Source organism: Acipenser ruthenus, chromosome 19 (assembly GCF_902713425.1).
Source record: "Acipenser ruthenus chromosome 19, fAciRut3.2 maternal haplotype, whole genome shotgun sequence".
Taxonomy (NCBI): Eukaryota; Metazoa; Chordata; class Actinopteri; order Acipenseriformes; family Acipenseridae; genus Acipenser; species Acipenser ruthenus.
This window is the reverse complement of record NC_081207.1, coordinates 31,593,261-31,665,349: the sequence shown is the minus strand read 5'-3', so window position 1 is coordinate 31,665,349 and position 72,089 is coordinate 31,593,261. Positions and strand designations below refer to the sequence as shown.

Here is a 72,089-nt window from a genome sequence, read left to right as displayed (position 1 = left end):
GTGCCATAATGATAAGGCATGACTTATTTAGTTTAGCAATGTCAAAAAAAAAAAAAAAAAATGCTATAATCACACTAATAGGAACCACAGGCTCATATTTTCCTTTTACCCATGCCCCTTAACTTCCCTTATTGGAAAATCTTATATTAATGAGGAATAGTGCTATGCAAAAATAACAATGAAAAATATATATATAAAGAGAGAGAGAGAGAGAGAGAGAGAGAGAGAGAGAGAGACACAAAAAAAACTGACTCCAGCTAGTCTTTATATAGAATGCGTGGCACTGTGGTTACCTCTGCCCAGTGGCCTGTTGCTCTCGAAGCTGCAGCAAGGAGTCCTCATACTCCACCTCCTGTCTCCTCAGCTGCTCCCTCAGGATCTCTGCAGCACGCTCCAGGTCCTGCATCTGTCCCCTCTGAGACTCGATCATATTCTCTCTATGCAGAGCAGCATGGAGAAACATGTGTGTCAGCCAGGTGCAAGGCGATCCGTACGAGACAGGCACTGACACGAGCAGTGCCACATAAACAAACACAACTGTAAGGGCCTAATTTAGGGGCAAAAGAAAACTGTTGATTTCTCTATGTAGTTTAGAGAGAAACCGGAAGGGCATTGTTCTGCAATGAACTTACCCACTGGAATTGCAGTATTAGCATGGGCATGGCATAAATAAGGTATGAGAATCTGCATCATTGGTTCAACTGCTCCTGAACCCAAACTTCTCATGATTCCGAAATACACTGTTGTTACAATGTTGGAAAGAGAAATCTAACTATTTTTGTTTGTAACACAGATAGATCGTAGAGGGATTTGATGTACATACAGGTTGCGGATTTCAGCTCTAGCATCATCAAGCAAACTGTGCCCGTATCTTGGAAGCATTGTTTGGGTCGATCTCATTGTCAGATCCGGATCTTGAACTGTAACTACAGGTTAAAAATAAAAATAGGAAAATTATATATATATATATATATATATATGAGCATAAAAGGCTTAAGGATTTCTTCCCAATATAATTATTTAGAAAAGGCACAGATGTTCCTAGTAAGAGTATTTACATCTGTCATGTATTCTGCTGCCTCACAGGTTGATGTTATTGATTATTATTTCAATAAAATACATTATACATAAAGTCAAGCACACAAAACAAAAAATGCACAGATTTCTTCTTTTTAAGTGAACTGGTTTACTTGACTTTTGATCACCAAACTGCTCGATTGGTTTATAGAAACGGTTCATCATTCAATCTAATGCACAGCAAACACGATGTGGTGCCTCCAAACAGGATGTGGAAGTGAGCCCAGTTGTGAGGCATGCCACATAACACAAGATCGCTGCAAGCAGATTCTGTTTACACAACATGTGCTTTTCTTGTGGTGATGTGTGATCATTTTTAGGAGCTTTATTAACAGGTATTAAATGCTGTATTTTTTATTTTCTCAAAAGACTTTTGGATCAGTGTTTGTTTAAAGTGGGCAAAGAGATGATGTGTGGCAGGGCTGGATAAAAACTACAACGTGGCTGAACTTCTTTCACAAAGAAATGGTACATTGAGGCCCAAACCAAATGGTGCCGTGAGAAGCAACTCACAGAACTCACATCATTTTATATTGCAGACACTGTGCGTACTGCATTATTGATCTAATTTAGAAACATAATGGATCACACCATCTTAAATTATATTAAAAAAAATGTCCTGATCAAACATTTCAATCTGATAGTACTGTTCACTGTATGCACGTGCTGTATGTAGTTTGATACTGTATGTCTGCAATAAAAAATAAGTCCTGCTGTGACAATTACAGGGGGAAGGTGGGCACACTTCCATATACCCCTTTTCAGATTCTCCTGCATAGTGACATCCTCCTGGACCTTCCCGAGACCTGTGTTGATAAGGGACTGCACGTAGTTGTATGGCGTGTATCTGCGGCCCTGGACCTGTAGCTGCTGCTTGGCGGAGATGAGCCGATTGCGCAAGCCCTCGTTCTGCTTCTCCAGCTCGCGCACCTTCTCCTGCAGCTCCTCCATCACCTCCTCCAGCTCCACATCCCGGCCAGCCCCCCTGGACTCCGGCTCCCCCTTTTTCCTATCGTTGACTTGCCGGATCAGCTTGGTAGCCATCCTGGCACAGCACAGCATAATTGGAAAAAAGAAGGAGGTGGGAGGTGGGGGTGGCACAAAAGAATTAAAAGAAAAGAAAGAACAGGAATGCAGGAAGTCAGCAAAAAAAAAAACTCTTTTGAAAGGGACATAATCACTATGAGCACTCCAGTGCGGAACCTGAATAATACATTTCAGGTTTTGATATAACTATTACTGTCTGTGAGGAGGCCTTTGATGTTAATTGAAACCACTGGACAGCAATCTGCTTTATAGCACTAACAAATAATAGTTTCCGAAGGCTTATCGTTGAAGGTTAGTGCACGGGGAAACACATACTTACTCCATATGTTCACTCAATATAAAAATCCAATGCTTAGTTCTGTATGAATGCACCACAGATTACTAAAAATAGTTGTGGGCAGGGGATGTGGTGGGTAAAATGTATTATTTGCAATTCCTACTGTACCTTAGTGTAGTAAAAGCTTGCGAACAGTAAAGGGCATTCCATTACCATATTGTTCCCAGTTTTCCTGTAGATTTTTCAAAAGCCACATTCCAATTTAATAAAGCTACACAGAGCGTAGGTGGCCCAATATAAAAGCCCCCATGGGAAGCACATGTTTAATTATAATGAAAGCTATCTTTAACTTCGTGATCTTTAAATAATGTAAAACATAAATGTATTAATATGGACCTTCATTCTTCCTTTTATTACATTCAAACTGTATTTTAGTTCATTTTACTTATGCACTCGTTATGTTAAAGGGTAGTCCAGAGCTGATGCAATATACAGTAATGCAAAACATATCCAATTCATGAATGAAAAAAAAAAAGTTGGGCAGACAGAAGAAAAGTGGATTTGATGAGCAACACAAGTTCAAAGACAAAAACTGGTGCCACATCTGAAAGTACCGCACTGTATCTGTTTTTAAACCAATTTGGTCTAATAATAAATCAGGGAATTGGAAAGAAAGGTGCATCTAATTTGTTTAAAGGTGACTGATGTGCTGCAGGGTAAATGACAGGTATGTTCGGCAAGCCAGAACAGATGCATACGAAAATCTGAATTACCCAAATTACCAGCTTACCAAGTACCAGCAGCGGCTGAGAAAAGACCTAATGTAATGGCGCTATCTCTGTGACCCATATGAAATACAATTAAACTGTTTTAAAAAGGTGCTTGCTGTCTGTATTTGTTGAAGTTGTTGTAACAGAGGCGAGGTTCATAATGAAGACAAGGTAGTAGTTGCTTTACTGTTTTTCAGACAGCAGTGACGGATGGGTCTCACTCCAGAGCAGTAGTCTGCGGCACTTGATTATGAATCTGCACCTTTTGATTTTGTCCTCCTGTTTATATTTATATATATATATATAAATGAGATACCTTCCAGCAGCGAAACCACAGAGAGGAAGAAGACAGCATCACCTGTTAATAAAATCCAGATCCACAAGCGTATTGATTTTATTCCTACATTATCATGTTAAAACAATCACAGTTGTGTGTGTGTGTGTGTGTGTATATATATATATATATATATATATATATATATATATATATATTTTTTTTTTTTTTTTAAAGAACTAACATGAACTGTCTTGGACTTGGAATTAAATGCACTGTATCAACATACATTTAATTTTCATTAGCTAATTCATTAAAAAAAAAACTAATTATATTTAAGAAACCTGTGTTTTGTAAAAAGGGGGCAGAGTAGCAAGAAGAATGAGGCCAAAGGCTTGAGGAGACAAGGAGACGTGTCTGCACTGACTTCTGTCAGAACAGTTCTCTGCAAAAATTCATAATAATCATACTCTTGCCCTATTTTTCTTAACCTTCCATAGCCACCATGTGCATACAGTATATTCTTATTTAAGGGATTCATATGGATCTAGTTTAAACAAAATGCATGCAAAAATCTCCTCTTAACAGAAAAGGGAAGAAAGGAAATGTATGTTATAAATAGAAATCAAAAGGGTTTTCTGTTTATTGCAACAGGATGTTGAAGACATAAGAATCTTTTAAAATAAGACAAAATCCTGACTTTTTACAAGACAGGTGAAATACACAAGTGTCTTTAATCATAGAACACTGACTGTTTGGGTCAGTTACACCATAAAAGAAAGAGATTACAAAAGTACATATAATGAAGACACTGATCAAAGTCTGTAATGGTAATAAATAGCAGGTGTTTCAAACCTTGCAATCCGCCGATTCCAGCAAGGTTCAAGCTTATATCTTTCACAGGCAGGTCTCCCGCTGTTTCATCAGCACTAGCCGACATGGCTTAATCTGCAAAAAATGAAGCGCACAAAAACTTGCCATTTATGTTTAGACAAAGGAGTCAAAATATCGCAGCTCTCAAGTGGCTGTTTTCAGGGCAAACTGAGTACGATATTCCTGGAAGTCCCCTTTTGTTTTGCTTTTAAATGAAAAACATGTTAGTGGAGAAATGTGAAAACAAATAAGTAGCCTTTCAGCTCTGGTGCGAGGGAGATGGGGGGTTGACTTGAAGTTTACAGTACACGGAACGAGTTTGGTGGTATCAGTAACAGTCTACCTCAACATGCAATCTGACACAATGTGTCCATCAGGTCAGAACTGAGGGGATATGGCTACATCTTTAGGGTGAAATGGTTATGCTGGCCAAGCCTGGCAACTGTCAATGGCATTTCAGACGCTCGCTTTTTATCAGCGTTACAGTACGTGCTGCACATTGGCAATTGTTGCTCATTAAGGTATAATTACCAGACTCGGGTATAATGCATGTAGTAATAATAACACAGTTGAACAACATCAGTCTACCTAGCTATTTCTACCATGCTATCTGATGAATGCGGAAGCCAAAACATTGTAGCCAATTATTAAAATCAGTGAGTTATCAGTTGATCAATTTCTTCTTCATTAAGTATTTCTAGTGCTTGATGTGTATCCTGTTGGATCCTGATTCTCCTCGGATATAGAGCTGTTTGTGGTTTTTGTTATTCTCTTTTTGCTGACCACTGCAGTAAGTTTATGCCAGTGATATCTTCAGCAGTTTATTTTATGTTGTCATAAAATATCTTCAGGCTCGATGATTTACAGCATAACCAGACAAGCACTTTGTTCTACACTTCAGCTTTTAAGCCCCTAACACCTGTTCAGCATCTGGGTTGCTATACATCATGTAAACATGTGTTTTATAGTTGCATTACCAGGTGTTTTTGACACTACCTGCTGTACTTCAATAGCCATGGTCTGAATTTGAAACTGCTTATCATGCACAAATGGCTGTTGGATAATGAAATGCAGTTCTGTATGGCACCCGGATGGGTAGTGGTTAATAGTGTGGAAAATATTATACAAAATATTTTCTACACTGTTTGTGACACTAAAAGTTTAACAGGCTGCAGAGCATCTAACTGTATCAGCCACTGACTGAAATCAAAGGCAATTATAAAAGTGCTTGGTTGGGAGGAATAATTGACCAAAAATGTACTTGAAATGAACACTCAATGTTTTTGCAAAAAATAGAACAGTGGGTGGTGACGAAACGAAGATTGATTATTGATTATGACCAGTACTTACAGCATCCTAAAAAGGGTTTCAACATGTTGCTATATATGACACTGTTATTTCATGCTGGTGAGAAAAATGATGCTCCTCGTTTATATATTATCTTGCATTGGCTGCCCGGGGGAGGAATTGTCTTTTACCTGCTAATCACGCTGTATAAAAACAGTATCGTGATTTTAGTTCAACTTAATCACAATTACTAAAAGCTACATTATTTCTAACTTCCGTTCCACAGTTAAAATAAAAAAAAAATGATAGCAAAACAACTCAACATGCTATGCTATGGTTAGGCTAGGTTTGGGGGATTCTCTCACAATTAGCGTATCCATGTTAATATATACCAATGCAACAGTCAAAATGTGTACTATATTTCCATTTTCATACTCCGAGCTTACCTTTTCTATCAAAACACAGCCAGCACCTCATTTACCCCAACAACGGTTGCTAATACACAACTCCTCTTCTGGCTTCGTCAACAACGGCGCCCTCATGGAACTGAGCATGCTCAATTAACAATTTGCATTCTGGGAGTTGTAGTTCTTAACTATTTATTTCTCTCTTTCTCACGCGTAGAGGCACTGTGCGGAACTTCAGACGAACGCCCAGATTTATCGTCACAATGCAAAAAAAAAAAAAACAGCGAAGAGCACGCTGGTAATTTGAGTTCTCCACGGCTTTGCATACTGTTGAGATCTGCACCAGGTGTTATAAAGATAAACTACAAATTCCAGGATTCTGTTCAAGCGAAAGAGGCGGTGATTCAACCGGGGTATAGAGAATTCGATAATGATAAGGAAATAAGGTAGGAATTTATGTTATGCAGTCAAATTGAACTGCATGAGAGTGAATTATTACGCATCCGTTCATCATCTGTTTGTTTTGCAAACTGTACTATAGTAGAACTTCACAAGTCGTGTGGTCTATAACATTACCTTTTTGAACCCGTGTCCAGGTTTGCAGCTTCGTGCATTTTTCATTTGAGTTTTTTAGCCACTTGTGCATTCCACTATTGTTGTGGTATGCAGACCTTACATAAGAAAGTTTCCAAACAAGAAGAGGCCATTCGGCCCATCTTGCTCGTTTGGTTGTTAGTAGCTTATTGATCCCAGAATCTCGTCAAACAGCTTCTTGAAGGATCCCAGGGTGTCAGCTTCAACAACATTACTGGGGAGTTGGTTCGAGGCTCCCACAATTCTCTCTGTAAAAAAAGTGCCTCCTATTTTCTGTTTTGAATGCCCCTTTATCTAATCTTCGTTTGTGAGTCCTGGCACCTGTTTCTTTTTTCAGGTCAAAAAAGTCCCCTGGGTCGACATTGTCTATACCTTTTAGAATTTTGAATGCTTGAATCAGATCGCCGCGCAGTCTTCTTTGTTCAAAGCTGAATAGCTTCAAATCTTTTAGCCTGTCTGCGTACGACATGCCTTTTTAAACCTAGAATAATTCTGGTCGCTCTTTGCACTCTTTCTAGAGCAGCAATATTCCTTTTTGTAGCGAGGTGACCGGAACTCAACCTTGCTGACAGTCAAGTTTGTTAGCATGGGCAACTTCATTCAGTAGTACTACTTGAAACATGCTTGCTGTTCGCCTTGCTGTCACCCCACGAAGCAAACAAACAGACTTACAACAGTGGGAGGTTTACATTACTTACTGAAGTTGTTATAAAACACATTACATTCATTTTAATTAAAAAAAAAAAAAATTATACTAGCTTTGCAGTTTCTGCACTGAAAAGAGGCAACATTAAATGCATATATAGCCTGATCTGTTGTGCACTGTGACCATCCTAATATATATATACACTCAACTTTTGACCTAGGGAAATGTGAGACACACGAAGTTGAGAAGTAATATTTAAGATGTAAAGAATACAAAGGCCAGCGATTATACCATCTCTGCAGTCTGCACTAGTAGGGTAAACAGCTTTACAGACTATGCTTTGCTTTACAGTACAGATCTGCCCAGCACTGCTAACACTGTAATGCACGAACAGCAAAGTAAGATATTGCAATATGCAGATCGCGATACGATATGCATCACAGTACATGTGATGATCCTGATGGGCTGCTTCAATGGTGCATAATAAGAACAAAGGATCATTAAATGAAGGACTGTTTTGTTCAAATACAGTAGATTGGGAGAGTATGTATTCATATTATAAAACACACCATTTAGTGAACAATGAGCAATGTGGTGCTTTTGGTCTTGTGTCACAATACTGACAATACATACTGTACCTCTATTACAATATGATATATCATGTAAAGAAAGTATCACCATTCATTGTGTATTGATTACAACCCTCTGCTTATTTGGCTTTATTCCTGTGTAAAGGAATTTTTTTTTTTTTTTTTTTTTTTTTCATTGGTAGCATGTATCTTTCTTGATTTTTAGAAGTCTGAGATTTCATATGGTCACAGTAAGCCTGTACTGACGAGTGTGGGAGGATGAAAGAAAGCTCAATTAAATGAAATCCGGACCTCCACTTGAGATTGTTTTTGGGGGTGGTCTTTGATATATAACAAAGGGATATTTTTCAATATAAATTAAACAGACTTTATAGACTGTATCAACTGTGTATTATGGTTTTTAAATGAAAATAAAATAATAGTTGTAGACTACAGACAGCACCACTTTTTAATGTACTTCTCTGTCTCAGATTTTCCTGTGATCTTGCAAAATCGAGTTCTGCCCTTGGTGTGTACATTAGCTCACTGAATAACCTACAATGTCATACAATCAACAGGGAAAGACGCACTTTATAGCATTTTGAGCCATTTCAGGTTTTACTGTGAACTTAATTAGGTCCACGTATCTGTTTTTTATTGTTGAATTAAGCTCATTAGTAAAACGTGGAATGGCTTTAAACATCTTGATATACTGTAGAATAACCGTTCCCTCTCAAAAGCATTCGGTTCCTAACCCAGCGCTTGGAATGGCACATGTTTGGGTCCTGCATGACAGCAGTGCAGCTCTACAGTGGTGAGCATGTGGGGTGGCTGTTACAGCTCGGGTCGGAACTCCTTCCAAGCGTTGGTCACCAGAGTGAGCCAAGCAGAAACAGCAGAAGCCTTGGTTGTTTAAAGAAGGTCACGTCACAATTAGGAACTGTGTTGTTTATGGCAAACCAAGAGGAAATGTTCTGCGTTTCCAGGGCTACTGGAAAGCCACAGCTGCAAAACTTATTGTACTGTTTGCCATGTACAGTACGTACTGTACTGTACATGGCAAACAAAACTAAATGCAGGATGCAGAACCAAAATAAAACAGCATCTGCATTTAACATGCTTCTGATTTACAGCTGAGTAAAACAGGGATTACTTCCACAGTACCGGGTTTTGTTGTGTAGTAAACCCTTAAAATACTCTGAAACACTTTCAGATGGCTCTGCATTCCAAAAGGCATTCTATTAATCCGAGTGGTCTGTGTTCATGCAGATTTTGTTATCAGATATCAAATACTGAATTACTGGACTGGATTAGACACCATTTACTATTCAAAGTATTCAGTACATATTGTATAGCTAACTGTACTGTATTTAAAGCATTCAGCACAACACATGACTGCACAGCGTTTTGGGAGCGTGTCTGAAATGTTCAGAGGGCTCATTAAAAGCTGAATCTGTGTCGTTACTCACTGGGGGGACAGCTACTTTTCCTGGGCTTTGAAATATTTCATTGATCTGATTGATTGATGTCAGAGCTAATGAATAGCATAATGCACTTAGATAAAATCACTTGTCAAATCATTATTCCCCTTGAACCCTTGTTTACACACGACTTTCTGCAAGTGTACAAAAAACAAAACAAAACAAAAAAACACCGGCCAACCTAGTGTGAACAAACAGACCTAACGATTACATTAAAGTTACGGTAATGTGTGTGTGTGTATAAATAATGTATTTCAGGACGTTTCAGACAAAAGCCCTTCTTTATCTGTGTAGAAAGAAAAGTAAACACAGTGCAGTAAACTTGTGTGTTTGTGTATATATGTGTGTGTGTGTGTGTGTGTATATATATGTGTGTGTGAATAGGTGCTGCATTCGTCATGTTGATGGGTAGGGGACTTGGCACAGTGGGCTAATTCACTGACCTTTGATGGCTTTCACCTCTGGAGTTGTGAGTTTGAGTCTGCCTCAACTCATATCACATGTGGGTGAGTAGTGTGGTCTCTCAACCCCAGTGGACATCAGTCCTCATTACAAAACAAACACCTCACCATTTGGCACAGTTATCAGTCTCCCCTTGAGAGAGGCCCAGGACTGAATGGCAGACAGGAGAATTGTAGGGGTCAGGATTGAGGTGAGCTCTCTGTCAGTCCAGCTCCTCACGTTCCATCCACAGTACATTTATACTAAATGTCTTTCTCGTTGATAAATCCTCATGAGCGGAACAGTCATGTGTTATGAGTTTCGCTGTGTAAATGTGGTAACTGTACTTGGCATGTTTCCCTTTCCAGAACAGCAATTCAGAACAGACTGTTATCTACTGTATTTACAGTGTCATAGAATATCTAGCACCAAACAACACAGAAGCCAGTACACAGTGCCAAAAAATATTACATAACATACCCAAACAAGGTTATTCACAATAGGAAAATATTTCTTGCATTGCATTTTTGCATGACAGTTGCACATACAAAAAAGCTTTATTATAGCTGTGAGAATACTGATACGTTTGTCAGAGAGGTCATGACTTGCTCTGTAGGTCTGAGTGGTATCAGTAAATTGTAATCTAATTTGGAACCTGTTCCCAGCACCCAGACACAAATAGCATGTGATCTGATTAAAATATTATTTCCAAATACAATGTTTTACTTTTTACAGTGTTCTTGCAAGACCCACGTTTACTGATAACGAAACCCAGTATGAGCCTGCCTTATCACCCTGTGCAGAATGGAAGTGGACCAAAAGGCTCCTGAGAGAAAAAAGAAAGCCAAGTTACTTAGGACATCTGAAGCGGCACAAAAGCTCAGAATGATCGATCCTGGAAGGAGATATCGAAGGAAAAATAAAAAAAGGACGCCTGAGGCTCCTGAATGGCGCATCCAGTAAAGGTGTTCCGTGTGGAGTGCAGGATGTGCCCTATAGCCTGGAGATCACAGGTTCAAACCCAGGCTACGTCACTGCTGACTGTGACCGGGGATTCATAGGGGGCGGCGCACAATTGGGAGGGCTTAGGTCGGCAGGGGAATCCACGGTTCACCACGCACCAGCGAACCCTGTGGTCGATAGGGCGTCTGCAGTTCTGCAGTGGAGCCATTCAGATCTGTGTTGTCCTCCGGCACTATAGGTCTGGTGGCTTCGCTGTGGATCTGCAGTGTGAAAAATGACGGATTGGCAGGAGCACGCTTCGGAGGACGCGTGTTCCAGCCTCCGTTTCCTGAGTCGCCAGGGGGTTGCAGCGGTGAACCGGGATACAAATAACAATTGGGCCCAATTCCAAATTGGGGAGAAAACTGGGGTAAAAAAAAAAGGGGGGACGCCTGAGAACGAGATGGGAAGATGGAATCAGGAAGCTTCTGGAGATGGATCTCAGTGAGGCAAGCCTGAGGGCAAGAAATAGAAAAGAGTGGATACAGCTCGTGAGGGCGGCAGCATCCGGCATGGGATATGCCATTTATTGACTGATTGATTGATTGATTGAACAAGCAGCACGCTGTATTTATAGAATTTAGGGACTGCATTAAATGAACAAAGCAGACATTAAAGCGAATTTGCTTATAGACCTTATTGGCTGTAAACATAGTTAATCAATTCCCCGACAAAATGTTTACCATGCAAATGAGTGTAAACACAAAAATGTATAGTTACTAATGTGTGCAGGCTGTCATGTCGGGCCTGTTATTTAGCCTAAGAAAGTGTCCGTTTCAGCAGAATCAGCAGCTTATTTGCCACCAGCACATTTTATGTTTTAGTCACAGTATCGGCTGCAAACACTATTAATGGACCAATAATTGAGAAATAGTGTTGACCGCTCACATAAAACATGCTTGGGATTACAGGAGCAGCCACAAGGCCGCCTGGGACTTGCAGATTTACATTCAGACCCTGCAGAGAATGGCAGCGCCCCCCCCCCCCCCCCCCCCCCCACCAGCTTTTAACTTCATCAGCCCCCCACCGAGCAAAAGAAACTGCTCAGGCTGATAATGTTCGAACCATTACACTAATGGACCCAGCAAATGAAGCAAAGCCAAGTCACCGTGCTTTATTACCAGAGGGGGCCATTTCCTCTGCAGTTGTAATAGCCAGAGTAGCAAGTATTGATCAGGCCATCATGATTCTAATCCTCTATAAAATGACTTGTTATCACTGAGGAAGTGTTAATCCTACCCAAGTCTGTGTCCCTGCTTTTTACTGCTTATCGGCTGGCGTTGTGCTGACCCCCCCCCCCCCACCTGGGTGATTTAAAGCCTTGTGGTGATCATGCTCGGGAGCCCCTCTTTGACGAGTGCTCAGTCTTCACTGTGTAACCCAGGCTGTCTCTTTGTCTTAAAACAAAACATCTCCCACTTAATTAAGGAGCAACCAATTGTCTGTCTCTTTTAACCTATGGTCGTATAGTGGGTGCTTTTTTATGATTTGTTGGGTGTTATCTTTTTCATTCGAGCTGTTAGCTGAACTTTAATACAATACATGTGCAGTATATATATTTACACATAGCTGAACTTCTGGTCCTTTCATGTATTGAAACGATACCACACTGGTAGATAGTGGTGGCTTTGAATTTCCCATTAAGATCTTTGCCATTGTAACAGGCAGTGTTGCAGTATGGTTTCTGACCTCTGATTCTAGTAAACAGTGATTCTATTATGCAGTGTTTTTCTGTACAGTATTTAGCCACCAATGCCACTGTCATGTTGTAAACTTTCTTATGTTCTTATATAATATATATAAAATCCTAATACAGTAGCATTACCTCACCTTGAGCAAACCATTGGCAGATAATAGATACCACCAAATGGCATGGATCTGGAGCAAATCTGTCACAGTGGCACTGATACAGTAGCACACCGGCACTGATATGGTACCATCATGGTCCTGCAATGGATTACCAGCGTGTAACATGGATTCATACCATTGTTTCCATTTAGCTTATACAATCTGCCCTTGTGTTGCACTGCTGCCCTTGAACCTCAGTTGTCAAGGGTGAACTTTAAGGCTGGAATGAGACATACAGGACCGTAAATAATATTGGTATATGAACGTTACTATTATGTATTTGTGGATCTGTTATAACAAATAGTTATTTAAAAAGCTCTGTCTTGACTCAGTCTGTAAACAGAGGTGGCTCAATTCGGCTGCAGATTTGACCTCTCTCGTATTCTATACCAGCCATTTATTAAGGTGTAAAGTTTCTTTATTGGAACAGCTTTCATCACCTCTGCCCTCAGCTAATCAAATAGTTTACCTTAAGGGAAACATTCATCTCTCACTTTCATTATTACCATTTTTGTAGCTGTGAAGATTATATATATATATATATATATATATATATATATAATGTGTGTGTGTGTGTATGTCTACAGCTGGCTGTAACAGTGAAACTAGGTATTGATCTGGATATTTAGTAATTTCTTTCTGCATTGCCATCAATATCATGTCAACATCTGTCTGTACCATGGTTGACCTCACAAATATCTCTCTTTTTTTTTGTTTGTTCCCTTTGGATTCAAATGATATACTATGCTGAGAAGTAAATCAATGAATGAATATGAAGTTTTTAGTATTATTCCATGACCCCAAGGGCAGCGCTGCTTCATTGATCGGATGTTGGGACGCATGCTGTTTGTTGATGTTGAAGTTTTCTGCTTTTCTTTTCTTCTCTTTGCTTGTGTGATGAATGGTAAAATTCTCTCCTATTACAGTGTTGTCAGTATACCTGCTTTTCCCCTCACTGCCTGGAAAAGTTCACCGAACAGCACAAACTTAAAGCTTATTCATCATTATTGTTTCAGTTCAGTTTATTGCAAACCAGTTTAAAGCTATGTGAATTGACTGTAAAAATAGAATACACTATCCTAATAAAAATAACAGTAATAATATATATGAACAGTACAAATATATAAATTATATTTTTGTTGTTTGATGGAAGGAAAGTGGATTAAAAGCCTTGTTTAAAACTGTATAAAGACTGTGTGTGTGTCTGAGCTCTTGTTCATAAGCCTAAACTTTGCATGCATTTGTGATTTGAAATGGAAAAGGAATCAGATTTGCGGCAGACAGCTTGACTGGCATGCTGTCAGTTTGTGCTTTTCATGAATTGGCAATGGTCTCATTTAGGACCTTCAGATATGTGTCTGCCCGGACAGAAAGAGAGCGCTTTGCATGTTCTCCAGAAGACATCCACTCCTCGCTGCCTCGCAGCAAGCAGCCGAGCATGACAGCCGCCCTTCATTGCTGTCTTCTTAGCGTTTAACCTCTGACCCTCCACTTAGTCACTTGTGCAATGGTTAGAGCAGGCCGGAATGCTCCTGAATGACGGGCAACGGCCAGCGGCGTGCTTGTCACAATTTGACTGTCAAAAGTAGCCCACCGTTGGGTTTCAATGGATTTTAAAACCTTTGTTCAACAGTCCATACTTTCAGCTTCCAGTGCTGTCAACCACACGATCAAAAGTGCATAAAGAATCGCCTCAACTGAATATTTCCCCCCCCATCATAATATAGGCAGATTTTTTTCTTGTTCAGTTTATTCAGATGAGTTGCACCGGGGCCAGGAGGTTGGATCTTGTTGCCAGCGTAAAAAAAAAAAAAACTGACTGCTGTCAGTAGAGAGAACGGGCAGGTTAGATTCGGGCAGCCCTGCCAGTTATAAAGAAGTCTCAGACTTGTTTTGCACGTCCAACCCTTTTTTCTGTGCCAGTCTGTGCCAGACCCCGGGTGCCTGGAGTTAGCTGTCAAACTGGAATGTTGTTTAGGGCCCAGTATTGTAATGTAAAACTGGGGGAAGGTCAGCCATTGTCATTTGCAGCTGAGTGGTGAAAGCTGTGACTGGGGGGGGCGGGGGGTTATTTGTCCAGTGTATGTACAGTACCGGTAGCTCATTATCTAATTAAAGGTATTCAGTGTAAAGGAGGATCAGCCAGTAGGTGCCTGTTTAATGACTGCTTCAGTGGGTCCCAGGTTCAGTCCTTGCTGTCAATGCGCATTCTACCGCCCCCTGTAGGTTTGAATGGGTATGTCAGGGTTGTCAAATTTCTGCTTTTTTACTGTAAATGTGCATTATTACAGATACCTTTGTCTGTTCTTTTTAAGAACTACAGTACAGCAGAAATCTCCTGACTGCATTGGGTAAAACCATCTGGGAATTGTGTACTCCATTACTACTTCTTAATAAGAATGGATTTCGAGCTATGTACTGTAACACTGTTGCAGCATGGTGAATGAAAGGCCATGTTACATACAAAGCGTTGACAGGAAATCGCTTGGAACCTGCATTCCGCCACAACAGACAGCTGTCACTGTAAGCGACGTCCGACCGGCACGACCACCAAGTCTGTCACGATTTCAGCCGGAGTGACAAGATTGCTTGCAGGGAACCCAAGCTTTTCCAGGGACACAGAATCTCAACCACTTTGTGAAAATGGGGGGCTAAGGGGGCTAAGGCAGAGATGAAAGAAGGCTGCTGTATCAAGGTGAAAAGTTAGTGAATTTGGGGCTTGTACCATGCAGTGCAGTAGGTAGACAATAGCATCAGTAATTGTAATGTAACTCTGTATGAACAAACACATGCTTTCATACTTAATTACTGAATTCATATGGCATAAGCATCTACTCTCGTTCAACATGAATTCATCATGAACAGGCAAGTGGAAACACTTCAGATGACAATAGGGATTAGCATGGTGGGCTTTCTTATCTGCTCCCACAGTATGCTGTACAGTAGCTGCATTTTTTTCCATGACTGTCAATTACAATGGGGACCTTATAAATGCAATGCATGTTCTAGTACCGCTAGATATCGTGTGTTAAGCTACACCAGTGTGACAGTGACTTTTTTTAAATGTAATTCCACATGTCATTTATTTATTTTCGGCACAATAATTGTACTGCTTTTCATATTTTCTTTCTTATTTTTACCGTTATGAGTTTTCAAAGGAATGTAGATTACTGTCATCAGTGTGTGCATTTGCCAACAGGATTTAAGAGTAAGCAATATTTAAATTGAGCATTTTCTGTCTTTGGTTGTTTGTTTGTTTGTTATTAGAGAAGGACCTGCAGTTCACGGACAGGTGATTGCCTCTTGAAAGACAGACTGCAGCAGCCTGTAATTTTTTGTTTTTTTGAAAGACTTGAATTGTTTTCAGTGTCTTTTGTTCAGGGGCTTTTGATTGCCCCGCTGATCAGGTGCTCCAGGGATTCCTGCTTACTCTGGTAAAATTACTGCACATCAAATGCTAGATGACTGAGTGCTCTGTCAGACTAGCAGCACTTTATACAGACAGCGAGAGATAGGAGCAGAGAGATACTGAGCTCTAATAGGCACGCTCACAGGATCTCCCCCAATCCTCTGACAGCTATTTCCTTTTGTTCTCCCTCTCGACCCACTTCCTGCCAGCGATTTGTGACATGTTTTGCAGGCGATCAAACCTGATTACGATGTACTGCTTGTTTACAGTCGCCTTTTGAAGGACCCCCCAGACAAGAAGGAAGGCTTCACCTGAACTAATTAAATTTGCACCTGGGATGCCATTTGTGACAAGAATGCCTTATTTATATAAAGATGAGCAGCTGTTGCTATAGGCTTGATAGTTTTGTTAGATGGCTGCAGGCAAAAAAAAAAAAAAGGCTACCGTTCAACTAAGGCAGAGTTATCACGACCTGCCACTCAGGCCTGTCTATAGTGTGTGCACCTAGTGCTAAGGTATTACGCAGAAGAATCATGTAAAGGGATGTCTTGTCGGACCTAGAGGCAGAAGACCGAAAAGAAACACACACACAGGCATCACACCAAAGGAACGTGTTGCGCTACTGTGGCAAGCTTGTACTGTAACTGTCTGTACAGTAATGGGAGCACAAAGACGGGTCTTACTGTATACCCAGAATGTTCAAGGCTGTTGTGGGAGTGAAGGCGAGTGCTAAATAACATTTATAAACTGCTGTTTTCAATTTGCGGGCCCCTATCCCAAGTGCTGCTGGGCTTTTAATAGCACCCCTGATCTGTAGCCTTTTAATACCAGCAAACAAGAAAGGCTGGATTTATCAGCACCTTTACTGCAGGGTGTTATGACACAACGGTAAGGTGGCGATGAGATTTGCATTGCGGTATGCAAGGTCACCACATGATGTGTATTTTGATATGTGATAGGCTGAATTCAGCTCAAATGGTTCAAGTTAAAACACAAAACAAGCCACTGTACTGCACATGTGCTCCTACGATCAGCGGCCCCCAGAGCCCCAGGATCTGTGCTGCCTGTCACTTGTGATCTGAAACTCCACTATTATCCGAATGGATGTCATTTGTGCAGCTGACGGAGGTCCAGGAATGATTTGTGTCTTTTCCCCTGTGCCAAAGACTGACCTGTCCCAACTGCGAGTCATGCTGTATTACATAGGTTAGATGAAGTCATTATTTCTAGGCCACTGACTACAAGCAAGATTAATAGTTTTCAAAAGGGCTGTAATGGAAGGCCAACCCAGCCTGGCTTGAGCATTATTTCTTATTTAGCCGCTCTCATCTCTCTCACCTTTGGGCAGCGGCGCAGTGTAATTTATGTTTTGTTGTGTTCCGCAGGAGGTGAGAGGGCCGTTTTAATGAGGGTGCATGTGATTGGCCTTCAGGTTTGACAGCCTTCTGCTGTTAAGGGCATCCAGCAAAGACGCTGACACTGAAACAAAAACAAAAATAGCAAACGAAAGCTACACCTGAATGACCTGCCTCTCCACTCCACTGTGCAGCCGAGGGTTTTACTTTACATGGGGGTCAGAGGACACTGTGCACCACTGTATAAAAATCCAATCCAATTCAAACTCATACTTTAGGATCAAGAGCCCTGTAAATCATAATGTTTCTCATAATGCATTACATTTTTTTAAATATATTCCTAAATTAGGTAAGGTATAAGGTACCCATGCTACATCTTATTAATATGTAAATAACAGTTATAGGTTATGATTAGATGTTATATCACTCTACTCCATACATATTTGTGCATATTTATTTGCTATAACATATTATGTGAATATACATTACACACAACATAACTTACAGAGGCATCTATATTATTACAGGATTCATGTATATAAACACTGATAACAGAACTCTAAACTAAAGTGTTACCAAAAATATAGATTTTGTTTATTAAGTGCAGGCACAACATTTGTGCTCATAGTATTGGAGTATATAAAATGCCCACACTTTTTCAAAGAGTTTTAAACTGTCACTGTCTGACTGTAGTGTAGATGAAGGGTCACTTTAAATCAGGAGTCATATATATGTATGGTAATGCGTTCCAAACAGTTCTTTTGCCTATGCTTTGTGTGCATTTCACAGTAACAGGAAGCTGCCCTGCCGCTTGCTGGTGCCTCTCTTACTCCTGCACTAATTGAGGTGCCATGTGGGCTGCTTGGTTTGTTTCCGCAAAGACAGAGTCCATTGAGTTGGAAAAACCGACCTGCTTTTTCCCCACCTCCCTTACTGTGCATCAGTTGGTCTCAGTCACACACCGCTTGCTGTTTAGACTGCTTCATGCATTACCAGACAGAGTGCAAGGCAAGCCGTGGAATACAAATGGTTTGCATTTCTGTTTGTTATTGGTATGGTTTGTGCTTTCCTTCGAAACATATTGTCTGCTTCCCAGGTATGCAGTGGGAGTGAGCCGCGGCAGTATGTTTAGTTGATCGATGACTTTCTCAGTATCTATTTTATTATTAACACTGCGTTATTTACAGGCCTCTATTTTCTGTTTCCCTTTCGGTTGAATTATAAATCGAAATAGAGATAGAGTGCCACAGGCTGATTTTGTGTTTATTTTATTGATTTACATGTGCCATGTGTGTGATTTTCTTTTTGAAAACTTTGTTTTACATGCTAAAATATAATTCAGTTTTTTGTTAAAACAGTACAGTGTATTTTGTAGAACATTAAGCCATTTTCTTTTCAATAAAATACAAATCTCTGTTCTAAAGTGTTTACACATTTCAAAATAGTTTTACCATAAAAGTGAATGTAGCGTATGTGACACTACAGAAGGGTACAGGAATCCAGGCAGCTTCCACAGGATACACAGTGCTGCTTATCCATACAATAGGAAGTCTAACTGACTGATGTGATTATCATTAACCAAAGAAGGGAAAGGTATCTGGGGACAATAAAAACGGATGTAAACTGTCTTTACACAAGCAGGGATGTTTAAGAGAGAGAGAGAGAGGAAAGAAAAACTGCTGTATTGGATAATGCGTAAACTGCAGTATATCTTTAGAGATTTAGGAGTTTTTATGCAATACTGTATATAAAAAAAAAATCTCCTGTAGCTTTGTTGTGAGATCATGGTTCAGTAGTAATGTTGCAGCAGGATTTATATATTTTTGTAAATGATTAAGACACCACCAGTACCTTTTACTAGACGTCCTGAACCGCACGGCTGTGTGTACAGAGCTTTGTGGTGTTGCAGAACAACATGGGCTGATTTTAATAATTCATGCATGCTGTCAATCGGCACTAAAATCAACTGGGGAAATGAAATAGAGCCAAGCAACACAGTAACTCACATGCACACCTACAAATTGAGGGTTTGAACAATTGCTAAAAAAAAACTGTTAGAAAATGTATTGTTATTGTTTTTAGAATGTACAGTATAATAGCATGGTAATAGCATAATTAATGACATATCTATAGATGGTGTATAACCGCTCAAGATATTTTTGAAGCTTTAGTGAGCAGGAGTTTTCATGGTTGCTGTCCATAGTCTAGGTAGTCAAAAGAACACAGCTCCTTGTAGTGCTTGTTGTTTTTAACAGCCAGTCTGACATACAGGCCTGCCTTTTCCCATGAACCAGATTTTCAAGCAGGGATCATAATTTGAAAATGGTCTAAAATTGTGCTGAGAAAGGTCAATGGTTTATTTAGCATTATACACACTTTATAAACCCAGGTAAAGATGTATAATGTACCACTAACAATTACTGTAAGATAGCAATAATATGATTGTAAAAAAAAAACCCAACAACAAAAATTTTGTCTTTATACTTAACAGCAATAAAGGTTGGGCACACCTGCAGTATACGTACTCTCACAGAGTTTATATTTTCAGCGGTGGGTGTTTGAGAGGTGCGCAGGGCTTCCTCATCATTCACCAATGCGGTTCATTCACTACATATACTTTACTGCGGAAGGGACCTTAGCTAATTCACTACCTTCAGCATTTCACTTCCTTATTCAGTGTGTTTATCACATGACACTGTTTTCTTGCAGCTTGCACAGACCCTTTAGAAACTGGGACCGTGTGTCTTGAGTTCTTGAGCACAGCCCTGCAATATGTTTTTGTTCCTGTGGAGCTAAGGTTTGTGTGCAGACACTAGGGGGCACTACAGCATCACTCTTTCTGAGCTTGGCTCCTCAGTTCGACAGTACACCGTCTCTTCAGCTGACTGAAGTTTAGATGTCAGAGAGTTTGTTTTATTTTTGAAAGGGCACGATGTAATATATTCATCTCCATTCCAGACAGCCATTACCTGCCCCGGAACATGCCCTTCTCACAGCTCTGCCCCGTTAACGCTGCTGATTTGGTGTAATTATTAGCAGAATGAAACACTAACTGGGGTATTTAGCAACCCCTGCCATTGTTTTCTTTAGCATTTCTGTACGTGACTGGACCAGCAGCCTGGGAGTGAATTTAAGCAGGTCCGAACCAAAGCCCTGCACAACAACAGGACCGTTTTCTGTGCTTTTATTTAGAATAGGTTTATATTAACCCCCCCACCCCCCCTCCAGTCGGTGCCTGTGCAATGCGCAGCACAAACATTCCATTTTCAAATCAAGCACCGATGGTGAGTTTCTAAACCACCGCCTGTTAATCTTTCATGATTCAGGCTACTGAGAAAAGTAAAAGAAGATTAAGTTATTAAATCCCTAGTAAAATATTTCTTTTGTTCAGATTGACTGAGAGGGAAAGAAAACTAAATTGAGTGGCTCTGATGCATGGCTGTGCTGCTGCTGTTTGGAATACACTCCTAATAGAATTAGCAGGGAAGTTATCATTGCAGCTGAACTACATGCAACCTAGCCCTAACACTAACCATGATTTTAAAACACAATGAACAACTTGATCTCTCAATCCCCAGTATTATTATGGTACACTACAAAAAACAATTACTGGATAGAAATGTTTATACAGAAAGCCTCCCATTAGACCAAGTCTTATGTGCAGACAGCAGAGTTTTAATAAGCATGTATCATTGCACCCAGGCAAACTGAATGACATGTTTTTTATCGCTTCAGTGCAAGGTGGATATATATATATATACACATGCACATATATATATAATATTTGAAAGGAGGGACACAGTAACTGTAGTGTCGTTATACCTCTCTTCAAACGTTTTGGACAAAAAAGCTCTACTGCTGAAGAAGGGCTTTTGTCCGAAACATCCTGAAGTAAAATATTTCATATATATGTATAGCAATGGGTAGCCTGTGCTCTGCCGGTGGGTGAAGGCTTCATCGTATTGATAGCTCTCAAGTCTCGCCAGTCCTGTCAGTGTAACATGACAAGCAGCGTTTCTCAGTAATGACAGTTATTGAGGATGACTGACAGCATCCCTGATGGAGCCCAGGTTCAGTCACCAGCGAGAGGATGTTACCTGCGATAGAAAACAAACCTGAGCGCCAGGACAACAAAATAAATCTATATATAAATATATATATATATAGTAAATATGGACTGGAGAGGAGGTGTATAGTAAGAAACCAATGGCCCCTGAGGGAAGAACTATAGTTACCAACAGGGACTATAATGCCCAAAGCCCTAGGCTATTTAGAATACATGTATTTTGGAGGAATGATGTAAAAAAAAAAAAAAAAAAAAAATGACTATAGTCTAAGAATACTTTTGATCCCATCTGTTTTCTCCTACTTGGTTTATGTAGTCATTGATTTAAATGTTGATATTCAAAGTTAAAAGTCTACCCTGTGTGCAGTACAGACACTCACATTTTCATTTTACTTGTTCTTCTACACGTGAAACTGGGTCTGTTGATAATTATGAGCTTTCTTAGATTTATAGCTCTGTTTGTGATAAGCCTGGTGTAGCTATTAAATAAGGGAGGTCGCAAAAAAACTAACCCAACCAACTTTATTATGTATAAAATATAGAGCCGGTATTGTAATTTAGATTTTTCTTTTTCTTTTTTTCTGAATCTCAATTAATTAAACGGCCAGGTTCAGTTTATATTCTACTAGCTGAAGTACCCACCGTTGCCTGGGTAAATTCAATATTTCAGTATTTCCTGCGTGACATATTGGTTTCCTATAAGTTACCGATCTTGTGTGTCACAAAATGCGCTCGGACCCCTTTCCCTTTTTTTAACTTTTTTTTTTTTTTTTTTTTTTTGGTTTTTGCCCTTTTTTAATTTTTTTTTTTTTTTTTTTTGGTTTTGTGGGTTTCTTTAATTTGAGATACATGGCTACTGTAGTGATCCAGCAATGAGGTTACTAAATAAAGTACCCTGGGGGTCCAAACATAGCCCTTGACCTTCCCCTGGATGAAAGAGCAGGCCATGCAAAGTTTGGTTGCACTGGCTCCTGCGGGGTTCGACTGCATAAAGGAACAGACAGACAGACAAACTTTCTTCTTTTATATATTAAGATTTGGCTTTATTTTATTGAATTATTCGGTGCTAAAAAAAAAAAAAAGCAGCCAGATTCTTTTTTATTGTATCCAGTTCTGGATTTGAAATCCTTCACTTTGTAAACACAATGGTGCTGTCCTTGACACTGCCGGTTGGTCTGTCTTTGAGGACACTTCCGTTCCTCCACTCTCTCGCTGGATGGTCACGTTGGAGAAAATCCTATAGCTCCACTTTGCACAGTGATATTGATTTAAGACTGGCTGAACTTGTAACTCGATTTTTTTTTTTTTTTTTTTAATGGAAGCAAGACGTTGACATCTCAGTGACTGCACTTACGGTTAACATTTGTACATCTATATTACCATATAAACATTGCCCACTGGCTCTCTGCACTGCTGAGGGAACTGTGCCATGTTGCGTTCCATAATATCCTGAAATGTTAATAAAAATAAAAAAAATTAATTGCTTTAAAATCTGGTAAAAGCCGTAACCCATTTTTTCCCACATAAAACTAAAGAAAGCATTGATCATCAAGAGCAACAACTAGAAAAAAATAGCGTGGCTAGAATCTCTCTAATGTGTCACAGTTTCTCTTTGATTCTAAAGGGATGTCTAATTACCACACACTAACACCTGGAGGCTGAATTTTGCTCTTTGTATTCTGTATTGTGATAACAAACAACTTTGTTTCTCTTAAAGAAATATATCTTCCCCTTTAATTTCATCTGGTTTCTGATTTAATACGAAGAGTATGAATCACTAATATATAGATAGATAGATAGATAGATAGATATAGATATTTAACAAGAAAATGCATTCTTATAGCTCTTTTCCTTTTCACACGAGTTTCAGCGTACAGTACTGTACTGTGTGTGCTTCCGAGCAAGCACAACGCTTTAATCTCCCTGTACAAACGCAAACGCTTTCCAAGGATTTCTTTTGAGGTCAGTCCATTTTTCACGAGAAGACGGAAGTTTTCCTCCTTCCTGCGTTTACCACGTGGGGCCCAGCACTCCTGTTAGGCAGCCTGAGTACACCTGCTGTACTGGAGGCAGTGGGAGCCACATCGCCGGGAAGGGAAGCTGAAAACAGATGACTCTGTCAAGCTGCTCCGAGCGATCGGGCCGCTTTATTGATGGGGTCTGCGGGGGTGGGGCTCAGGAGCATTGCCACAGCAAAGAAAGGAGAGAGCCTTTCAATGATCTATCATTTTAACTTCCTAGTATCATTACTTAGAGTGCTAAATCATGTGTGGCAAATCTGAGGCTGGACCGAGCTTGGAGATTGCCAGTGCAGTGCCTCCCTAGCTTTTTATATAAACAGCTGGCAGGTAAAATGAACAATGTTCCCTCCAGGTTAAAACAATCATTAGCAGACCTTTAACACACCAATGCATGCCTCCGAGAGGGGATCTCGGCTGTAGACCCATTTTTCATAGATAGCCTGAGTTGTTTTAAGCATAATTGAACTCTTCCCTGGCTTGCTGGTAAGCACACTGTGCATATGCATGGTGCAGCTCTATGTGTGGGAAAGCTGGTGCAAGGACTGTGATTTATTGCCGGGGGTAAGGAAGGTTTCGACATGGAGCACAAAGCCAAACAGTAGCTTAGCAGGAAGGAATATAAAGTAGCTTTAAGATTAATGCTTAGTTTATCAATGCTGGGTTAATTTTTACATGCAGGGCATGTCATAACACTTGGGTGATTTGTAAAAAAAAGATAGAGTTCCTTATGTTATACAGTATGAAGACTTGTTTTCTGCTTTAATTATTGACACAGATGAAGGAGGATTAGCTGCTGTAGCTGTAGCTGGTGGTTAGCTATCGCGTATGGAGCTGCCCATTCATGGAGCTGTTGGAGCTTGTAACTTGGGTTAATTTGTACAAAAGTTAGCACTGCTGGTAGCTGGCTGCTGGAATCTGAAGCCATACAGGAAGATGCAACAGTAATCTTCTATTTGTTTGTGAATATGTATTGTACAGTAACTCCATGACTTTGCTCATAGAACGCATCAGTCAGTCAATGTAAGAGACAGGAATTGCCAAACTGTTCTCCGTAGAGCTGCCACTTAAAAAACCAATTGAGTTCTAAAATGCTTTAATCAGTAACTAATATCAGACAAGCTTAGCGCTGACTGGCAGATAGGTTCGACTGCACAGTTTTACCTTTCTTTATTTCATTAATGAAGACCCATTACCGTTGAAGACAGGCAATTAAAAAATGTTTAAAAATAAATTTAAAAAAATAGAAAAGAAAGTTGGCAGACGTAAGATTTTTCCACACAGTGCAGTCCCGCTGCTCAATACCCTGGCTGCACTGTATATAATATGAAAAGTGAATTACTGTCTTGGACTGGGATCGGAGTGCAGAGAGAGACTCTGAGTCTGAGGTTTCTCCCTGGTGGAGGTACATGCAGAACTTCAAGGGCAAGACCCAAAGAGTATCACTTTGACCTTCGGCTAACAGTGCAAAACTGGGTTTGAACCCAGGCCTCCAGAGGTGAATAGCTACCCAGACAGTACACATGACTTCTAATATACAGTGTTAATATTACCAGCTCTGCAAGACATTTGATGCAGACTCGGTGCTCTGTGTGATCACATGTATGTGCTGTTTTTCCTCCTAACAGTAGCAGCCAGACCAGGACATGTTCTCCCTCTCTGGATATCTACAGTGCGTTAGTGTTAGAAATGAAGGTGTTACCCGGGCCGCAGGGCTAAGCTAACCAGAGCTGTTTGTTCAGGTGTGAGATCCATCAGTTTCTGCAACCTCTACAAACCGAGCAGCATTCCTTTCTCATTCTCACAGCACATGCCTTCAGCGACCTGACACCCAGGGCCCAGATCTTGCAACTAAGTGAAAAATGGAGCGGGGCGGATATGGGTTTGATGCCCCTGCTGGTAATACCACAAGCCTCTGATGTTTTACAGGCTACATGTCAAAATGTTTGCTTCCCTGACAGTTTTACGTGAGCTGATCGTTTCTGAGATCGGTGTCACACAAATATTAACTGTTTACTCTATAATCAGGGAGCTGTATTATATATCTGCCAAAATGTTCTGAATGTCTGTGCGCTGCAGGGCTGTGCAGGGGCAAAAACCTGTTTTGGCTTTAAAGTTTAGTATCGTTGTAAATAAAGATTAGTTACAAATACAGTAGTGTGCAAATTTATTAGAACACCTCAAGATTTGTCATTCATATCATTTATATACCTACCTGCATGAAAACCTCAGGGTGTGAGAATTTCAATTTTTCGGTCAGTAATCAGTGATATAGAAAAAATAGGCATGCGTGCGTGAAAATGTTAGACCACTTTGTGCTTTAATTGAGCATTTTAAACAACTTCTAAAAAGTCTCGTGCATTTTACCATTTGTGGCTATGTGTTCCATTTCATTGCACATGTGGCCTATTAAAGTCATCTTAAATTAGACAATAACTAACTTACCTATTTTGACAATTTTCCAAGATTTTCAGTTTTAGTGGTTTGATTTCATATGCACACCAAATCAAAACTACATAAGCAATGCGGTGTTCGAAATCCCCTTTCACACTGGCACTCTTACCTGGGTCCTTGCTATCCGGGTCACAATCCTGCATAGTGTGAAACCACGTACTTGGGTCATACCCGGATGAACCCGGGTCCCAGCGACCCACCTCAGGATGTGGGTTGACACGCTTTGACCCGAGTTGAGCGAGACAACGATGCAATAACAAACAGCCAAGTCTGCGTGAAGGTTTCACTTCTGCAAGGAACATTTCTGTTTATTCTGTTTAGCTGTATTTTTGCTGATTGAGACACAGCATGAGTCAGATTGCAGCAGGGTGTAGAAACATTTTGCTCTAATTTGGGCAGACGGTTCAATCCAGAGAAGCTTGGATGAAAAGTCAGTAACAAGTTGATTCAGGGGCATTGATACGCGTTTTGTGCACTTGCTTCTGCCACTCAGGTCAACCCTGCTTTATCAAAAGCAGTGTGAAATCACGTACCTGACCCGCATGACACCGGATCCTGATCCGGGTAGGTTCTGACCCGGTTAGAGCGTGCCAGTGTGGAAGGGGCTTAATACATTTGCACACTACTGTATGTTGTTGAGAAAACAATAGGGGACCATTATAACAAAAACACATCAGGTAATAGTGATGGTGTACGACTCCAATTGCACAGCAGTTGAAGCCATTCCAGACTTTGCTTTGCTTTAATAGCTAAGCAGCCATCTCTCACCCCACAGTGTTGCAAAGTATGAAACAAAGGCAGGATGAGAAACTCGTGCCGTTGAAATGAGTCTGTTAATAATCTTCTTTGATAACGAGTTTTCAGATCTTATTAAGGCATTCTTCAAGTCAAATGTCAGCCCTGTTTTTTCAGCTGGGCCGTGTGATTACAGTAATTGCTTTGCCATCTTGATAAGTGGCTTCTCCTTGCAGCTGAGTAGAATTGCGTGGCAGCAGAGGCCTGCGCCACACACTGCGGTGTAAACCACTGTGAGCCGCTGGCAGCGCAGCCTTCTCGAGTCACAACACTATTTATAGAACGGGTGGAAAGTCATCCTTCTGGATAACTGCAGCAGATCTGAAGCTGTTGTTTAGTTGGGAAGCCTTACGTTTAACAATTAGGCGTGATATGACATTGTTGTGACATGTTCAGCTCATTATGTTTGTGGTTAACAGGGCTCCTGTCTACTTTTCCCCTGTGTTATTGCTGACACCCTGAAGCATATAGTCCTTAGAGTGGCTTATATTCATTTTGGGGCTCATTTAGCAAGTCGGTGGGGGGGGAGTGCTGGGTTTAGCTCAGTGGATAGATAACACTCCACAGTACTCACTAAAACACAATGCCGTTATCACTGGGCACCCCTTCTCACAAGCACCAAAATCATTTCTCCCCTTCAAAGGACCTGTCATTAGGTCACTTATTTTGTGATTAGTATATTTAAATTTAAGCCGGTTGTATAGCTCAGATTAATTGCATGTAAACATTAACCATTTTCTAATCACCCACCGGAAATCCTGGTAGAAATTCACTGCCAGAGTTCAGACCAAAAAAGCACATTTTCCCTCAAAAGTAGAATTGTAACATTTTAATGAACGATTGTTTTTAGTCTTTGTATTATTATTATTATTATTATTATTATTATTATTATTATTATTATTATTATTATTATTATGGGCAGCAGTACTGCAGGAGTTTCAATAACGCACCATTTATCATTTTTCTTCACAGCTGGTGTGGTGTAGCAGGGCCAGCTCTTCTTTGTGTGTGTGTGTGTGTGTGTGTGGAATTTGCGAGTTGCTTGATGTATTTGACATCTGCATGACAGCTTCCTTGTATATGAGAAGAGCAGTGTGCTGCCCAGGCCAGCTGTGTGTATTTGTCTGTGCACCAGGCTGAAGAAAAGCACTTAGCCAGAACTGACAATCAGATACCTCCACTCCAGAGTTCGTTTTAATGTAGTGCGCTTTTGCCACAGGTTCGGCATTTGACCCGGACAATGAGTGTGTGTCAGATTTTTTTGTTTGTTCATTTTTTATTTGTTGTTGTTTCTTTTCCCCTTCTTTTTTGTGGTGAATTTTGCATCACCTTAAAACGTCCACTTATTCTTAACGCATCTGTGTTTTCAAAAAAACATTACAATAATTTCATCAGATAAATGTGACTGAACAGGAAAAATAGGTACCTGGATTTAACAACCAAACTGGTGACGGAGAGTATCCATCCAAGACAAGTCAGTGCTAGGCAGCTATTAAAGCTGAGGGAGGACCCACCTTTAGAGCTGCTTCCCGGTTTCATCCTGGGTTAAGTTTATGGTAAGGGCTTACTGTACTGTTCTTCTATTACTCTGTGCTTCCTGCTATAAGCCCAGCGACTGGGGCACTGATCTTTCCTAACGACACACACACCACCCAAGCTCTTAAACAACTCACTGGTAATAGGCTTGGACACCTTGACTCCCAGCTGCACCTCATCTTGTTAAAAATCACCTTTGGCAGAAAAGGCTTATGTACAGTAATGGCTGGTTGCACTGTAATTGTGTGTGTGTGTGTGTATATACAAGCATTGCATCATTATTCCTTTGATACAGGGGTGTTTTAATGTGGGATTGTGGGGCTGAAAGCACACAGTAAAGTATTATATGCAAATGTTAGTAATGCATTTTATAACTTGCTCTGCAATTCTTTAAAAATACATTTTTGATAATTTGTTAGACATCGTAAAGCATATTATAAATTACAGGTAGAAATGAAAATAAAAAATGAATAAATAAACAATCAAGCCTCTTCAGATTCCAGTGTTCTGATCATCGTTGCACAGTGCAGAGTGCACAGCCTTGGCGTGTTTTAACGCACGCTTCATACTTATGAGTCAGGGCATAGACCGTATGTTTTGCAGTTTAATGTTATCAACAGCACATTTTATTTCCTTTTAAAAGCCGGCCATATTTCCTGGCAGGGTTCTGCCGCATTCCTAAAACGTCCCATATGAAATCTCTGGCGTTATTAGCCACATAGAAATGGGAGCTGTGTGTTGTAAACGTCTGCTGGTATAGACGAGGCATGCCTTCTTTAAATATCAGTGTGCTGAGCGCACTGAAAAAAAAGAACTCGGGTTAACCGTTGTAAAGACTGAGCTGGAAATGGCTCGTTCCTACTTCACCACACAGTATATCATGCACCTGTGTGGAATGAAAAGAAGGTGCTCCAGGGGCACAACTACACATGTAAAATTTATTTGGGTATCAAGGTTTCACTTCAGGTTTTATGAGATTTACAGGTTTGAATGGAATGTACCCCAATAAAACTGCTTTGAACAGCCCGCCAGCTTTTGTTTTATTAGGAGGACAGCGTACAACTTAGGGCATATTATTATGTGATAGCTGGGAACCGCACTGCAGTTTAAAAAAAAAAAAAAAAAAAAAAGAGAGAGAGAGAGAAATGACTATAAAAATATACTGTAAAATAGCCATGGGTTTTACAAGAATGATTTAACAAGAAATGGATTTAAGCTGCATTTAAACTGCGATTCCCTTGAAAAAACAAAAAAGGTATGCGTTGTGCTTCAGTAGATATAGCTGGTCAATGGATATAGAAGCCATGAAAAAAAAGAGCTCTGCATGAACTGAGGAGGCAAAACAAATTCTTGGAGAGGAGTTTTACATTCTTGGAGGAAAGAAAAAAAAATGAAGGGGCCTCTCTTGAAGAAGCGTTTCAGTCTGTGATGATGGAGAATGTTATGTGTGTTGTTTCTTTCTTTGGCACGCGATTTATGGGTTGAGCTAGGGAGTAATTCCATGTGGGTAGCGGGTTTGGTGCTCCAGACACCCTGAGAATTTTATGGGGAAAGTTCTTGGCTGAACAAAATTTTTAATCAAAATAGAACTGCATGCTGACAGAAACAAAGTGTATTTAGGACTGGGACCTTGGGTCACTAAATATGGGAGAAAAAAAAGCTTTAGCACAGCATTCTTGCTTCAAGAAATAGAATATGTGATATTAAAATAATGCTTACTTGTATTGGTGGTCAATATGTTTTCTTTTGTTTCGCATGTATTTACAGAAACAGAAGTTGCTGCAACAGCATGAAGGACAGCAGATACCGTAGCCAACACCTGCCGATGAAGGCTTTCAGCAGCTGGTAAAATGGGTTTCAATGTTTGGTGTTTGTTTCTTTCATTGTCACATTGCATTATTAAACAGACCTCAACACTCTCATGCAATCCCGGCAGGTTTTGTAGTCAACCGCAATGTGCAGCCATACAAGTACATTGTTCAGCTGCTGTATCTGTACACCCAAATATAATGGCACCTCTATTTACTTCAGTATGCTTTCTCTTCTAAGCATGCAATAAATGTTGATTTTGATTCAATAGTTCGACACAAGGGGTACACCTGTCAGTATTCTTGGTCTGTTGCCTATAGTTACAGTCAGTCTCTAGTGCTGGATCTAGTTGAAGAGGTTGATGATGGTCGAAAAAGTTGTAATATGGTAATATATCATTACATCTTATAAACTAGGAATTACAGAGTAAAATAACTGACTATCTGATGGTTAAGGGTAGGAGAGAGAGGCCATTGAAATTCTGCTCCATTTCCTTTAGTGGAAGAACAAGTACTCCAAACTAGCCCTGAAAGAAGCCCACAGCACTCCCCCAGAGCTGCAAGGCCCGGTCCAGACAGGACTCTCCACCCTCCTGGAGCGCGGCTGCTTGTTCCGGGACCTGGTCCAGATGAAAGGTAAAGACATGTTCACACCAGTGTCCTGTGTTCTCATTGGAGCTCCGGGACACACCTACAAATACCTGAACACCAGGCTCTTCAACATCCCCCTGGCCTGCTTCTGGTGCAGGGGTCAGGTACTGTGACGATGAGGTGGCCAGGGCCTGCCAGGCTGTGAAAGACTTCAACGACTACCTGTGCGTGGAAGCAGAGAGATGTCTGACACGGCGTGAAGGAGCGCAGAGCACAGCGGAGACAACCGCAAGTGTCACGAGGGAAAAGGAAAGAGAAGCGAATAACAGAACTGTGTTTAACGTGACACTGCTGAATTACATGGACCGCGCTGGAATGAGCTACTTGAAAGAGGAGCCGTAATTTGGCATGGGGAGGACGGCGGTGAGCTGGCATCACGATGAGAACCTGGTGGATCGCTCGCCGGTGGCGGTGTGAAGCTACAGCTATAAAGGTAACTCAGGTGGGGAAGGAATGTGAAATCACCAGGTCGCTGCTTGTTGTTATTAGCACTTCTTCCACCCGTAAAGCTGTCTTTATGCTCAACTGCAAGACACCTGCAGCCCTGTCGGCTCATTCTGCTTTATGGCTTGCTAATTGCTTTAGTGTGTCCTATAATAATAATAACATCCTTTCCTCCTTTTTTAAAAATGTTTATTATTGTTGTTTAGCCAGGCCCCCTCCTCCTCTCTTTTGCCCTGAACTATATAACTTTTTTTTAATGCTTTGCAGAACGCTCTATAATTAACTCGCTGGTAAGTTGCCTGAAATAATAATAAAAAAATAATTATAAAATCTGCCAAAGACATCAGTCCGGGATACCCCAAGTGCACATTCCCACTTATAAAGCTTGCTCTTTTATAGTCGTTCTCAGCATTGTCTCTGTTGGAGTGATTTGTCAAATATGGGCTTGCTCCAGCTTCCTCCTGACTTTAAAGCCCCACTTCCCCTTCAAGGTGGGGCTGCCTTTGAACAGAGGTGTTCCAGGGACTTGCAATCTAAATGCATAACACAATATTAATTACAGAAATATTTATATACAGCAAATGCTAAGACTCCTAGTTTTCTTCACAACCTCTAATTACTTTATTGTGAAATGTTACCTCGATGCCACCCACGATACTGGTGTGTAAAGAGTCCCAAGGCTGGCTGTGTGTAGAAGTCAGCTGGAGCAGTGAGAGGACAGGGTTCGAATCCAGCTTTATAAGTTTGATGCTCTCTATCTAGCCCTCGGTGAACAGTAGTCTATATTGTGTAACTCAAAATTCAGTGCTGTGAAGAAAGTAGACCTTCCTACAAGATGATTTTGTTTCTTTTATTTATATATTTATATATTGATTTATTTATTTATTTGGCAGATGGGGTTCGTTGCAGACAATCCCCCCCCCCCCAGTTTTAACAACAAGGAGAGACACCTTGTTAGATTTCAAAATGTCACATTTTTTAATTGTTGTCAGTTTTTCGTTAAGTATATGGAAAACTACAAAGCGGTATGTAATTCAATATGCAAACATAACATTATTTAGCAGCTTTCATTCAACTTTATGAAGCAACATGTGTGAATTCTGTAGGGTGATGCAACACTTTCGGAAAAAACAAAGTCGGACCGTATCAAACCCTTACTCTGCCTTGTCATATCAGAGGACTTCTGCAGCTGCCTTCATCGCTGATGTACTGATTGCTGTTCTAAAAACATTGTTAAAGGAAGCTTGAACCCATCTGCTTGAACCCGTCTGCTTGAACCCATCTTACTATTCAATGCCCTTACTAACTCATGTGCTTCTACAGCTTTAACTAGGTTTAAACCAGCATAACCAAAACCTCATCAGAAAAACATTTTTTTTTCTTTTCCTTATCGGGAACACCTATGAGAAAACACAGCATGTTGTGTTCTCATTTTAAAGAGGCTTTAACCAACACTATGAAAAGGTGTGAAGCACTAGACAAATACTTCTTCAATTACAGAGCTATACAGACTCACGCATATCGGTTTCACTGGGAAAATAAAATAATGATTCATCTTAAAATTAAATATTGACCTTACCCTACCTGCAATATGTTACGCAATAAAAAAGGAAAATATTCAGTAGTCTTTCCTATTATCTTTTTCACTCTCGGAATAAAAAGTATGGGCTTTGTTGTCAATTTCACACAGAATTTCACAATACAGACTAATTAAGATTTATCAGAACGGCAGGGGGAAATTGAACCAATGTAAACAATACACGTCCACCAGCACGAAGAATGGCAGTCATGTTTCGCTTTGCGTTAAAAGGGCCTGCACATAGGTATGACATCAATTTCCTTATTAGAAGTCGTCCAATGGCAGCTCTGTCTTCTCCAGCAGAGCTCCTCCCATCAGTTTTAGCCACTCCCATACAGAATGCTCCAAATATCAAACCAGGGGCTTTTCTTGCTCATCCTAATAAAATCCTGACCCACTTCCTGCAGTCTGGCGATTACCTTAGTGTTTTCACAGGCCTGTAGAACAGGAAATGACTATGTATTGGTGCTAAAGGAGGACTCTATATATGCATCTGGATATATATATGCATCTGCCACCTGTGTACAGTTTACATAATAGATCTGTACAGATTTATCACACTTCTCAGACCCCCCGTCTGGCCAGTAATGACATAGTTTCCTGTGATACTTTTTTTTTTTACACAGCATCGCATTCAAACAGATTTCATTTACTAATATGAAAAAAAAAGAAATACAACTTTACCCTCCAGAAATAATAAAGGTAGCAAATCAAGTTTTAATATTACACTATTACTGGTGAGTATCAGTTAACACAGACAAAAATTGAAAACAAAAATGAGCGAGCAAAAAAATAAAAAATAAATACGATTTGGATAGACAGCATATTAAAAGTTTAATGTGTAAATGTCTTTTTTTTGCCCTAAATCTGAACTGCAGCATGTTTTATAGACCACAGCTCCATATTTGTTTTTTTTCCCCTAATCCTCTCCTTGTTATCCTATCAAAGTAAGATTAAGATCTTGGAGCATTGTGTGCATTACTGCCGCATGGCTACAGATTAACGGGGGTGTTAGTGGGGAGTATGATGCAGTTCTGCAGCACAGTATGCATGCCCTGTTTGTACATATACTTTCTATACCCTGTAGTAACCTTTTATAAAACAACCTGTCCTCTGAATTGAATGTGGGCAAGAAAATGAGGTGCAACCCTGGACACAGTACTTGGTGTACTGTTCTGGGTTTTATGTATTTTCCAACAGTGCAGTTAAGTAGACATTTACAGACGAGTCATTGTGATTGAAAGCAAACATTTGCCAAGTACAGTGTGGCCTGTCATTCTGCAGCCACATACTGCTGAGAGAGAGAGAGAGAGAGAGAGAGAGAGAGAGAGATGGAGAGATGGTTTGAATTCTTTTGTGTTTTCTAATGTAAACTAAATTATTTTTTTTAAAGCAATACCTGTTAAGTCACATGTACTCAGTATAATTTGTCTTTACAAGTCCTTCTGTTGAGCTCCAAGTTATTAAACTACTAAAAAAAAAACTCAGTTTAACGAGTGCATTCCAGAGGTGCTGGAGTTATGAGGAAAACCCAGGAAACTTTGATTAGAAGTGCACTTTCGCTCTCTCTCTCTCTCTCTCTCTCTTTCTCTCTCTCTCTCTCTCTCTCTCTCTCTCCCTCTTTCTCTCTCTCTCTCTCTGACCCTCTACATTAAAATACCTTGAAAGCTATGTAATTTGCAGCTTTCAGAAAGCATTCTTGAGAAATTAAGTTACGATTTATCTTCTGAGCAGGAAAAATAAGGATTGAAAGAAAGCAAGCAAGCACGAAAGCCCCACAAAGAGTTTAGTATTGATTCATCTCTGAGTGTTTGGTAGATCCTGTTTTCTCATTTGTGTAGTCTATAATAGAACAGCCTGGAGCAAGTGCATTGAGCCTAATCAGACCCTGCAAACAAAACAACGTGGACTTTTCATTACAGATCCCCCTTCTCTGAATTTAGAGGAAAAGTTGAATTCCTTGACAGATTAATGTCATTCCAGCCCATGACAGGGAATTCTGTTCTCCTCCAGTACACACATGGCTACATGCCTTTAAATGCTTTAAAGCCTAAATGTCACAGGAGTGTTTTTCCCACTTTAATTATTGGACTTAAATTATTGTACTAGACCAGAAGGATTTACCACACTTCTCAGACCTCCGACTCGCCAGTAACTTCATCGTTTGCTGAGATATTTCTACTCTCTTGATGCTAGCTGCTAGTGGCCAAGGAATTCTACTGAAAATACAAATTCCATTTGTTGTTGCATAGTAATATTAATATACCAGATTGCTGTTCTGATATACCGCACTGTATATATACTTTACTTACAGTATCAGTGATCCATGATGTAGTTTCAATGAGCATGGAAGTAAGCAGCTTCATATTTTTATATATATTTTGTATTGATTCATTTAGTCATTTGTATTTATTTAATGTCTTAAAACATTAATAACCTTTCATGCTTGTCATATGAAAGGTTATCTAACATATCAACATGAGATTGTTACTTTCTGTTTCAAAATGTCTATCATTTCCAGCCAACGTGATCTGGCCATGCTGCATTCTATAATAAGAGTTTTGGAAGGTGTTCTATCTGCATTGGTGTTCCACTGAACCCTAGCCCAATTTTCCTTTAGTAAAGTGCAGAAGATAAATAAATCTTCCTTGCCGGAGGTGAAAAACTGGTATTTACTTCCTGTGGAACACATAAACACATAACAAAGTAAAGAGACCCCGAGACGTGACGCTGATGAAGCACAAACATTGTTCTGTAGCAGACGTCAACATTGAAAAAGTGAGCGGGGTGGTTTCACTCGGTCTGCTTTAAGCACAGGTGTGCGGATTCCAAAACAGTTGTCCATCCCAAACACATCTGGGATGGAAGGGTCTTAAAAAAAAGGGGAGGGGGCGCTGTTTATAGTTCTAGCAAAGCGGCCCTTGATTGATTTGATTGTGTTACTGAACATATTTAGGTTCAGTAAAATATTTTAAAAAAAATGGTGCATACGTGGATGTAACGTGTATTGAGAAACACGTCGCAAAGCTGAGCAACAAATACCGAACAGCTTCCTGTTTGTGCAGCGTTTGGTGTGCCTGACCCTTGGTTGAATGAGTGCATGTTAGTGACATGGCTATGTCTGCTTGTCTTGCCCTTGTCTCCAGACGCAGAGAGCTGCTCCACGGAAGGGGATGAGAAGCCAGTGTCTGGGCGGGACTGCACTGTGTGGCATGTTGCTCTGAAGGTGACCTGGGACGTCCACACTGCCGGCCCGGCACTGCCCCATCACTCTGGGGACTGCTACTTCATGCTCAGTACAGGATCACTACGCTCTTTAACATTGTTCATATGTGGGAAGGCTTCTTCTTTTCAAATTGTTTTTTTATAGTCACCAGTTTTATAACATGTAAAGAAAACAATTGTGTGTTTAAGCGCTCACGTTTTATTAATATTATTTTATTTTTAAATTTTACAATAAAAAAGACAGATAGGAAACAATAGAAAATTTTAAAAAAAATCTACTGTACTGTGTATACATCACTTTAGAGCATTAAAATGGTCTCTACTTTGTATATTGTAAAAGGTTATACGACCCCTGTGGCCATCCGTTTTCTATCTGAATGCTGAAAAACAATGACCTCATTCTATTTCATTAATTTGAGTTCGAAGTCTGTACACCAGACATATCTTCCGGATTCCGTCGATACAAACTTGTACACTTCAAAAGGAACAGAAACATAAGTTAACAGAAAGCGAATGCACAGCAAGCAGGCCCCTTCATGTTTCTGTGTTTAACACTGAGGGAATGAATACAGGCCCTATTCCCATGTTGAGGATTCATTTTACATGTCGTCTGGGGGCCCCATGAAATTTTCTGCCTTAGAAAGGTTAAGAAAACCAAATGTTATTTTATTAAGTACTATGACAGGGCTGCGATCATGTTTAGATGGGAGCGAGCGGCAGATTACAGCAGTTCTTTTTGGTTCCGGATTATAAATCACAGTTTTATGCTGATCTGACGCACAGTTGCTTTCTCCCAGTGGGCTTCATCAGATGTGATGTGTGTCTTGGGCATTTTAGCAGGACGTTTTGAAGTTCTCAGGCAAGACTTATTAATGTTGAGCTCCAGATCATCTGTTTTTAAAAGGAACCCCTAGAAAAGAGAAACAAAGTTGTTTTTCTGATCCCTGGCCAGTCCCACCACTATCCTAGTTTGATGTCGTGAACACAAGCCTACAGATCAGATAGCATCCATGCTGTAGGCACGTGTCACCGTGTTCTAGAATCTTGCATACAAATGTTTTAGAATCTTGCATAAAAAAAAAATAAAGTGCAGACCCAGAACCGAACTTCCACAATTGAAAGTATAAATACCATAAATTTTAAAACCCTGGACAGTTTAAGCTGCTTATTTACGGATATTCATTATGGCTTGCACCCCTGTACCTATGAAAGCCTGGTCCCTTTGCGTCTCCATGCTGAAGCTTGCTAACAGAATCAGTGGAAAGTGACACTGCAGAAAGGAACATTTTTAAATGAAGCAGGTTTATGGTGACATTACTAAATCAAATCCACACAGGACACTGGCTAAACAGATCCTGCAGAAGTGCCCAATATGTTTAAAAGCTCAAGGCTTCTTTATTAATAGAGTGGTGTGAGAAATCAGGCCCTGTCGCGCAGGTAACACCAGCTGTTTGTGCATCACAGCCTGCTTTTCATTGCAAGATGCATCAGCGTTTAACCTTGTACCAAAATTATACACAGCCCTTATAAAAGTGCACCGCAGTAAATGTGCGCGCTCATTTTGAAAGTGTTCTATGCTTTTCCCATGGATATACTATGTATACATTTTCCATCGTTTGTCATGTTTTTTAATGTGCTTTACCATACCTCTCTGGACTTTGCCAAGCTATCACTGTGCTATATCACACTTTCCTGTGCTTTTACTATAAGGGAGCTGCTGTCTTAAAGGGAAATTGCTTTTCAGTTTTGATCATACACCCCCCAGGATGATACAATGTGTCTCCGGAGCTCCAATCCATCACAGCCTGCCTGCTGTACAGCTGCTGATTTTCCTTGTCCCATTCTTCTTGTGCTGCAGCCTGATTGGTCGCTTGCTAACCTTTGGTACACAAGAACTAATATGATATCTTGGAAGATTTACATTTCATTTTGAATATCTTTTCCCTGGCTGGATTAAAGCTGATTCAAGTCTTGTAATCTGCCTGCAGATGATCTGAATATGACCCACCAGCACTGCGTCCACGCTGGGGCGTGTCCCCGATTCAGCTCCACACACCGCGTGGCAGAGGTAGGTCTGACGAGCTCACTAAACACGGCTCAGCCTGCCGAGGACAGGCAGCTTTGGATAAGCCAGGCCAGCATGCATGTAATTACTTCTTAACCCTTTCTCTTAATTAAACCTGCTCTGCAGCGTCTGCCAGACACCCGTGGAAGACAAATCGCAGATCTCTTATATACACAGTACTGTGCAAATGTATATGAACACCCCACTGCTTCTGTGGTTTTGATTTGTTGTGCATATCAAATCAAGCTACTGTAACTGAAAAAAGGCTAATGCACCAAAGAGCACTTGTATAGACCAGCAATGGCCTACTATGCTCTACAGACTGCTGTTTTTCCAAAGTTTACGTGCTGTATCAGTGCTTAAGGGAAATGATGAGTCAGTTATGCAGCCGTGATGGGGAGGTCCATCTGTTCTTCACTGGGAGTTAGTGTTGATTTTAGCTATGCTTGGATCAGCAGCATCTTATCACACAAACTTGATGCAAGCACAACTTCCTTACTAGTAAGCAGTAGGCTTTCTCAGAGTCTGTTTAGCTGTGTTACCAGTTCAACGCTGTCCATTGATTCCAGAAAGGCACATGTTGGAATCGAAGCTCTGAATTTTATGTTCTGTGCATTTGTTTTGTTGCACTTTCAACACTGCAGACCTGTATGGAGGAGACTAGAAAACTAACCCATACCCGGCTTTATTCCTTTCTCAATATAAAGCACTGAAATGCTTTCATTTTTTATCATACAGATATCCTTCATGAAGTCACTAACTGAAAGCAATCCAGGGATAGAAATAAGACTCCTATTGCATAGCAGCTTCACCCATTCCAGGTTTTACTGTGAACTTGACTAGCCACTGCTATGCAATGCTGAGAGTCTTATTTCCATCCCTGCAATTGTACTCGATGCAAAGGGGGTTGTGCAGGGGATGGGACAGTAACAGGTCATCCTCTGCACTAATCCCAGGGGGTTGTGCAGGGAATGGGACAGTAACAGGCCATCCTCTGCACTAATCCCAGGGGGTTGTGGAGGGAATGGGACAGTAACAGACTGTCCTATCGGCGTGTATCAAAGAATCGTACAAGACTGTGCAGATCTTCGTACACACTGAAATGTAACCACGCTGTAACACTGCATTGCGAGAATGACAGAGGAGCTTCAGAGGAGGTTGTTTAGAGGTTGTATCCGATATTTATAAGTCAGAGCGATTCCTGTGCAAGAGGGGAAGGATATCTCGGTAACAGCTATATCACTGACACACGGCAAACTTTTTCTTGTAATAAAGCACGATATAGTGTTGACATCTCACATAGGATTACAGCAGAAACCATTGTTGAGCGTTGTTGCCATTTATTTAGAAAGCAGGTCACTATTTATAAAATCCAAAACTGCAGCGAGAAGGTCAACAGTTATATCTGGTGTTAAAATGATAGATTGAGCTATTTGTTTCAAGTTGCCCATGAGGGCAGTGTCTCCACTTGAATGATTTATTAGCATTTTCTGGCAAAGTATTGTTCTTCATGTGTGTGTGTGTGTGTGTGTGTGTGTGTGTGTGTGTGTAAGAGAGTATACTGTAGCATACAGTATTCTCACTGTAGTGTACAGTATTCTCATAAACAGTACTGAATGCGTGCTGAACATACATTTACAGGAATCAGATGTTGCCATGATTATTAAGTTGAGCTGCTTTTAATGCTCTTGTGTTAATGCTAAAAATGTCATACGCTACTCTTCTCTCTCTTCCCCAATTACACGATAAAGGATATTTTAACTGACCAACTAACGAATGAAAAGGTGCAGACACCCAAGTGCTGTCCTGTAATTGGAGTGTTACCTTTTGATTTTTTTTTTTTATTAACGTGCAAGAATAACAGTAGGAAATATTTGCCATTTCCAAGTCATTCTAGATTTGCCCATTAGTATATATTATAGTCCACTGAGTCCCTAGTTATTATCTGCACTGCATGCAGGCAGGCAACCCTGTCCTTCTGAGTGTGAGGTGAGAATTCCAAACAATTGCCCAGTCTGAGGCCTAGCTGCGCTACCACTAGCGGACTCTTGCAGGAATTAATTAAGATATCCGTCTCGCTGGCTAGCAGATAATTGTTTGGTCAGTAGCAATTTTCACTAAAGATCTCTGATCCTGCAGATCTGGATTGATCGCCGCAGTGATGAGCCAGCTGGGCCAGCCTGGGTGATGCCATGCCTGCACGGCTACTGGGTGCGGCTAAAAGCAGCCTCCTGTTGACTGGGTCGTAGTGCGATGCAGAAAAACCTGGGCTTGTATAATTGAAAGGGATTAGAGGAGTTTGACTCCCAGGTCACGACATTGATTACAATCAAAGACAGACTGCTGGGTGTTTAGCACGTCACAGCCAGATGATAGGCATGGCAGAAGGACAGAGATGCAGAATACAGGTGGCATTCAGTGACCAGACCTCTTAAATAATTGACTCAGTAAACTGCTTTACTGGAAATGCCAGGCTCCGTAGCAGCACTGCGGTCGCTCCGGGGAGCACCCTATTGGCTAGTCCCGAGGCTTTAATCATTCCCTAAAGGACAAATAAACAATCGGAGAGGCACTGAGACTTCATACTCTCCCCTTGTCCTGCAACCAGGAAAATGGAAATAAAACAGGTTTGAGCTTTAACAAAGGCTGGCATTTCAGTCAGGGGTGTCTTGTATACAGTGTGTCAGACCTGACAAACGTCAACTCTGGCTGATAAAGCCGCTGTGATCTCCCTTTGTGTTTTCCACTTACTGTGCCTGCAGACTGTGCCAAGGGCCCGGTTTTCAAATGCGAAAGGGAAAACAAAACAATTTGAACACTCTTTTCTACATAAATTTTAATATGTTTTCTACATAAATATCTATGTTAATGCACAACTGTGCTTTTGTGGCATGTTTATTCACCTTTTGTTAACTACTCCGTGGCCAAATAGGTAAGTCTAGTTGACATTATGCTTTAGCTTTTCTTTCAGCATGGCCTAGAATTTTAATGTGGCACCACTATCCTTTTGAAAAAGCTGCTTTAAAAAATAAAAATATCACGTGGCTTGGACATTTTATGCCATGTAAGCATTAAATAATTTCATACTGTTATCAGAAGTTTTTTTTTATTAAATGTATTACTTCTTAAAAGCCACTATAATGATGGAAGTGTTCTAATAAAAACGTAACCCCAGGGTTAGTTCATGAATGTTTGTGCTATTTCCTTCATCAGTGACTAGTTTCACACGGAGCCCGATTAGCACTAATCTTGGAGTACCTTACCTAAGGTAACATTAGGGAGTCCAAAGTTAGTGCTAATCAGGGTCTGGTAAACCAGCCGCTGTGTTTAGCAGTTGCATTAACCCAAAACTTGACATGAGAAACTGTAGCACGCTGCTGTGCTCCGGCGCTCCTGAGAACCCTGAGTGCCTTGCTCCACAATGCAAGCTTGACCGGCTCCTGCCTTCTGACCAGGAAGGAAGAGCTAATCCCATCCAGGGACAGCGCACCCCTGCAGTGCGGGATCACGACCCGGAAACTATTCTACCAGCCGGAAGTCTGGATCCAGCTAACCTGGTGTCGGGAATGCAGGAATCATTAAAAACAAATAAATAAATAACTTAGGAATGTAGCACCTTTTAAAATGTAAACTTCACCACTCTACACATCCTATACATCTTTGTTCTTTAGTTCAGCTGTAAAGTAGCTGCTGATGCATGTATATTGCAGTACAGGAAATTGGGCCGCTTCTTAACGTAATGACATTCTAATCATATCAGCACTACATACTATACGGTACATTCTAATGATGTCAGCACTACAGTACATTCTAATGATGTCAGCACTACAGTACATTCTAATGATGTCAACACTACAGTACAGTACATTCTAATGATGTCAACACTACAGTACAGTACATTCTAATGATGTCAACACTATATACTATACAGTACATTATAGTGATGTCACCACTATATACTGTACAGTACATTCTAATTGTGTCAACACACAGAAACATGCCGAAGGTGTTTGTTTTGTTATTGAGGTCAGTAATTGGTCAAAGTTTTATTTCAACACTACGTTAACTGTGTTTGTAACCAAGTCATATCGGATTTGAAGTGAAAATGCATGTTATTGTTTGACGTTGTGTTAAAATGCAGAATGACTAGCTGGGGGGAGCAGGTATTTTCAGTTTGTTTCTGCAGTAGCTGCTTCCATTCCCATCTGCTGTAGCTGGGGCAATTGCATACACCTTGCACATCTACGTATCCTTTGGAGAATTGAATTATCACTTCAAAAGCCAAAAATTCAAAATTATTCAACAAGAAAAACAAGTGAATTGTCTGATATGTGTAATCATCCATAACTTCAAACACTCAATCATAAAATCCAATGGAAAATTATAAGAGATTCAAGCAGGCAAAGTTTTGGCAATTTTTTCTTTTTTTTTTTTTTTTTTAATGACAGCTTTGCTTATTATAGCGTTTTATAATAAAGGCATTAGCTATACCTGTACCAGTGGCTGCCTGTACTAGCTGTACTACAGGCTACTATACCGCAATACAGGTACTCCAGGTTACTGTACCCCAATGCAGGTGCTAGCGTTAGACTGCAGTGGGGCTATGCAGTCTACTTTAAGCAGCTACTCTTGCATATAAATCCATCACTGTAAAGCCATGGAACCCGGCAGGTGGGTGCACCAAATTATGAGGAAACAAGCTGTTCCAGGCTTTCTGAAGCCACGCACACTGGCATAAACTGTACCGAGTGCATTGTCTGCTTTTATACATGCATGTAACAAGATCAGTAAGAAACACACCTGTCTGTGCAACACCCCCCCTTTTCCTCCATCAGTGTCGTCATGTCACTGAGACTTCAGCTACTCTTTGAAACTCTAATGCTGTTTAATGCTGGACTGATTAATAACCATGTATGTGCTTACAGCAAACCTGCCCTGTTCTGGTTACCACTAATGTTGCTGTGGGAGCCCGACGAAAGCTGGTTATAATCCGCCCGACTTTAACAGGGGAATCAGCAAAATACTTAGGTGGCAGGTGAAGCCCTAGCCTGCTTTGATTCTGTGACGGATGCAAGCCTTGTATTACCAGCTCTGAGTGGTTGTTCTAGCAGCAGAACACAGCTGGTTATTTGAATGTGAAAGTCTCTGGTGACATGGTTTCTGTCCACAGGCTGTGCCAGCTGCTTGTATATTTTGATAGTCAGCCGTGGATTCCTTTTTGAAGATATGAAATGCAGACGTAACATACAGTTTAAGCATGAGGAAGGGTGGCATTTTAAACATGCTACTAATAATGTTTTGACCAGTTACAGATTATAATTAACGACAGCAACAAATTTATAACAGAACACTTTAAAGTGGTATCAAAAAATTGTATCTCAAAAAAACCCAGAAAAATCTAATAAAACAAAGCTGGTGAAAACGTTTCCATTTGGCAGAAGTGCAGGCGCTCCCCTTCTCTCCTGCAGGTGGTGTTTGAATGGCTCAGGCAGTACTGGTTTCAAGGCCGGTGCTACGCAAAGATCAGCGACTGGTGGTGCACACCCATGGAGAGGCTGGAGGAGTGCTGGAGAGAAATGGAGCTGATGGTGAGTGAGGGGAGGCACTGCGATCACATTGCACACACAAGCACAACCATGCAGATATAACACTGAAACTGAACGCCAAGACAGAGGTGTCTGCCATGCTGCGTTCCCACAACCAGACTGTCACAGCTAGATCATTAACTTGGCTACTAAAGTATAACATCCAGCTCTCCTGACCTTGTGGACTTCTTGTGTTTAAATGCTTTAAACCCATTTAATTTGTTTTAATGTTTAAGTCTTTCTTCGCATATCCGTATGCTTAGCAATAGAATGCTCTCTGTCTGTTCTAAAACATTACACAGTATGGAAAGGGATTCAGAAGCAAAAAGCAAAACCAAAAAGAGTTCTCCCAGGCTGTTTCCCTGCGACTGTTGTGACATTACCATGTGTCTCTAATTAGAGCCAGGGTGCCGTTCGGGGTTTCTGATTTCAACAGGCCCCAGGGTGCTGCTTGTCAAGAACCTGAGGGGTTTTCTAACAGACAGAAGCTGCTTCCGATCCTAATTTAAGCTTTGCTTTTATACGTGATTCCATTTAGCGCATTCGTTGCCATTTATTTTGGCTATTGCAGATGACAGCTACCAGCGCTAATTGAAAGTGGCTGAGAAAGCAGCCTTACATACTGAGCCTCTTGGGCTGTTTATGTGTTTATTTTTATTTTCATTACATGGGCTTGTCCTCCTGTTCACAGCACAGGTCTGTTAGGTCCACAGCTCGGTGCCAGTTAAGGAAACAGCAGGGGGCGCTGCTACATTAGCATTGAGGGGTTGTCTGTGTTTACGAACTGCAGCAGCTCAGCATTAGCCAGATTTAATGTGCTAACTCCAAATGTTTTTTTGCTGTTGCTGTACAGTGGAGGTGACAATGTGCAGGATGTTTTAGGGTGACTTAAAGAAACAACAACATTTGCTCTTGTAGTATGCTCATCTTCACAGAGGGTACTAGTACTGCGTTGTATAGTGTGCTCATCTTCACACAGGGTACTGCAGCTGCTTCATCCTTTATAAGATCAAATGAATAGTGTGGGCATGATACAAATGGGGTTTGTGGGTAATTGTATTAGTCTTGTCAAATGAATGCCACCCCCATGCCTAGGCACATACCTGTATATTCATCTTCAGAACACAAAGGACTACTGCATGAGAGTTCTTTATATTTCATATGTACTGTGCCCATTTTTTACAGTACGGGTTGTTGTTGAAGAATGCAGCTTCATTTATGAAAAACAAACAAACAAAAGAAAACATAAAAAAAGTTTATATACTGGTACTTGATTACAGTTTGTAGTCCTGCACCTTATCCTTTATCTTCTGTCCTTGATCTGTAGATTCAGTTTTACACCTGCATAATTAAGAGTTCTTAAAACCAAAACCAGAATCTGCCGTACCTACCTACAGAGTCATTTGTGTTGCGTGGCAGCTGACCTTTAAGCTAAGATTTATCTTGTGCAAGATGAGCAGAATATGCACAGTTACTGCAAGTACAGCAGCACCATGTTTAAAACATGTTGTTTTTCAAAGCCTTTTTAAAACATGTGGTATTGTGTCAATGCTTAACTGATAATACCCAGAACATAAGTGTGAACATTGTATTAAAACGTTTATCCAAAATTAACTTAAGGTTTTAATACATGTTTTTTTGATCATTTTAATGCTAAAAGCATTTGATAGAAATGTCCCCCTACTATGCATTTACTAGAATCATAATGCCTGCTGTATCTAAAGCCATATGTATCTATAGCTGTATGCTATTAGATATATGCAAACAATTTGCAAGTGAAACCATATCTAACCAGGGACCTGAAATCCAGTCCATATTGGATATCTCATTGAATTGAATTGAAATGGTTTTGCTTTGTACTATCTGTGTTGCATGAATAGGCTCCCACAGCTGGCACTGAATGAATAAAGTAATACAAGTTTTGGTCTGGATGGTAAACTTTCTACAGCTGTCAACGGCAGAGTGGATGTCAAAGAAAATGGTGGTTCCAGCTTCGCTTGTACACTAGAGCAGTTTGTTTTGTGTTTTATTTATTTATTTTTATTTTCTTAGTGTCCTATTAAAAAAAAAAAAAGAAAAACTCATTAAAACACCTGCTAATTTTACAAAACTAAAACCAACAACTAATTTAATTCAGGGTTCCTTTAGAAGTCTCAAGTCGTTTGTCCAATTTATATGAAAAGGTTTTGCAAACACATTTTCTCTAGTATTGGGCTCTTGGGTTATGTGGAAAGTCTGTTTACTGTCTATCTGTGTGCAGCATACATTGAGTATCCGTTATGAACCTGCTGCTCATTGTAAAGCACATTTCTGATATTGGTCATTTGCAGTCTTCTCTTTTTCCAGGTTTTCATTTAGGCAGCTATCCACACTGAACCACACTTATTTTAAAATTCTTATATAATACTGTGCTTAAATAGGATTGTGTCTTGTATTGTCTCCTTCTGCAAGAGTAGAAAGACATTAACACAGGGTTTTAAACTTGTTTTAATAGCTACAACCTTGCTATTGAAAAATTCAAATGAATCGTTTTAAAGTATGAATAATACAAGCTAACATGGAAATAAAAATCTTCAAGGGGTCTGGGGGTGGGGGAAGGAAGACATTTGAAAGGTATTTTAATTTGATCTTGATATGAGGATTATTGTCCTTAAAATTCAAGTCAAATAAAACCCCTTTTTTATTAAGTATATTCTAATTCTAGTGTTTATAGCTGGCATTTATCTCCCTAAGGATGGCTTCCTTCACCGCGCTCTGTTGTAATGTAAATGCTGAACCTTCCATTTGAATGACATTCTGATAAAACATCAAATAGTTGTTTCTTTCAAAACTATTACCTTATGAATTGATGAGCCATTTAATGGAAAAAGAAAAAACCATGCGCTGGAAAATGAAGGTTATTCAAATGTTTGTATTTTTTTGTTTTAAGAAGGGGAGAGAAAAGCAAGGGAGACTAAGGCGTTATCAAGTGCAACATCAAGATAAGCAGCGAGTGAATTTGAAATTTTCCTTTCCATTTGAAAGGAGCTGTACAAGCTTTGCTTTCGGGTAGAAAGAGTGGAGTATAAAAGCTGAAGTCTCATGTGATGTGAGTGAGAGGCTTGCGGAAGCTGTTCTGAGATGCAGAGGATAGAGAATCAGTCTCCCAGGGTCTGCTATCATGCAAACTGTACAAAACTGACATTTATTTAAACTATGAACAATGAATAGCTTTAGTAAGGCTGCAAGGAAAAAAAAAGGAGCTAATGCAGAACATTTTAAATACAGTACAGTGTAACATTTCAGTGGAAGGACAATCCACTCGGAACCCTGCTTTCGATTTAGAATCCCTTGTGGTTCTTAGAAAACTCCCAGAAAAATAATAGATCCCACTACAGTTTTATTTTTCGAGGAAATTGTAAATTTTTAGATTAAAAATCATGCAAATATTTTACTGACAAAGACACCGTCAGTGGTTAAGTATACTGTTTATACTGTATTTTTTCTTTTTTTTTTCATTTAGATTTTTTTTTATCGTTGCTGTGATTCCTGGTTATTAGAACACAGATATACATATTGATAATGATTATTGATGATGTTCGGGATCAGGCTGAGGGTTTTTGGTATAGTAGCAGGTTTGATCAAGGTTAAGAGAAATGCATTGTGGTTTTATATAACAGCGTGTACCCGGACGGGACATTGAAATCCCAGCAGAGTGGAATGAATTATCATATTGGCTATGAAATAGTCTTTCCCTGACAGTCAGTTTACTCTAGCAGTAATGTATTTAGACAGCAATTGGCCTTAATAACCTTTATTGACTTCAGTGGGTCAGAGCCAAGAATGTAATTATTAAAGTGTATCAATTTCATTGGAGTATAGAATTGCAGTGTATATATAATTATTTTAAGGTCATCTGGGCCAATTAATCCCTATCCATTTATTTATTGCGTTTGTAAACCCTATGTTTTATAGCTCTGCCATGTGTTTCATTGTAAATATAATAATCTGTAATTTTAGATGAAAAATGAATGTTTGGCATTTGAGTAGTTTAAACAAAATGAGGATCATAAATAACAAATAATTCTAGTGTTTATATATATATATATAGTTGTATTTGTTTTCTGTAAAAATTGAATCTATTTAAATAATTCTGTAGCAGAGTATTATTATTTGTTTATATATTGCCAAACAATCTTTAAATCCTATCTATAAAACTATGTTTTGCAATAATTTCTTAGTAAGTACAGTTTCTTCAATACTAACACATTGTATTGCATGTAAATCCTTACATGGTACTGTTTCCAAAATGTTTGGTATTCACAATGAGGAATAGTGAGTGCAGTACGACTACGGTGGTTATCCATTATAATACCACATTTGCAGCTGATAATACATTTTACATTAAGGAGCCCGTTAATCTTTAAAATCAGAAACGAAAAGTGTGCCAAAAGTCGAGGGCGAAGTATTTGCAATTCTCTTTGAAGCGGTTCTCCAACAGGATAAGCAACATTTTAGGAACTGCCTGATAGTGTTCAGGGTAAATAGTTAAACCCCTATGGAGAATCTCACATACTGATACAGTGCTCCAGAAAGAAAAGAATTGTGTCTCCTAAAGCCACTACAACCTACAGCTTAGTACCGTAAGACAGAGGTGATGAATAGAATCCTACAGAGGATACATCCAGTGACAATATCAACAAAGACATGAAAGAGAAGTGAGGAGACTTTCTGTTTTTAACCATTTCCCTCCCGAGGTACAGTACGATTAACAGAATAAACACATACAGTACAGTACAGTTTGATTAACAGACTAAACATCTGGACTCAATAACACATACAGTACAGTATGATTAACAGACTAAACAGCTGGGCTCAATAACACATACAGTACAGTATGATTAACAGACTAAACATCTGGACTCAATAACACATACAGTACGATTAACAGAATAAACATCTGGGCTCAATAACACATACAGTACAGTACAGTACGATTAACAGAATAAACAGCTGGGCTCAATAACACATACAGTACAGTACAGTACGATTAACAGACTAAACAGCTGGGCTCAATAACACATACAGTACAGTACAGTACAATTAACAGACTAAACAGCTGGGCTCAATAACACATACAGTACAGTATGATTAACAGACTAAACATCTGGGCTCAATAACACATACAGTACAGTACAGTATGATTAATAGACTAAACATCTGGGCTCAATAACACATGCAGTACAGTACAGTATGATTAACAAACTAAACATCTGGGCTCAATAACACATACAGTACAGTACGATTAACAGACTAAACAGCTGGGCTCAATAACACATACAGTACAGTACAGTATGATTAACAGACTAAACATCTGGGCTCAATAACACATACAGTACAGTACAGTATGATTAATAGACTAAACATCTGGGCTCAATAACACATACAGTACAGTACAGTATGATTAACAAACTAAACATCTGGGCTCAATAACACATACAGTACAGTACGATTAACAGACTAAACAGCTGGGCTCAATAACACATACAGTACAGTTTGATTAATAGAATAAACAGCTGGGCTCAATAACACATACAGTACAGTACAGTATGATTAACAGACTAAACATCTGGGCTCAATAACACATACAGTACAGTTTGATTAATAGAATAAACAGCTGGGCTCAATAACACATACAGTACAGTACAGTATGATTAACAGACTAAACATCTGGGCTCAATAACACATACAGTACAGTACGATTAACAGACTAAACAGCTGGGCTCAATAGCACATACAGTACAGTATGATTAACAGACTATACAGCTGGGCTCAATAACACATACAGTACAGTATGATTAACAGAATAAACAGCCGGGCCTCTTCTAACACATAAAACAAGTCCATTTTTTTTTTTGTCCAACATGTTTTGCAGTACAAATATTTTTATTATTTTAAATCAGATGGATTTAAAATAACTGATCCTGGATCGTTATGTAATGAAAATGGCAATCTAGTGCTCTGTCATATAGCATTATGCAGTTAATGTCACATCCTAACATCAAAAAAATAATCATCTTTGTTTGTAGACATGTTTAATTTGAGAATGTATGTATTCGGCTGCGACAGTGGTTATCTGTATTGAAATATCAATCAGTTTAATATTGTTGGCTTTGAAACCTCAAAAATTATTTGTGATCCAGTTTAAGCCACTTCTGTTGGAAGTACACATGCAACTATTAGATAAGCCCAATAACAGGCAGTTCTGTTAGCTGAAATATACTGGGACGGAGTCCTCAGTCTGCGTTTATCTTCCAGTTAACTCGACTGGGCAAAGTTGAATCGGACACATTGTGTTGCTGCTAATTTAAAGAGATGATAAGAACTGGTTTCCATTGCATCCTCTACTGCGTCCCTGACAGTGGGAGGGAAGGGCTTAAGCTTCATATCCATCCCATAGTGCTGCTTGTAAACACAGTACAATCAACATTCGGGACCGTACCATGCAAGGATGAAAATAAGACTCCATCCATTCCTGGTTTTACTATGGGCTTAAACTGCTATGCTATAGGAGTATTTACATGCCTGGCATGTACTTAAAAATACAAATCAATTTTAACAGCCAGAAAGCCATTGAATTACAGCAACAAAAAATAATCCCCCCCCTCCTCTCTCCCCCCCCCCCTCCTCCCCGTTCTGAGGAACCTGGGATTGGTCAGTAGAACCCTTCATCAACACCCCCCCCCCCACACACACACACCCATCCGCACCCCCCTCACACACTCCCGTCCGCACCCCCCTCACACACTCCCGTCCGCACCCCCCTCACACACTCCCGTCAGCACCCCCCTCACACACTCCCGTCCGCACCCCCCTCACGCACTCCCGTCCACACCCCCCTCACGCACTCCCGTCAGCACCCCCCTCACGCACTCCTGTCCGCACCCCCCTCACGCACTCCCGTCCGCACCCCCCTCACACACTCCCGTCCGCACCCCCCTCACGCACTCCCGTCCGCACCCCCCTCACACACTCCCGTCCGCACCCCCCTCACGCACTCCCGTCAGCACCCCCTGAAGTGTCGGAAATGTCCATGGACACTATAATGTGAAGAATAGATAAGCGATCCAAAGCAGCCTTTAGAAGCTGTGGCGCTAATGCCTGAAAGCACTTTCCTGGGATGCTGTGCGGCATTATTCCTTGATTTATAAAGGCACAATTGCTAGATAGTGAGCAGTTTATCTCCCTGGAATAAATGGAGTAGAAACGATAATGTGCTGTGATTATCTGTATTAAATTAGGCAGAACTGTGGAGGCCTTTTAAAGTGTTCCTCCCGTTCATTGTGAGGGCTCGCCACAAACAAACAACAATAGTGCCAAATCTGAGAGGCTTTTGTAACACAGAGGTTAAAAAAGAACGTGGACAGCAATAGGCTGTCCAGGCCTGGGTAAAGCCTTCCTTTTTTAAATGCCTCTTTCTGTAATTCCCATTCAAGCTTTTTAACTGTGTAATAAACTGGAGTTAACATTAACAAAGGCTGGGAAGAATGAATATTCGCTGCTGGAAAACACTGTAAAATTGTTTTGATTTACCTGAGACGTCATTATGAAAGAAGAATTATCAAAGAGGCTGCTGATCATTTTGGGGGAGGGGGACATCACACATTCAAGTATTATTTTAAATAACACTTTGATGGAGACAGAGATCTCTATTCATTATTTAAATCCAGTAAAAATAAAAAGAAAGAAGAAAAAAAGTGCTCTGAGTAAGGCAACATGTGTCTTCTGGCAGTGAGCATCGGGTAACACAGCCTTTTAAGGGCTTATAGGTTTTGATTTCTTTTCTTTTTTTCAGCCATGTACAAGGAAACATGAACAAATATGTTATGGAGGGATATTAAAAATGAAACACATGTTTCCAGAAATTACTCTGCAGATACTTGATATGGTTTAGCTGGGCTTTCCAGCCAGAATGTGGTCTCTTTTAAACCTTTAGCACTTCTGGACAGGCATAGGCAGCTAACTCTAACCAACTCCTCTGCAGATCTGCAGCCATGAAGGTCTTCAGAAGACCCTTTGCAGCTCCAGTGAGGGACATCCCAGGGTGTGTATCCAATTCGGAGACAGCATTGCTCCTAGCGCTCTTACCAAACAAGCCAGGGATAGCCGTTTCAATCCCTGCCCCCCCCATTTTGAAAGGTTATTTGGCTGTGTTTTCTTTTCCTTTCCAATGTTCTGAGCAAAGGGGCACCAAAGATGTCATAATTTGCTTGGTGACCTCAGATCAGGCACACAAAGAACATCGCCACCTGTTGTTATTCTCGCTGATCTCCAAGCCATTGCAGTGCAGCTGTATTCTCTAGGCAACAACACTCCAATTTCAGGGGCACTGTGCGTCTGGATCCTATAGGTTTCACTACAGTCACAGAATGACTGCTGGATTGATAACTGCACTATCGGCAACACCTAGAATGACAAGGCGCAGGTCTTTACTGAGGGACTCTGGGAATGGGAGTGGGATCCAGTGCATGTGATTTTATTATGTGTTTATTGACTGTGGTTATCAGAGCCAGCTAGTGCCGGACAGTGAAGGTGTTGCAGAGGGCTTGATCAGTGACCTGTCTGTTAGAATAATCTAATCTGCTGCGCTCTCTTCACTCCTTTTCCCCGGGTTTCTGAGACTCCTTCAGCACAATGGAGGTTATTGTTATCAACATCAGAGGGGCCGAAGATGTGGAGCTAAGCGGGAGTTAGAAATAGGAAGTGTTGGCTGCCAAGGACCAGGCTGGAGATTAGAAGATGATCCGGAAATAGGATTCATATCAGAGACACAGAACAGACTCTGCTGCTTTAAAAATAAAAAAAAGAGGAAAAGAACTTGGTAAAAGCTTTTTTTTTTTGTTTTGCATTTTTCAACAAGACTGACATTTTAGAGCATGTGCTTTGTGTATCAATACAATATCCCTTTGATTTTTTTTGTGCTATTTTATAAACCACAGATTTGGATGGTCTGAGGGTGGAAAGCTGGCAAGGTTTTTTTTTTTTTTTTAATGTAAAGTTATGTGTACTGTGTTTCCAGCTGTATGCACTGTATGTGCATTGGGAACAGCTGCAGAATACACAGTCCACTGTGTCCCATCTGCAAGCTGGCTTACCAATGAAAGGTGATTTAAGCAGGGAAGAATGGAAAGGATCAACAGTGTCGATTCTGTATTGGTGCATTGCCTCATCTCAACAATAAGTGCAGTACAAGTGCCCCCTCCCCCCCTTGTTGTTTCATGATGTAATAATTCAAGGTTAGGCTGTGTTATGAGTATACAGGCTTTTATGAATGGCTCCAGAGAAAAAACCCAAGCTTTAACAACAATACTGTATACCAAATACATTATTGTTGTTAAATTACATATATTCCATATATTCTTGCTTTGCAATTAAAATGTGAACAGTAACACCCTAAAAAGGGGAGAACAATGTTGAGTTTATCGCACCCCCTAGACACTCCCATCCTCATCAGTGCCACTGAGTGGAGGGTGCAGGATTGTTGAGCCGCAGTGACTGAACTCTCCCTGCACCACTTTCTAGAACAGGAATGAGCAGCCCTTTGCTTTGCCTGTAGATTTAAAATAAAAAAGAGCTTTGCTTTCCAGACCTGTCAAACTGGATATTTTTGCTAACATTAAATATATTGCAAATATGGAGAAGAAATGGATATATGGATGCTGTGTACTTTTCACATTTCAACTTTGTTTTATTATTTAGGAGGGTAAAATAAAAAAAAAGAGAAAAAAGTTTGATCTTTTAAGTAACATCCACAGCCTGCTAGTTTATCTGAACCAGAGCAGAAAGTTCTTTCACAGAGTAAGAGAACATCGTGCATACTGTGTGTCCCAGGTGGGTGCTAGGAACCAGCACACTGAATGCATGAGGTCAGCCAGTTAAAGTGCTTGTATCTGTTGAGATTTCAGAGCAAGTCAACAGATTTCAGAGCAACACTTCCTTCCAGACAGATACACTGATTCCTGTTTCACAATTGTTTTTACTTCAAACTTCAGACATAGCTTGGGTATCGGTTTTCCAAATGTTTAAAAAAAAAAAAAAAAATTAATGTAGTTCTTTTTTTCTTTTTTTTCTTTCTTTCTTTCCAGACGAAAGGTTATTGCGATGGTTTATTCATTTGAAGGCCAGCTCCAGGCCCACATGGCAGACACAAACTTTTCTTTTATAATCCAGGGTCCCAGAGGGAAGGGGAATGCTTTCAGAAGAGGGGCGATGAATTTCATTTTATTTATGGGAGAGTTTTCAGTGGCTCATGCTGACTGTGGGACGATCAAACAGACAGGAACGTTGTGGTTTTTATGGAAAGCTTGGTCTTTTTGGCTTCTTAAATGAGACTGTAGTTGAGTTATTTATTTTTTTTAACCTTACTCATTTCTTTTCTCCAGCGACTCATTAAGTTGCAGTATGATATTTCAGTACAATATTTCCTACAAAATGCTTTTAAACATTCACTGATCAGCAGTCAATGCAAATTACAACCGAGAAATAGCAACCATTAATCCTGATTTTTATGTAATGGAGAATCCTGTTAAATACAATAAATTGCATTTATGTTGAAGCTGCAGAGAAAACATATTTTAATCAGATGTGAGTTTATAAAAGCCCTTTTTCTGGCCCTGTGTGGAAGTTGACACTGACTGCACCCTTTTAAACTTAAATAAATATTAATTACTGTCTCTTCACTAAGAGTACTGTATGTTAATGTTGGCTGTGGATGCTGTAGCCTACAAGGGGCTAATATATCATGTTGCATTGCTAAAACATATTGCAGCTCTAGAGGTCACACAGACTTGAAACTGGAACAGCTGTACAACATGCATCTTAGATTGTTTTTAATTGTCTCATCCTTCTTTAACAGCAGTGATTCTTGTTTATAAAGTCAAGAGCCGCTCCACAAAGCACAAGCGCAGCACAGTGAAGGGGTCACATGCATAACCCCATTGCGTGGTTACAATTTAAACGCTCCCCCTTTTGTTTCCATTAATGTGTAGTGAAGTTGTATACAAGAGGGAGGACACAAGGCAAGATCCTGTGCTGGGCTTAAATAACTCATTGTAAAAGAGTCACAAAGAGAGCACATTGCGGTCTCCACAGAGCAGTTGTTTAGCATTCGCCTTGTGCATCCGACCGCAAACTCGGTTTATTCATGTGACAGTGGCAAGGAAAAAAATAGTTTTGCTCTCCTGACCCGCACTGCCTTTTTTTTTTTTTTTTACTGACCTTCAAGTATCACCTATAAAAAAATAAAATAAAAATCTTCCTCCCCTTGCAATATAAGTCTCAGGCTACTTCTTGAGACTGATCCTCAAATCTGGGCAACACCTGTTCCTCCGAGCAGCACAGTGAGAGGAGGGAGATGGGATTCCTGGAGGACTGGGGTCAGAGGAAAGCGCAAGCAGGGGGGCTGTTCTTAACTGGGCGCATTCATTAACGGCCATGCAAGAGTCACACTGTCACAAGCATGGTAGCCTTTCTTGATGAATTCATTGCAAACCCAAGAAAACAATAACAAACCGCATCAACAATATTAAAAAAGGGAGAACAAAATCCTCTGGCTTGTGTTTTTGTGTTTTGATTACAGGTACCCGATTTGAACTTGACGATTTGTTTAAATTCATCTCTATCAAGGATACCACAAACTGGTTTAAAAATAAGAATGATAGAAACAACATGGTTTTGTTTAAAAATCGGATACACTTGAGAAAGGAAAGTATTATTTTAGTAGTAGTATTGCAGTAATATATATGTTAGAAAGTACTGTTGGATTATTTCCATTACCGCAAAAATCTCAATATCCTGTTATCAATTTTACCAAGCCCAACCCACATGCAGTCTTGGTCTTGTTTGGTACTGTACTTGTGTACGTTTGCACACAGAAAGCCTTCCTAGGTCTACTGTTGGCATGCTCGGTTTCCATGTGTTTGTTTGTTTGTACGAACTTTAAAAGTTCTTAGAGACTCAAGTGTTTGCAGTGTAGTTTGGTGCTGACCTATAGAAGAGGTGTTTCCCACAAAGGGAAGAATAACAAAGCCCACTGTTTCTGCTTCATCTCCCCTGTAAGAAGCACATGCTCAGCCAAGCAGGCAACAGTTGGGCTGAAGACACACTATTGCACTGGGAACAAAGGCTTGCTCCTCTCTGGTATGCACCATGTTTTCAAACATACCCACTAGTCTGTCAGCTGGCCCTCTCTTCTCCTCTCCGCTCTTCAAAAGCATTTTTCTAATGTTTTACACTTCATATAATCTGGTCTGTAAGGCAGGCTTGCTTCAAGGCTGACATAATTGATGCAGAGTCGCTCTGAGGGTAAATCTGTCAGAAAGGGTACCCTCTCAATCACCCGTAAATCACAAGTGTCAAGCCTCTTATCCTTCACATCTTAGACTAGCCAAGGCGTTCCTGGAAACCTCTCCCACCTTCAGAAGGCCAAACCTTGGAGATCTCAACAGCCGGAGATCTTCCAAGTGGAAAAGTCAAGTGTTTATATCGTTCCAGTAATAACACTTGGGGTAACAATGGAGCCAAAAGCCGGGTTAATAAAGGAATTAAAAACAGACTTTGACAAACTATAATGACAGTTTTTGCTCTTTATTTTATCATGGGTCCTACGGTGTTTGAGTACCACACTGCTGTGTGCTACTGTACCTAATGGCAAATGTAGTTTCTGAATTGGTTGTGCATGCAGTAGGTAAATAAAATGTTTTAATGCTAGATCTCAAATATACTGCTGAATATGTTCTGTATGATCTCCTGCATCTAAAAAGCGATGCAAAACGAGGACGCCGATATATAATACTGTAGGACACCTGACAAATCATACCTTCCGTTTTAAAAGTTCATGTCGGCTTTGTATCCAATCCCATTTCCTGTTCTAAGGAACGAGTTGTTACAGAAGCTGCAGCTAACTTTTTTTTTTTTCTCTAGTAGTTAAAGTTCTTTGGAATGCTTTTTTCCGATTTATTGCTTTAATATGAAGGATGGGGGCTGAAGGTACTGGATGTGCTCTGAGATTTCTAATGGGCTGTCAAGGGCAAGACACCTGGTCGGCACAACGCTAGCTCCTTCCTGTACAGTTGAGCAGGTGAAGGGCAATAATCATATACAGAAGTACAATTACTTGATGCTTCCTCTGTTCCATATGCTCGGCCATGATGCTGGCAATTAATCACATAAGGGTAACAGAACTGCAGGATGAAGAGAGAGAACCCCAGCCCGAAGAGCAAGCTCCAGACACCACGGAGGAGCACAGACAGGAGTGGCTCCACTCTGCTCACTCTCAATAGGAAGAGCACTAGGCTTGGTCACACGCTTCATGGGCCAGGGGTTGCTGGGATACTGCACTAGATGAAGAGGCACTGGCAGATGTCATTTCATTCTTTCTCTGTGCATTTGGCTACAGGGGAGGTGGGGGGATTATACATGGATGAACTGCTAGTTTCACTTCTTGTTCTCTGTTAACTCCACGTTTCAGTATTGGGTCAGTATAGCAATGCTATTTGCCTCGCGGTGGGAGATGTGTCTCTTCAGATATACCTGCGCTCGGGGGTCTAATATATATATATATATATATATATATATATATATATATATATATATATATATATATATAACCCTTTGGCTCCTGAACTGATCAGCTTCTCTTTATTCCTGTTTATTGTTGTTGTTGGCTGTCTGCCGGGGCTAAAATAGATGCAACTGAGGAATGTGAGCCCTTTTTCTGCCCTGTGCTATCCCAGTCAAGAGGCTAACAAATATTATTGAATTGTTTACCAGTGGTTAAGGACACATTAGCAACCACTAAGTGACAAAAGCCAAGAGGGATTTGGGGGTAACCTGCCCTGAGCTACACTTGAGACTGGAATGAGGGTCTCATTAGTTTGGCCCTGAGGTGCTGTCAACGTTTGCGTCTGGTACTGTCCTATTGCACTAGGCCTTGTTTGCGTTTGTTTATCCGTAGAGCCTTTTAGAAGAAGGAGACATTGACACATTTTCTAGTAAAAATATACACGGTGGGGGTCAAAAGAGTACCTGTATTCTTTCTCTCACGTTCAAAGAAAACAGAACCTATAATCGGGGTCACCGGGACGCTTTTTTTGTCCATTTCAGGAAGTAAAGGATAGGATTTGTCAGCAGTCTGTAAACACAGGCACCCTTAAAGGCCCGCGCTAACAGAAGGGTGAGATAAGGCAGGCCAGTGCACCTCTCAAGCTGTTTGTTTGTCCTGGTGACCTGCAGCCTGAACATTGTGAAAGCTGGGAGTCCCAGAGATCACCGAGGGGGTAAATGTGAAAGCCTCACTCAACAGCAGGTTAAAAAGTGCAATCATTATACTAATAAAGAGGCACAGACGGAAACTCTCTGAGGTCTTTGTTGTCGAGATTGTTTTTAGAAAAGAGTAGTTTGGGTTCAGGGTGTCATTATTAGTCATGTAAGTTGATTTATTTTTTTGACAAACCTTTTTTAAACCAGTTGTCTTTCCCCATCATGGTTTGCTGAGATGGGTATTTTTTGTTTTGTTAATTTAACCTTTTAACCGGAGTGGAAATAAATGTTCAGGGTTAGAGGGAGGGAGGGAGAGAGGGACTGCCTGGAGGTTGGTGGTGGTTAGTATTTCCTGAAGTTACCAGTTGGACAGGTACAGTAAAAGTTCATCTAGGTTGTCAGGTAGATGATCATAGTTACTCCCAGTATCTCATTGCTTACACATCCCCACTTCAGTTATTGCAGAATAGTGTCACTCCCCCTGACAAGTACACATCTGTAAAATGAGTTTTGCTTCTTAACTAAACTGTCACTAAACTGTTATACTGGCATGAAACAGCTTGCACCAGTGCAAGTGGAATGGAATTAGCCATCAGTTTACTCAAAAGTTTAGGATCCATTTATAAATCCAAACTTTTCACCTACAGAACCCTGAAGTCTGTAGGTTTCTTGTCTCTGTGCAACCCCAGAACATATTTATAGAGGATGCGCCTTACGCCCATGAGTACAGTATGTCGCAATTTAACTATAGAGAGAGAATCTCTTCTCCAATTGTTATCAAACTTGCCCAGAACATTCTTTAACACAAGCTCCCTTATAATAGATTCCCCTAGCAATAGCATTGCAAAGTGCAATAAAGCACAGTGGAAGCATGGTAAAGCACAGGTAAACATTGCTAAGCACAGAGAGGTATGATACAGCATGTTAAATAACATGGCAAACTAGGGTAAACTATGGTAAATGCATAGTATAAACATGGGAAAAGCATGGTAAGAATACTGTGCAAAAATACTGTGATAATACTTTTATTAGTGGTATTGAGTGTATCAGAATCTATGGGGTACATGGAAGCATCTGTCCATCTGTCTGTATGTCAAACTTTTACATGGATGCAGGTTCATGGTGAAGTAGTTTTTTGCATGTTACCAATCGTTCTCATTTTGTATTTGGAGCTGCAGACAGGGACTAATGTGAGTTTCTAACCCTGTTTGAATGTGACTGCACAGCATCCTCCCATTCTCACTCAGATCACTGGAGATGCCAATAGGCACAATATGGCCAGGCTGTTTTTTTTTTTTGTTTTTTTTCAGAGCATTTTGTACTGTTTCAAAAGAATACCTTAGAACTGTTCTGGCAAGAACAAAAACAGACTTTGTGATTGTCAGAAATGTAGAGAAAGAGAGAGAGAGAAAAAAAAGATGTCTGTATGATGGGGAGAAATGAAACTGCTTCACTTGTGGATCTGACAGAAGAAAGACAGCTCTTAATGAGCCATTGGAGCTGCTCAGAGTAACAAATCCATCATAAACAAGAAGACTCTGACTGTTTAAGTGAGCGGGGATCACACTCTACTTTTAATTTGTTTTGCCAGATTCCTCTTCATTCCTGTTTCACTGGACCGGGGTAGAAGTTAAGTTGTCTGGAAGGGCCTCAAACGTATGTCTGGATCGAGACTCATTTAGAAACTTAGACTGTACAGAATTAATTGCTCGCCCCTCCCTAGAAAGGTAACAAACCAGAAATAAAAAACTCGAAGCATTCTTACATGGTCTCTTACTTGTTTATTTGTTTTGCTGTCAAGCTGTGCTTCAAACACCAACTTTAAATATAAAGCGGTACTTGCTTATGTCACTCTTGCTGTAGGACTTGAAGCCAGACTTCCCAGGGGTGAATGGCCAGTGCATTACATTACCAACCTGCACCACTGAAATATTTTAACAGGATGCAACTGCTGCTCAGAAGTAACATTCTTTGGGCCCCCTACAATTGGGATTCTTTGTAAACAATATCCCAATGTCTGTTTAGCTTGCAGGTCTGCTTGCAATGTCTCATTCCTTGCACCTGCCCACTTTCCTCTGGTGCTCGACAATTCTTTCACTTCGTTGATTAGTTAATAGCTGGACAGTATTAAGGAAAGCATTGATTTGTTGCTGCTGCTGCTTGCAATTAGCTCTTTATTAATTGTGCTGCTTGTTGCTTCTCATTCCAGACCTGGCTCGTCCTTTGCGCAGTGGAAGGTGAAGAATGTCCTGCTGCAGACAGGCATGAGGCTGTGCAGGGCCTCCTCCCAGTCCTGGAAGAGCGAAGCCAGCTCCGGCACCACTGGAGGGCCAGGTAAAACTGCTATTGTACATCATACAAAAAAAAAATACAATGCACCAGCAACTACCGGGAGCACATCCCTTAGAAAAGCTTCCCATTGTAAAAGCATAGCAAAATGTATTAAAGCACAGTGAAAGCATGAGCAAGCATTGTAAAGCTAAAAAAAACCAAACATGGCAATCCATAGTTAACTATGATAAATGCACAGTATAACCATGGGGAAAGCATGGGAAAACAGCAAAACTACTATGGTGAACTTTTATAAGGGATAGGACAGAGTTTCCCAAATTGTGGCCCCAAAATAATTTACCTGCATCTCCCACACTCCAAAACCATTAGCCTGCTACTTAACCAATAATGTGTCGACAAGCAATATCCTAGTTCCTATTCATCTATGGGTTCTGAAGGCTCGAATGCTTTGAATTGTGGAACTGCTTTGATTTGTAATGATGATGAATATTCTGCAAGCCCTGCCTGCAATCTCCACAACAAGTAAGGCCTCCAGATAACTCATAACAATTCACTTTATGGAGATACAACCCAGTTCTAGTGACAAGAGGTTTTAACAGTCCCCCATTACTGAGATAAACCAGGTTTGATTGAGCTGTATTTTTTCAACAGCTCCACCCCCAGCCCTCTTCATTTGTAAGAATGTTTCCTAATACACCGCCTAGGTAAACAAAACAAAACAAAAATCCTTAAACTTTGCATGAGGCCTTCGTACAAATGGGTTTGACCTTTGCATGCTGCGGACAACGTAATCAGGTTCTGGTGCCAGTGCTGAGGCTGATACAGTTTCGTCTCTGGGCAATATGTTGGAGCTCCTTAACAAACTGAGCAGCAGACATAATGCAGGCCCCTCAGAAAGAGCCTGAAGCAGCTGAAGGAGCTGTGTCGAGAGCGTGAGGCCAGGGATACCTCAAGAGGAAAGGGTCCCCAGTGTACAGAGCGGCCATAACCCCACCCCCACTACTCCCTGTTTGATGTTTCTCTTCCTGGCGACATGTCTCGTCCAGATGACCCCTCCAAACACACTGTTACCATACACCTCTCCTTGCCTCATCAAAGCCCCCCCCCCGGCCTGACGGCTGGAATGAAGCCCTGACAATGGCAGCCATCAAGCATGCAGTGGTGAAAGCTATAAACCATCCTCCTGAGCTCGGGCATGGCAGGGAGGGGGTCCGCCGGGGTTTGAGAGGAGCAGCCAACCGCTTGCACAGGAATTACAGGGGGAGGGGGTTGCAAAACAGGAAGTAATTAGTTCTTGTCAAGCGCCAGGCAATAGGTTACAGTGCTTTTACAGTGCTTTACTTTCATCAGCATGAGAAGAAGCATAAGATAACGGTGTTTTCCTTTTCTCTGTGTGCTCTAAGCTCTGATAATATATTTATCTTGTAGTGCACTTAGCGATCCTCAGCACACATGATTGGAGGTTCAAAGCTGTCCTGGAAATAGTTGTCAACAGTCAAAAGGCAAAGCAAGTCCAGTCGCCGTAAGATGGGATTGCTACCCATCGTATTAAGCCTTGCACCTTTTTACAATCACGGCATTCATAAAAGCAGAACTAGCCGTCTATCGGTATATCTGTCGATAGATACAGTAAGAAAGAAAGATTATTAACATTTGAAACAGATTTTTATTTTGTTACAGTAGTAAAGCTGTGAGGCCAGGTGCTCAATATTTAAATCCCCATTACTGTTAAAGTCATCTGTTAATCTTTACAGAAATCTGTAAAGGTAGACAAGAAGCTCTTCGTTGTGACTAAAAGGAGTCATGTACTGTAATTCAGGTACTAGGCAGGGGTTACGCAGTTTCTATGATGAAGCAGTTTTTGGGCCTCATTTTTAATTGCTTGCATACTCTTGTAAATTTATAGCTGCCTAACACGTTGTAGCCCAGATAAATCTCTACTTGCAATTTCATTTGCATATTGATCCTGGTGATTTAATAAACCATGACACAGGAGAGCTCTGTGGTGCAATTTTTTAAATAAATACTCTGCAGCAACCAAGCCCTTTAAAACACTAATGCCCCTTGGGGACCCGGGGCTGTGCAGGTCTCCCTGGGTTTTAATTTAATCTAATTCTGCTCCTAACGATCCTCAATACCTCAGGTGAAATGCTCTGAAGGGGGGCTTAGGCGTTAGAAGAAATAGCAGATTTACCGAAGGATTTAGTTTGTTTTCATGAGATGATAGCATGTGATGGACAGGTTATTATAGCCGCTGAAGAACTACTCAGACCCCCTTTGAAGTGGCCCTGCTCCGACCTCTGCAAGCAAAGGTCAGGACTTGGCTAATAAAATATGTGCATTTCCACAGCCAGCGCGCAAACACTGAAGGGAGCAGCTGTGAATTCTGTACTGGCCGTGCAAACTGCTGTAGGCTTTGTAAGGTCATTATATGATAATGAAAATTATTACCAAATTACATGGGGGTTTACTACATGAGTGCAGGATGGGAGGAGACAGAGCGATGCTCGTATTGGGTTTGATAACTGGAGTGTGAAGGTGCCCATCTGGTCTTCTGCAGTTTTTTTTTTCTCTAAAACAGACAAAGGCATGGGGAGGCACTGATCTGTAATGTGCTGTAAGAATAGATTAAGAACTTACAAAGAATGCTTACTCTCTGGGACTCTGCGATTGCTGGAACAAGTGAAATGTTTGTCCCTGACATCATCAATATTGTTAAACTATCCACTCCTTGTGCTGACATGCTTCTCCTGCTGGTTTTACATTCATGTGTTCCACTGGTCTTCATGAAGCTTTTTTTCCCCCTTCCAATCTGTTTCCCCCTACATATCCCCCTCCCCAACAAATACTCCAGTAGGGCTGTGACATGAAAGGAATACGCAAGTCAAAGAAGGGTCACTTGTAAAGCTATAGCATCTCGCAATAATGTTAAACACTGTGTGCCTGATAACAGGCAACTTCCTAGCAAACACATGCTCAGTCATGCTTCTAACACGAAGACGTAACTTTCTATAGCCAGGTGGTAAATGACCTCAAACTCAAAATTAATAAGGGAATAAACAAGAGCTAAAAGCAAATAAAATATCTATATATGTTATTATCATGCATGACGATAGGTAACCAGTAGGGTGCTTGGCTCACTGGGTTCCCCTATGTGAACACCAGCCTGCACACTGATCTAATAGAGCCATCAGACTGACTAGGTCGGCCATCCTTGGATAAACAGAGCCATTTCAATCTGTTGAAAAGCTCATTTCTCCAGTATATTGACACATCAGTAATCACCACTGTTTGCCTAAAAGCAGTGGTCGTCTGGTTGGTTGGTAGCGATGGTGTGTGCATACTCTAGGCAGGGCAGGGTTTACATTGTTCTCACAGTTATTACTCCTAAAAAAACAACACCACAAAAAACAAACTGCTTTCTAGCTCGGGACCCCATCGGGATGTTTACAACAATGGGATTAATCCGCCTCTCTGGCAGGGGCCAGTCTACCCCTCAGCACCCCAGACGTCCCTGGCTTATTTATCCCACTTTTAAAGTATTTAGGACCATTTGTTTGATCTTGTCCAAAAAAGCCCCAATCTATCTTGATTGACATGTATGACTAGTGGCTGTCAGCTTTTAAAAATATATATATTTGTAATATTTTACAAAGGTGACCTCTGACTGCGAAAGTCTGAAGTTCTCCACTACAGACTACAGTTTTAGACTTGAAGATACATATTTCTTTTTTTTTTTTTTTAACATTAATTCTTTTGTTCCCTTTGGCAACTTTGGGCACATGCATATTTATCTTTTTATGTATCTTTTTTTTTTTTTTTTTTTAATCAAAGAACCATATCAAGTGTATTCAAAATCTTCACTCTCAAAACACATGCTGCACTATAACTACAATTGGCAGATAATGTGTGGTGACTTTTATATTTTATTTACCTTATACAAAGTAAATACACATTTTTATTTTTGGGCTGGCTTTTCTCTTCACACACCCTCGCCCTCCAGAGCAGAGTGTCTCAATGAATGAATGAAGCTGTCCGGCCTACAGCTGTGTGCGATGCTCAGCTGCCCAGAAAGACCTCTGACCCCTGTCCATTTGGTTCCTGCCACATTTCTTTTGTTCCCTGCGATTGTTTCCCCTGCCTCCTCCTTTCACCTGTGTGGTGGCCCTGCTATGAGAAAGGCATCCAAACAAATGAAACCTGGAATCAATAGAAAAGGTCACTCCAGCAAACAATTGAACTGCAGGCTGATTAAATGTTTCAGTACAGCAGCCACCAGTTGGCCGAGGTCTGTCGAGGACCTATCAAGCCATTGTGGTGGCCTCTCTTCAGAAACCTGTCGCCTTTCCACAGTGACTAAACTCCACCCACTGGGAGGGTCAAAGAGGGGAACCCCCTCACAGATGGGAGGTTTGAAAGATCTGTAGCATATCCATCCATAAACAAGCAGACAGGTCCAGCCAGTTCCAGCTTTAACAAGCCCCACAACAATGGCAGTGATGACTTGTACAGCGCTGCTCACAACTGTTTTCACAAAGCGATCAACATTACGATCATTGTAATTGATTTAAAGAGACAAGCTTCAGTCTAGCCTAACTTCGAATTTTATATCATTTCGGCATCTGCCCGGAGGGTTGGTCAACTGCCCATAGCCACCCGGGCAAAGAAAGATTTATACAGTATAATACAAATAGTGAGTGAATTAGCTCTGTTGCCTTTAAGCGCAAAAGCGCACGGCCACCAAGCCATCTGTTGAGATGTTTATTTAAATAACTTAAATACTTTCTGACAAAGCTATAGCAACATATCAATGCACAGTTTATTTCCATCATTAGATATAGAGGTTAGAGTAAGTGGGGGGTGGGGGGCAACGAGTCCAGAATAAAATGCAACAATGTTTTATTTTCTTCTTAATTCTTCTTATTGCAGTAATACAATACATAATAATCACCTTTCTTTCTAATAAAACTAATATATAGTGACAAAGTTGTAACAAGTCTACATGTCAATTGTTGCCTATTTATTTTAATCGTAGCCTCTATTTTCAGAAGGATTTCTGTGCATATGGTCACGTGACAGTACAGGGCTGCACTGTCTCATAGGATGCAGTTTCTCATGCTACACCAGCACCAATCGACTCAGCCTTGCCCGCAGCTTACACAGAAACAAGAACCATCTTTATAGAACTTTATAGTTTGTTTAATTCATTAAAATGCACCCGGACTAAGACAAAACCCTCTGGACCGAACATTTAAGGGGTCCTAAAACCAGCACCAATCGACTCCTCCTTGCCCCAAAGCTTACATAGAAACAAGGTAAACTTGCAAGACTGATGCAAGGCAGCCCGAACTCTCTCTGCACTGTGCATTGATATTTTGCTTAGAACTGCCCTGGCATTATGGCAAGTTAAAAGTCTTTCTTCGACATCAGCCCGGGTGGCTGTGGGCAGTGACGAACTGCCTGGGCAGATGCTGAAATGACATAAAATGAAGATCAAAGATTAATTTGGCATATGTCCGCTGCAGCTGGGCACTTTGCCAACTGCCTGATTTCGGCAACGGTCCATAACTATATATATATATATATATATACATATATATATATATATATATATATATATATATATATATATATAATGTTGCATAGAAAAATAGAAATAAAAATGTCTTCACAAATATTCCAATTAATAGTAGGAATGAACACTGCAGGGTTTTTTTTTTTTTTAATTGTGGTTTTGAATGAATATTTTTGTTTCTTTTATTATTTTTGTGGAACCCCCACCCCCCCGGATGTTTTCAGATTTCTGTTTTGCATTTCCAAGAACAAAAGCAACGATTCTGCAGACCCAAGTGACAGAAACAAGGTTAACGTATAAATACACAGTTAATTACTCTTATGGTAACTGTTTTATTCATTAATTGAGTTAAATACTTTGTATAGCATTGTTGCTGCTGTCTACAGAAAGAGGAATACTCTTGACAGCAATCAGCTTTGGCTTCAGAAAACAAACTACTTGATCTTCCTATTGTGACTATTTCCTGGGTTAAACACAGCAGTGTAGTTCACTGTGTAAAACTGTGTGCCCCCGTGCTAAAAGTAGTTTGCAGAAACTCCTTTGACATGAATATTGGAGCGCATGTTCAGTGGAGCGTCGATTGCTCCAGTTTCTCAGTTTAATTATTACATTGCTGAATCTGCAGCTATTCTTGCTGGTAATCTTAAACTCTTTGGTTGCTGTGCAACAGTAAAATGTTTTTGGTAGTCATGATTTTGTATTTTTTTAAAACTTGAAAAAGTCTCTTTTCGTTTAACAGTTCCTGACACAAGGATCATCCTACCACTGAAAATCAATTTTAATTACCAGGAAAGGTTCATGAAAACAGTGGTTCGTAATTATATGTTTTTAACGAGGCTAGCAAGATATGTTTATAGCGCAAAGAATGCAAAGAGTATTGTGTTGGATGTGGGAAAAGGTGGTGCAAATCCTTTAATAACAGGCTATACAGGGGGTTTTACAACATGTTAGTAAAACCCATAATTATTTTTTAAAAGAACATTTAGTAATAGGATAGCGACCATAAACAGAGTGCTTAAAAAGCTCTCAGTGGTGGTTTTACTGGGCTTTGGCTCTAGTTAAAATATCAAGTGTGGTTACAGCATGTGCACAGGACTGATTGTGTCTCACTCGTACTGAGTTCACTGCTCACTGCATCCCAGTACATTGGCTTTGCTGGTGTGAGTTTACAGTGTGTGTGTTTATATTGGTTAGTCATCAAGGTCTTGAAATTGATTTTCTTACCTGGTATTAGTTTTGTAGACATTATTGCCCCTTTTTATTGTTCTGAGAATATTTTAGGTCTTCACTTGTGATATGCAAATTCAAAGCTACAGGTAAAATGCAGTATCCTATTATTATTATTTATTTCTTAGCAGATGCCCTTATCCAGGGTGACTTACAGTCGATCCTATCTTCCGCGATCTGCTGTAAACTCTTCATACAGTTCATAAAACTGCACTTTGGGGTTAAATCATGACGAATAAAAAAACCCAAAACAAACAAACAAAAAAAGCTAGAAATGCATTTTGTGTTTTATTAGTAATGGGATACCTAATAACACTGATTCTCTGCTGGCTGAACCAGTGTAAAAATGCATCAGACAGGCAGGCAGGCAGACAGGCTTGTCAACAGATGTTCAGAAGGTGACGTTACAGTTACTGAGTGCCTACATCTCACTGTGGTGGCAGCAGACACACGCACACACGTGCACACACACACACACGCTCACACAGTGCATGACGGCTCAGGTGGAAGGTGGGTCTGGCAGTGAAAGTAAATCTGATTCCTCCCGGCCTAGACTTCACTCCTTGCATCTGAATGAAGCTCTATGTGTGTGTGTGTGTGTGTGTGTGTGTGAGCGAGAGAGTGAGAGCGTCTGGGGCGGCTGTGCAGTAATTAACACTCAGAAGCCTTGACTGTTTTTCCTGGAGTGACGTGTGCAGTAATGATATTGTTAGCTCCCTTAATTTCCCAGTTTCACCATCAATTATGGCATGTGTTCTCCTATCCAGTTGGCGCTACCCTCCCCTTTGTTAATTATAACCTACAAGACTGTTACAGTTAATTTTATGGCAAGCATATTGTCTCTTCAAGGATCCCGAGCAGGTCATAAATTATCTTCAAGGTGAAATGCAACTTGGGGGAAACAGTTATGAAAATTCCATCCATCTCGCTTTGGAGCCCCAGCTGCTCCTGTCACCGTCGCCGCAGTGAAGGAATGATGGTGGGTCAGGCCTAGGAAGCAGGGCCCGGCCTGTCATCGTGCAGGAAGCCTGTCCTGGACCTGTCAAGTACCAGCCTGCTGCCGCTCCCCAGCGTCCCCGCTGCGCAGGCAGTGTGAGGCAGCCGGGCACAGGGGGGGACAGTCCCAGAGCTGTCTCTGTTCATTACTTTACAAAAACTTGGTTAAGGCAGGCAGGTACAAAGACCTTTCCTCTTCACTTCTGTCATGATGTGAGGTATCATCTCAGTGTGTGTTTGAGCCTGATCTCGATAACTTTATAAAATCATCTCACTTCTGAGTTAGAATGGCAAAAGGTTGATGAAGTGTAGGGGGGGTTCCTTTCAGGAGGCAACCCTCTTAAAGGGGCTGCACCCTTTAAGACCGGCCTATTCAGGCAGATGGAAAGTAAGTAGAATTTGATTTTAATTTTATAGATAGATAGATAGAGATCAATAAGTACTATAAGCCCTTTCACTGTTTGACAAAAGGGTTAAACATACTGAAACTTGTATGTATATATGTAATTGTTTTGTAACTTTCTAGTTTCAAATGATTTAAACCATTCAATCAGTGTTAGTGTTCTCTGCTGTGCAGCTACCACAGCTCTTGTTAGATCTGAAATCTAACGTTCAATTATTTTCCATTTGACTGTCAGAACAAAAAAACGGAGAGACCTGTGTTGTTGTTTCTGTTCAGAGCCCAAGCAGGAAGGAAACTGAGACTCGGATGTCAAAGTGAAGCTTTTGATTTGATGATTTTTTTTTGGCATTTTGTTTCATAATATTTACATAATAAAACAAAGGTAAAAGGGTCCTAATTTCTGACTGAAAAATAAATAAAAATAATAATAATTGAATACCCTCCTATAAGCGGTTATATACAATCTATTAACATGCTATTAATTGTGCTATTAACAGTTACAGATTATGGTGAGAAATAATGTTAACACTTTACTTTAGATGTCCTTTTATAAGTGATTTTAAACAATAGCAAAAAAAAAATGGAAAATGTGTATAATAACTGCATTGCAGAAGAAAAGCAGCTCATACAATTGGTGAGACAGACATATAAAGACAGACAGACAGACAGACTACACCCGTTATAACTGATTATAAGCAGTAGCAAACAACTTAAAACAATGGCAAAAGTGTATAATAGTCTTACTGTTTCTAATCATATTCTATAATTGTTAACAGCATAATTAATAGCATGTATATAGATTGTTTATAATCACTGATTTTTTAGGGTAACTAAAGTGTTCCCCATTGTTTTAAAGTAAAACTGTAAATCAGTTTTAGCTCCGGATTAGAAGATTGGAAGCTGGTGTTTCTCGCTTGTGTCCGCTTCCTGCAGAAAGGGGACCAATCTGCACTTTATACTAACCGTGTTTAATACTTTCTTTTTGTTTTTAAAGGAATAATATTTCAATATTTAAACTTAACTGGTGAGATTTATTCCAGTAGACTTTAGCCTAGACAGCTGCTATCATTGCTTTATTATGAACAGTACTGGGTAATTCGTTAACTGAGCACAAATGGTGCGCTGTTGTGAAATGGATGTTCTGTTAGCTTGGCCCTAGTGGGGAATTCGGAGGGCCTGGTGTTAAGACCCTGGTGTCCTGACATTTGCTAATTATTCATCGATGATGGTTTGCAGCAAGAGCTGTGATAAGTCAACCTCCCATGCTGTGAAAGGTCCATTAGGTGTGAGCAGGCTCAGGTGCAAAGCATCTCTGTAGCGCCGGTACAGTACAGACAGACCCCGAGGTGTGCACAGACCCGCTGGACAGTACAGTACAGACAGACCCCCGAGGTGTGCACAGACTCACTGGACGGTACAGTACAGACAGACCCCCGAGGTGTGCACAGACCCGCTGGACGGTACAGTACAGACTGACCCCCGAGGTGTGCGCAGACTCGCTGGACGGTACAGTACAGACAGACCCCCGAGGTGTGCGCAGACTCGCTGGACGGTACAGTACAGACAGACCCCCGAGGTGTGCGCAGACTCGCTGGACGGTACAGTACAGACAGACCCCGAGGTGTGCACAGACTCGCTGGACGGTACAGTACAGACAGACCCCCAAGGTGTGAATAGACCCGCTGGACGGTACAGTACAGACTGACCCCCGAGGTGTGCGCAGACTCGCTGGACGGTACAGTACAGACAGACCCCCGAGGTGTGCGCAGACTCGCTGGACGGTACAGTACAGACAGACCCCCGAGGTGTGCGCAGACTCGCTGGACGGTACAGTACAGACAGACCCCCGAGGTGTGCACAGACTCGCTCCAAGGGTACACCGCACTGCTGTACATGAAAACAAAAATACAGATCCAGCGTTGTTGTGACTGCAGATGAGAACCTGGTAAAGATCTGATTGTACCTATTCCCTGGTAAAGATCTGATTGTACCTATTCCCTGGTAAAGATCTGATTGTTATTCTCTGGTAGCCTGCAGCACAACTCCTCACCACATTCAAGCAGTAGAAATATCCCTCTGCAGTGGAAGGGCAATGTTTTCTCCTGTGGTGTAATAAGGATTTTAATTCAGTACGGTCAAATGCTGTGATCACACTTTTTTATAGTTACACCCCCAAAGGATTATAAGAAGGCGGCAAAAAACAAGCAAAACAAAACAAAAGAACCCCACTGAAATCAAATGCATATTCCGTATCTTGATTAACACAATCACCACAATGTGACCCAATGTGACCCAGTTCAAAATCAAACAAGCAAACTCGCAAACAAGCAAAAAGTAATACCCTGTAGAGAATGCATAGCTGATCACGTCTTCCATTAGACCCCCTCGTCGTTGGTTCAGGAATGCTATTTTTTCTGTCAATTATCCAGCAGCTAATGGCCCCTGTGCCTGGTATTATTGCTTCATTTGCCCACAGTGCTATCTGCTCGAAGATTTTCCCATTGGCCTTTCTTCAAGTTGAAACACCTCCTGAGAAATCAATTGAGCATCGAAACAAGCAGCTTAGATTAGACTATTTTTCCGGACTTTTAATTTGGAACCATTGAATTGCAGAGATTCCTCGGTCTGAACCTGATACAGGTTGGAGCCGAGAGCAACACTGAGTATATTGTGTTCAATCAGACTTTTTTTTGTGATTTCATCAAAGTTTAGTTAACAAGAAAAAAAAGAAAGAAAGAAGTGCTCGGCTTTCCTAAGAAAGTGTAATTGGTAGTGGGGGAGGGGGGCTAGACTCAAAGTGTCGCTAAAGCACACAGCGTGGTGTGGATATGGAATGGGCATGGAATGGGATGTTGAATCCTTGGAAACCTTTTAGACCGTGCTTGACAAAAGTTATGAGATCAGTGACGCTACTAGGAATCCGAGGAGTGTTAATGGGCCAAGCCGTCTCTCTCGTGTGTTAATGTAATGCTATTAACATAAGCACGGATGTGTCGGTGCAGAAATGACTGTTACTTTATTTACTTTGCATGATGTCATTTACTTGGCCTACAAAAACACAAATCCTCATTCAGACAGACTTCTGTACATTTTATTGTGTTCCACGTTCCTTTAATTGCTCTACAAAGCAGGCTGTGAAGGCGGCTTCTGACGGCTGTGACTCCCCTTCTCTGAACACATGTTATTTATTTTACAGTGCTGCAGAATGTAAAAATTCCTGGTGTTTCAAGATCCTCTCAGTTTTACACACTACTTATAAACTAGTAATGCAGCTGTATACTTGTTTTAGACTGCGTCTGTTGTTCTGTGGTGTCATTTCCTTTGCTGTGATCATAAAATGCTGCAGTGACATGGACACTCAGCTGTAGTGTACATGGCAATAAGGTAGTCTCTGGTAAATACCCCACCAATGATTACATTGATTTCCTAGGAATGCTGTTTTGGGTACAGTAATTGCATGGAACTTAATAGCTTTCAAATTAGATTTTGACCTCCGAAACCGTGCAAAACAAACCAATTCAAAGAAAGACAACACTGGAGAAAAGCAAACCCTAATAAACTGGACATCTTCATTCCACGGTACTGGAGTAGCCTTTCAATAACAGCGATCCCCTTAACCTGGCTCTGTGATACCCAGCAGATTGTCATTTCAGGACAGAAGAATCTGTCGATGACCCTTCTGTCTGGGTCCCAAGTTTTGGGAAAGCTGTCTTCT

The 72,089-nt window shown here is 40.6% G+C and overlaps 1 protein-coding gene across 1 annotated transcript; it reads left to right on the top strand.

Annotated features, from left to right (window-relative positions):
* Positions 1–16,697: 16,697 nt before the first annotated feature.
* LOC117424114 (alpha-ketoglutarate-dependent dioxygenase FTO) lies at positions 16,698–44,195 on the top strand. The gene is given in 7 exon segments (XM_058992208.1): positions 16,698–16,724; positions 17,388–17,390; positions 30,535–30,777; positions 30,779–31,127; positions 35,855–36,004; positions 37,922–38,001; positions 43,467–44,195. Coding segments are annotated over 7 exon segments (1,032 nt in total). The 3' UTR covers positions 43,647–44,195.
* The last annotated feature ends 27,894 nt before the right edge of the window (positions 44,196–72,089 follow it).